The sequence below is a fragment of the Lissotriton helveticus genome, chromosome 2_1 (genome assembly GCF_964261635.1).
Source record: "Lissotriton helveticus chromosome 2_1, aLisHel1.1, whole genome shotgun sequence".
NCBI lineage: Eukaryota > Metazoa > Chordata > Amphibia > Caudata > Salamandridae > Lissotriton > Lissotriton helveticus.
In genome coordinates this window covers 2,002,189,883-2,002,261,971 of record NC_136059.1, presented here as the reverse complement: position 1 = coordinate 2,002,261,971, position 72,089 = coordinate 2,002,189,883, and positions in this window count along the sequence as shown.

The following is a 72,089-nucleotide window of genomic DNA, read 5'->3' as shown; positions in this document are numbered from 1 at the left end:
ATGATGGACGGAGCGTTTGAGCAAATCAAACACTCACCCCCAGTCAACTGATATGGGTTTAATCCATCACCATTCTTTAGCCCACTCAGCCACCCCGTTTCAGACATGGCCATATGCAAATCAGTCTGACCCTGTGCCTCATGGGAACAGTCCAGCCCGAACTGCCAAGCCATGTCTTCCATGGACCGGAAACAAGCATCCTGGGACCGGTTTCAGATTCATAATCCTCATCAGCCAGGCTACCTTGAATCCAGTGGCCAAGTGAGCAAGGGACTCACGTCTGAGCATACCCTGCCACACTTACGGCGAACAAAGCGATACAAAAGGGGATGATGGACGGAGCGTTTGACCAAATCAAACACTCACCCCCAGTCAACTGATCTGGGTTTAATCCATCACCATTCTTTAGCCCACTCAGGCACCCCGTTTCAGACATGGCCATATGCAAATCAGTCTGACCCTGTGCCTCATGGGAACAGTCCAGCCCGAACTGCCAAGCCATGTCTTCCATGGACCGGAAACAAGCATCCTGGGACCGGTTTCAGATTCATAATCCTCATCAGCCAGGCTATCTTGAATCCAGTGGCCAAGTGAGCAAGGGACTCAAGTCTGAGCATACCCTGCCACACTTAGGGCAAACAAAGTGATACAAAAGGGGATGATGGACGGAGGGTTTGAGCAAATCAAACACTCACCCCCAGTCAACTGATCTGGGTTTAATCCATCACCATTCTTTAGCCCACTCAGCCACCCCGTTTCAGACATGGCCATATGCAAATCAGTCTGACCCTGTGCCTCATGGGAACAGTCCAGCCCGAACTGCCAAGCCATGTCTTCAATGGACCGGAAACAAGCATCCTGGGACCGGTTTCGGATTCATAATCCTCATCAGCCAGGCTATCTTGAATCCAGTGGCCAAGTGAGCAAGGGACTCACGTCTGAGCATACCCTGCCACACTTAGGGCGAACAAAGCGATACAAAAGGGGATTATGGACGGAGCGTTTGAGCAAATCAAACACTCACCCCCAGTCAACTGATCTGGGTTTAATCCATCACCATTCTTTAGCCCACTCAGCCACCCCGTTTCAGACATGGTCATATGCAAATCAGTCTGACCCTGTGCCTCATGGGAACAGTCCAGCCCGAACTGCCAAGCCATGTCTTCCATGGACCGGAAACAAGCATCCTGGGACCGGTTTCGGATTCATAATCCTCATCAGCCAGGCTATCTTGAATACAGTGGCCAAGTGAGCAAGGGACTCACGTCTGAGCATACCCTGCCACACTTAGGGCGAACAAAGCGATACAAAAGGGGATGATGGACGGAGCGTTTGAGCAAATCAAACACTCACCCCCAGTCAACTGATCTGGGTTTAATCCATCATCATTCTTTAGCCCACTCAGCCACCCGTTTCAGACATGGCCATATGCAAATCAGTCTGACCCTGTGCCTCATGGGAACAGTCCAGCCCAAACTGCCAAGCCATGTCTTCCATGGACCGGAAACAAGCATCCTGGGACCGGTTTCGGATTCATAATCCTCATCAGCCAGGCTATCTTGAATCCAGTGGCCAAGTGAGCAAGGGACTCACGTCTGAGCATACCCTGCCACACTTGGGGCGAACAAAGCGATACAAAAGGGGATGATGGACGGAGCGTTTGAGCAAATCATACACTCACCCCCAGTCAACTGATCTGGGTTTAATCCATCACCATTCTTTAGCCCACTCAGCCACCCCGTTTCAGACATGGCCATATGCAAATCAGTCTGACCCTGTGCCTCATGGGAACAGTCCAGCCCGAACTGCCAAGCCATGTCTTCCATGGACCGGAAACAAGCAATCTGGGACCGGTTTCGGATTCATAATCCTCATCAGCCAGGCTATCTTGAATCCAGTGGCCAAGTGAGCAAGGGACTCACGTCTGAGCATACCCTGCCACACTTAGGGCAAACAAAGCGATACAAAAGGTGATGATGGACGGAGCGTTTGAGCAAATCAAACACTCACCCCCAGTCAACTGACCTTGGTTTAATCCATCACCATTCTTTAGCCCACCCAGCCACCCGTTTCAGACATGGCCATATGCAAATCAGTCTGACCCTGTGCCTCATTGGAACAATCCGGCCCGAACTGCCAAGCCATGTCTTCCATGGACCGGAAACAAGCATCCTGGGACCGGTTTTGGATTCATAATCCTCATCAGCCAGGCTATCTTGAATCCAGTGGCCAAGTGAGCAAGGGACTCACGTCTGAGCATACCCTGCCACACTTAGGGCGAACAAAGCGATACAAAAGGGGATGATGGAAGGAGCGTTTGAGCAAATCAAACACTCACCCCCAGTCAACTGATATGGGTTTAATCCATCACCATTCTTTAGCCCACTCAGCCACCCCGTTTCAGACATGGCCATATGCAAATCAGTCTGACCCTGTGCCTCATGGGAACAGTCCAGCCCGAACTGCCAAGCCATGTCTTCCATGGACCGGAAACAAGCATCCTGGGACCGGTTTCAGATTCATAATCCTCATCAGCCAGGCTACCTTGAATCCAGTGGCCAAGTGAGCAAGGGACTCACGTCTGAGCATACCCTGCCACACTTACGGCGAACAAAGCGATACAAAAGGGGATGATGGACGGAGCGTTTGACCAAATCAAACACTCACCCCCAGTCAACTGATCTGGGTTTAATCCATCACCATTCTTTAGCCCACTCAGGCACCCCGTTTCAGACATGGCCATATGCAAATCAGTCTGACCCTGTGCCTCATGGGAACAGTCCAGCCCGAACTGCCAAGCCATGTCTTCCATGGACCGGAAACAAGCATCCTGGGACCGGTTTCAGATTCATAATCCTCATCAGCCAGGCTATCTTGAATCCAGTGGCCAAGTGAGCAAGGGACTCAAGTCTGAGCATACCCTGCCACACTTAGGGCAAACAAAGTGATACAAAAGGGGATGATGGACGGAGGGTTTGAGCAAATCAAACACTCACCCCCAGTCAACTGATCTGGGTTTAATCCATCACCATTCTTTAGCCCACTCAGCCACCCCGTTTCAGACATGGCCATATGCAAATCAGTCTGACCCTGTGCCTCATGGGAACAGTCCAGCCCGAACTGCCAAGCCATGTCTTCAATGGACCGGAAACAAGCATCCTGGGACCGGTTTCGGATTCATAATCCTCATCAGCCAGGCTATCTTGAATCCAGTGGCCAAGTGAGCAAGGGACTCACGTCTGAGCATACCCTGCCACACTTAGGGCGAACAAAGCGATACAAAAGGGGATTATGGACGGAGCGTTTGAGCAAATCAAACACTCACCCCCAGTCAACTGATCTGGGTTTAATCCATCACCATTCTTTAGCCCACTCAGCCACCCCGTTTCAGACATGGTCATATGCAAATCAGTCTGACCCTGTGCCTCATGGGAACAGTCCAGCCCGAACTGCCAAGCCATGTCTTCCATGGACCGGAAACAAGCATCCTGGGACCGGTTTCGGATTCATAATCCTCATCAGCCAGGCTATCTTGAATACAGTGGCCAAGTGAGCAAGGGACTCACGTCTGAGCATACCCTGCCACACTTAGGGCGAACAAAGCGATACAAAAGGGGATGATGGACGGAGCGTTTGAGCAAATCAAACACTCACCCCCAGTCAACTGATCTGGGTTTAATCCATCATCATTCTTTAGCCCACTCAGCCACCCGTTTCAGACATGGCCATATGCAAATCAGTCTGACCCTGTGCCTCATGGGAACAGTCCAGCCCAAACTGCCAAGCCATGTCTTCCATGGACCGGAAACAAGCATCCTGGGACCGGTTTCGGATTCATAATCCTCATCAGCCAGGCTATCTTGAATCCAGTGGCCAAGTGAGCAAGGGACTCACGTCTGAGCATACCCTGCCACACTTGGGGCGAACAAAGCGATACAAAAGGGGATGATGGACGGAGCGTTTGAGCAAATCATACACTCACCCCCAGTCAACTGATCTGGGTTTAATCCATCACCATTCTTTAGCCCACTCAGCCACCCCGTTTCAGACATGGCCATATGCAAATCAGTCTGACCCTGTGCCTCATGGGAACAGTCCAGCCCGAACTGCCAAGCCATGTCTTCCATGGACCGGAAACAAGCAATCTGGGACCGGTTTCGGATTCATAATCCTCATCAGCCAGGCTATCTTGAATCCAGTGGCCAAGTGAGCAAGGGACTCACGTCTGAGCATACCCTGCCACACTTAGGGCGAACAAAGCGATACAAAAGGTGATGATGGACGGAGCGTTTGAGCAAATCAAACACTCACCCCCAGTCAACTGACCTTGGTTTAATCCATCACCATTCTTTAGCCCACCCAGCCACCCGTTTCAGACATGGCCATATGCAAATCAGTCTGACCCTGTGCCTCATGGGAACAGTCCAGCCCGAACTGCCAAGCCATGTCTTCCATGGACCGGAAACAAGCATCCTGGGACCGGTTTTGGATTCATAATCCTCATCAGCCAGTCTATATTGAATCCAGTGGCCAAGTGAGCAAGGGACTCACGTCTGAGCATACCCTGCCACACTTAGGGCGAACAAAGCGATACAAAAGCGGATGATGGACGGAGCGTTTGAGCAAATGAAACACTCACCCCCAGTCAACTGATCTGGGTTTAATCCATCACCATTCTTTAGCCCACTCAGCCACCCCGTTTCAGACATGGCCATATGCAAATCAGTCCGACCCTGTGCCTCATTGGAACAATCCGGCCCGAACTGCCAAGCCATGTCTTCCATGGACCGGAAACAAGCATCCTGGGACCGGTTTTGGATTCATAATCCTCATCAGCCAGGCTATCTTGAATCCAGTGGCCAAGTGAGCAAGGGACTCACGTCTGAGCATACCCTGCCACACTTAGGGCGAACAAAGCGATACAAAAGGTGATGATGGACGGAGCGTTTGAGCAAATCAAACACTCACCCCCAGTCAACTGATCTGGGTTTAATCCATCACCATTCTTTAGCCCACTCAGCCACCCCGTTTCAGACATGGCCATTTGCAAATCAGTCTGACCCTGTGCCTCATGGGAACAGTCCAGCCCAAACTGCCAAGCCATGTCTTCCATGGACCGGAAACAAGCATCCTGGGACCGGTTTCGGATTCATAATCCTCATCAGCCAGGCTATCTTGAATCCAGTGGCCAAGTGAGCAAGGGACTCACGTCTGAGCATACCCTGCCACACTTAGGGCGAACAAAGCGATACAAAAGGGGATGATGGACGGAGCATTTGAGCATATCAAACACTCACCCCCAGTCAACTGATCTGGGTTTAATCCATCACCATTCTTTAGCCCACTCAGCCACCCCGTTTCAGACATGGCCATATGCAAATCAGTCTGACCCTGTGCCTCAGGGGAACAGTCCAGCCCGAACTGCCAAGCCATGTCTTCCATGGACCGGAAACAAGCATCCTGGGACCGGTTACGGATTCATAATCCTCATCAGCCAGGCTATCTTGAATCCAGTGGCCAAGTGAGCAAGGGATTCACGTCTGAGCATACCCTGCCACACTTAGGGCGAACAAAGCGATACAAAATGGGATGATGGACGGAGCGTTTGAGCAAATCAAACACTCACCCCCAGTCAACTGATATGGGTTTAATCTATCACCATTCTTTAGCCCACTCAGGCACCCCGTTTCAGACATGGCCATATGCAAATCAGTCTGACCCTGTGCCTCATGGGAACAGTCCAGCCCTTACTGCCAAGCCATGTCTTCCATGGACCGGAAACAAGCATCCTGGGACCGGTTTCAGATTCATAATCCTCATCAGCCAGGCTATCTTGAATCCAGTGGCCAAGTGAGCAAGGGACTCACGTCTGAGCATACCCTGCCACACTTAGGGCGAACAAAGCGATACAAAAGGGGATGATGGACGGAGCGTTTGAGCAAATCAAACACTCACCCCCAGTCAACTGATCTGGGTTTAATCCATCACCATTCTTTAGCCCACTCAGCCACCCCGTTTCAGACATGGCCATATGCAAATCAGTCTGACCCTGTGCCTCATGGGAACAGTCCAGCCCGAACTGCCAAGCCATGTCTTCCATGGACCGGAAACAAGCATCCTGGGACCGGTTTCGGATTCATAATCCTCATCAGCCAGGCTATCTTGAATACAGTGGCCAAGTGAGCAAGGGACTCACGTCTGAGCATACCCTGCCACACTTAGGGCGAACAAAGCGATACAAAAGGGGATGATGGACGGAGCGTTTGAGAAAATCAAACACTCACCCCCAGTCAACTGATCTGGGTTTAATCCATCACCATTCTTTAGCCCACTCAGCCACCCGTTTCAGACATGGCCATATACAAATCAGTCTGACCCTGTGCCTCATGGGAACAGTCCAGCCCGAACTGCCAAGCCATGTCTTCCATGGACCGGAAACAAGCAATCTGGGACCGGTTTCGGATTCATAATCCTCATCAGCCAGGCTATCTTGAATCCAGTGGCCAAGTGAGCAAGGGACTCACGTCTGAGCATACCCTGCCACACTTAGGGCGAACAAAGCGATACAAAAGGTGATGATGGACGGAGCGTTTGAGCAAATCAAACACTCACCCCCAGTCAACTGACCTGGGTTTAATCCATCACCATTCTTTAGCCCACCCAGCCACCCGTTTCAGACATGGCCATATGCAAATCAGTCTGACCCTGTGCCTCATGGGAACAGTCCAGCCCGAACTGCCAAGCCATGTCTTCCATGGACCGGAAACAAGCATCCTGGGACCGGTTTTGGATTCATAATCCTCATCAGCCAGTCTATCTTGAATCTAGTGGCCAAGTGAGCAAGGGACTCACGTCTGAGCATACCCTGCCACACTTAGGGCGAACAAAGAGATACAAAAGGGGATGATGGACTGAGCGTTTGAGCAAATGAAACACTCACCCCCAGTCAACTGATCTGGGTTTAATCCATCACCATTCTTTAGCCCACTCAGCCACCCCGTTTCAGACATGGCCATATGCAAATCAGTCTGACCCTGTGCCTCATTGGAACAATCCGGCCCGAACTGCCAAGCCATGTCTTCCATGGACCGGAAACAAGCATCCTGGGACCGGTTTCGGATTCATAATCCTCATCAGCCAGGCTATCTTGAATCCAGTGGCCAAGTGAGCAAGGGACTCACGTCTTAGCATACCCTGCCAAACTTAGGGCGAACAAAGCGATACAAAAGGTGATGATGGACGGAGCATTTGAGCAAATCAAACACTCACCCCCAGTCAACTGATCTGGGTTTAATCCATCACCATTCTTTAGCCCACTCAGCCACCCCGTTTTAGACATGGCCATTTGCAAATCAGTCTGACCCTGTGTCTCATGGGAACAGTCCAGCCCAAACTGCCAAGCCATGTCTTCCATGGACCGGAAACAAGCATCCTGGGACCGGTTTCGGATTCATAATCCTCATCAGCCAGGCTATCTTGAATCCAGTGGCCACGTGAGCAAGGGACTCACGTCTGAGCATACCCTGCCACACTTAGGGCGAACAAAGCGATACAAAAGGGGATGATGGACGGAGCGTTTGAGCAAATCAAACACTCACCCCCAGTCAACTGATCTGGGTTTAATCCATCACCATTCTTTAGCCCACTCAGCCACCCCGTTTCAGACATGGCCATATGCAAATCAGTCTGACCCTGTGCCTCAGGGGAACAGTCCAGCCCGAACTGCCAAGCCATGTCTTCCATGGACCGGAAACAAGCATCCTGGGACCGGTTTCGGATTCATAATCCTCATCAGCCAGGCTATCTTGAATCCAGTGGCCAAGTGAGCAAGGGACTCACGTCTGAGCATACCCTGCCACACTTAGGGCGAACAAAGTGATACAAAAGGGGATGATGGACGGAGCGTTTGAGAAAATCAAACACTCACCCCCAGTCAACTGATCTGGGTTTATTCCATCACCATTCTTTAGCCCACTCAGCCACCCCGTTTCAGACATGGCCATATGCAAATCTGTCTGACCCTGTGCCTCATGGGAACAGTCCAGCCCGAACTGCCAAGCCATGTCTTCCATGGACCGGAAACAAGCATCCTGGGACCGGTTTCAGATTCATAATCCTCATCAGCCAGGCTATCTTGAATCCAGTGGCCAAGTGAGCAAGGGACTCACGTCTGAGCATACCCTGCCACACTTAGGGCGAACAAAGCGATACAAAAGGGGATGATGGATGGAGCATTTGAGCAAATCAAAGACTCACCCCCAGTCAACTGATATGGGTTTAATCCATCACCCTTCTTTAGCCCACTCAGCTACCCCGTTTCAGACATGGCCATATGCAAATCAGTCTGACCCTGTGCCTCATGGGAACAGTCCAGCCCGAACTGCCAAGCCATGTCTTCCATGGACCGGAAACAAGCATCCTGGGACCGGTTTCAGATTCATAATCCTCATCAGCCAGGCTATCTTGAATCCAGTGGCCAAGTGAGCAAGGGACTCACATCTGAGCATACCCTGCCACACTTAGGGCGAACAAAGCGATACAAAAGGGGATTATGGATGGAGCTTTGAGCAAATCAAACACTCACCCCCAGTCAACTGATCTGGGTTTAATCCATCACCATTCTTTAGCCCACTCAGCCACCCCGTTTCAGACATGGCCATATGCAAATCAGTCTGACCCTGTGCCTCATGGGAACAGTCCAGCCCGAACTGCCAAGCCATGTCTTCCATGGACCGGAAACAAGCATCCTGGGACCGGTTTCGGATTCATAATCCTCATCTGCCAGGCTATCTTGAATCCATTGGCCAAGTGAGCAAGGGACACACGTCTGAGCATACCCTGCCACACTTAGGGCGAACAAAGCGATACAAAAGGGGATGATGGACGGAGCGTTTGAGCAAATCAAACACTCACCCCCAGTCAACTGATCTGGGTTAAATCCATCACCATTCTTTAGCCCACTCAGCCACCCGTTTCAGACATGGCCATATGCAAATCTGTCTGACCCTGTGCCTCATGGGAACAGTCCAGCCCAAACTGCCAAGCCATGTCTTCCATGGACCGGAAACAAGCATCCTGGGACCGGTTTCGGATTCATAATCCTCATCAGCCAGTCTATCTTGAATCCAGTGGCCAAGTGAGCAAGGGACTCACGTCTGAGCATACCCTGCCACATTTAGGGCGAACAAAGCGATACAAAAGGGGATGATGGACGGAGCGTTTGAGCAAATGAAACACTCACCCCCAGTCAACTGATCTGGGTTTAATCCATCACCATTCTTTAGCCCACTCAGCCACCCCGTTTCAGACATGGCCATATGCAAATCAGTCTGACCCTGTGCCTCATTGGAACAGTCCGGCCCGAACTGCCAAGCCATGTCTTCCATGGACCGGAAACAAGCATCCTGGGACCGGTTTCGGATTCATAATCCTCAAAAGCCTGGCTATCTTGAATCCAGTGGCCAAGTGAGCAAGGGACTCACGTCTGAGCATACCCTGCCACACTTAGGGCGAACAAAGCGATACAAAAGGTGATGATGGACGGAGCATTTGAGTAAATCAAAAACTCACCCCCAGTCAACTGATCTGGGTTTAATCCATCACCATTCTTTAGCCCACTCAGCCTCCCCGTTTCAGACATGGCCATTTGCAAATCAGTCTGACCCTGTGCCTCATGGGAACAGTCCAGCCCAAACTGCCAAGCCATGTCTTCCATGGACCGGAAACAAGCATCCTGGGACCGGTTTCGGATTCATAATCCTCATCAGCCAGGCTATCTTGAATCCAGTGGCCAAGTGAGTAAGGGACTCACGTCTGAGCATACCCTGCCACACTTAGGGCGAACAAAGCGATACAAAAGGGGATGATGGACGGAGCGTTTGAGCAAATCAAACACTCACCCCCAGTCAACTGACCTGGGTTTAATCCATCACCATTCTTTAGCCCACCCAGCCACCCGTTTCAGACATGGCCATATGCAAATCAGTCTGACCCTGTGCCTCATGGGAACAGTCCAGCCCGAACTGCCAAGCCATGTCTTCCATGGACCGGAAACAAGCATCCTGGGACCGGTTTTGGATTCATAATCCTCATCAGCCAGTCTATCTTGAATCTAGTGGCCAAGTGAGCAAGGGACTCACGTCTGAGCATACCCTGCCACACTTAGGGCGAACAAAGCGATACAAAAGGGGATGATGGACTGAGCGTTTGAGCAAATGAAACACTCACCCCCAGTCAACTGATCTGGGTTTAATCCATCACCATTCTTTAGCCCACTCAGCCACCCCGTTTCAGACATGGCCATATGCAAATCAGTCTGACCCTGTGCCTCATTGGAACAATCCGGCCCGAACTGCCAAGCCATGTCTTCCATGGACCGGAAACAAGCATCCTGGGACCGGTTTCGGATTCATAATCCTCATCAGCCAGGCTATCTTGAATCCAGTGGCCAAGTGAGCAAGGGACTCACGTCTTAGCATACCCTGCCAAACTTAGGGCGAACAAAGCGATACAAAAGGTGATGATGGACGGAACATTTGAGCAAATCAAACACTCACCCCCAGTCAACTGATCTGGGTTTAATCCATCACCATTCTTTAGCCCACTCAGCCACCCCGTTTTAGACATGGCCATTTGCAAATCAGTCTGACCCTGTGTCTCATGGGAACAGTCCAGCCCAAACTGCCAAGCCATGTCTTCCATGGACCGGAAACAAGCATCCTGGGACCGGTTTCGGATTCATAATCCTCATCAGCCAGGCTATCTTGAATCCAGTGGCCACGTGAGCAAGGGACTCACGTCTGAGCATACCCTGCCACACTTAGGGCGAACAAAGCGATACAAAAGGGGATGAAGGACGGAGCGTTTGAGCAAATCAAACACTCACCCCCAGTCAACTGATCTGGGTTTAATCCATCACCATTCTTTAGCCCACTCAGCCACCCCGTTTCAGACATGGCCATATGCAAATCAGTCTGACCCTGTGCCTCAGGGGAACAGTCCAGCCCGAACTGCCAAGCCATGTCTTCCATGGACCGGAAACAAGCATCCTGGGACCGGTTTCGGATTCATAATCCTCATCAGCCAGGCTATCTTGAATCCAGTGGCCAAGTGAGCAAGGGACTCACGTCTGAGCATACCCTGCCACACTTAGGGCGAACAAAGTGATACAAAAGGGGATGATGGACGGAGCGTTTGAGAAAATCAAACACTCACCCCCAGTCAACTGATCTGGGTTTATTCCATCACCATTCTTTAGCCCACTCAGCCACCCCGTTTCAGACATGGCCATATGCAAATCTGTCTGACCCTGTGCCTCATGGGAACAGTCCAGCCCAAACTGCCAAGCCATGTCTTCCATGGACCGGAAACAAGCATCCTGGGACCGGTTTCGGATTCATAATCCTCATCAGCCAGGCTATCTTGAATCCAGTGGCCACGTGAGCAAGGGACTCACGTCTGAGCATACCCTGCCACACTTAGGGCGAACAAAGCGATACAAAAGGGGATGATGGACTGAGCGTTTGAGCAAATGAAACACTCACCCCCAGTCAACTGATCTGGGTTTAATCCATCACCATTCTTTAGCCCACTCAGCCACCCCGTTTCAGACATGGCCATATGCAAATCAGTCTGACCCTGTGCCTCATTGGAACAATCCGGCCCGAACTGCCATGCCATGTCTTCCATGGACCGGAAACAAGCATCCTGGGACCGGTTTCGGATTCATAATCCTCATCAGCCAGGCTATCTTGAATCCAGTGGCCAAGTGAGCAAGGGACTCACGTCTTAGCATACCCTGCCAAACTTAGGGCGAACAAAGCGATACAAAAGGTGATGATGGACGGAGCATTTGAGCAAATCAAACACTCACCCCCAGTCAACTGATCTGGGTTTAATCCATCACCATTCTTTAGCCCACTCAGCCACCCCGTTTTAGACATGGCCATTTGCAAATCAGTCTGACCCTGTGTCTCATGGGAACAGTCCAGCCCAAACTGCCAAGCCATGTCTTCCATGGACCGGAAACAAGCATCCTGGGACCGGTTTCGGATTCATAATCCTCATCAGCCAGGCTATCTTGAATCCAGTGGCCACGTGAGCAAGGGACTCACGTCTGAGCATACCCTGCCACACTTAGGGCGAACAAAGCGATACAAAAGGGGATGATGGACGGAGCGTTTGAGCAAATCAAACACTCACCCCCAGTCAACTGATCTGGGTTTAATCCATCACCATTCTTTAGCCCACTCAGCCACCCCGTTTCAGACATGGCCATATGCAAATCAGTCTGACCCTGTGCCTCAGGGGAACAGTCCAGCCCGAACTGCCAAGCCATGTCTTCCATGGACCGGAAACAAGCATCCTGGGACCGGTTTCGGATTCATAATCCTCATCAGCCAGGCTATCTTGAATCCAGTGGCCAAGTGAGCAAGGGACTCACGTCTGAGCATACCCTGCCACACTTAGGGCGAACAAAGTGATACAAAAGGGGATGATGGACGGAGCGTTTGAGAAAATCAAACACTCACCCCCAGTCAACTGATCTGGGTTTATTCCATCACCATTCTTTAGCCCACTCAGCCATCCCGTTTCAGACATGGCCATATGCAAATCTGTCTGACCCTGTGCCTCATGGGAACAGTCCAGCCCGAACTGCCAAGCCATGTCTTCCATGGACCGGAACCAAGCATCCTGGGACCGGTTTCGGATTCATAATCCTCATCAGCCAGGCTATCTTGAATCCAGTGGCCAAGTGAGCAAGGGACTCACGTCTGAGCATACCCTGCCACACTTAGGGCGAACAAAGCGATACAAAAGGGGATGATGGACGGAGCATTTGAGCAAATCAAACATCCACCCCCAGTCAACTGATCTGGGTTTAATCCATCACCATTCTTTAGCCCACTCAGCCACCCCGTGTCAGACATGGCCATATGCAAATCAGTCTGACCCTGTGCCTCATGGGAACAGTCCAGCCCGAACTGCCAAGCCATGTCTTCCATGGACCGGAAACAAGCATCCTGGGACCGGTTTCAGATTCATAATCCTCATCAGCCAGGCTATCTTGAATCCAGTGGCCAAGTGAGCAAGGGACTCACGTCTGAGCATACCCTGCCACACTTAGGGCGAACAAAGCGATACAAAAGGGGATGATGGATGGAGCATTTGAGCAAATCAAAGACTCACCCCCAGTCAACTGATATGGGTTTAATCCATCACCCTTCTTTAGCCCACTCAGCTACCCCGTTTCAGACATGGCCATATGCAAATCAGTCTGACCCTGTGCCTCATGGGAACAGTCCAGCCCGAACTGCCAAGCCATGTCTTCCATGGACCGGAAACAAGCATCCTGGGACCGGTTTCAGATTCATAATCCTCATCAGCCAGGCTATCTTGAATCCAGTGGCCAAGTGAGCAAGGGACTCACGTCTGAGCATACCCTGCCACACTTACGGCGAACAAAGCGATACAAAAGGGGATGATGGACGGAGCGTTTGAGCAAATCAAACACTCACCCCCAGTCAACTGATCTGGGTTTAATCCATCACCATTCTTTAGCCCACTCAGCCACCCCGTTTCAGACATGGCCATATGCAAATCAGTCTGAGCCTGTGCCTCATGGGAACAGTCCAGCCCGAACTGCCAAGCCATGTCTTCAATGGACCGGAAACAAGCATCCTGGGACCGGTTTCGGATTCATAATCCTCATCAGCCAGGCTATCTTGAATCCAGTGGCCAAGTGAGCAAGGGACTCACGTCTTAGCATACCCTGCCAAACTTAGGGCGAACAAAGCGATACAAAAGGTGATGATGGACGGAGCATTTGAGCAAATGAAACACTCACCCCCAGTCAACTGATCTGGGTTTAATCCATCACCATTCTTTAGCCCACTCAGCCACCCCGTTTTAGACATGGCCATTTGCAAATCAGTCTGACCCTGTGTCTCATGGGAACAGTCCAGCCCAAACTGCCAAGCCATGTCTTCCATGGACCGGAAACAAGCATCCTGGGACCGGTTTCGGATTCATAATCCTCATCAGCCAGGCTATCTTGAATCCAGTGGCCACGTGAGCAAGGGACTCACGTCTGAGCATACCCTGCCACACTTAGGGCGAACAAAGCGATACAAAAGGGGATGATGGACGGAGCGTTTGAGCAAATCAAACACTCACCCCCAGTCAACTGATCTGGGTTTAATCCATCACCATTCTTTAGCCCACTCAGCCACCCCGTTTCAGACATGGCCATATGCAAATCAGTCTGACCCTGTGCCTCAGGGGAACAGTCCAGCCCGAACTGCCAAGCCATGTCTTCCATGGACCGGAAACAAGCATCCTGGGACCGGTTTCGGATTCATAATCCTCATCAGCCAGGCTATCTTGAATCCAGTGGCCAAGTGAGCAAGGGACTCATGTCTGAGCATACCCTGCCACACTTAGGGCGAACAAAGTGATACAAAAGGGGATGATGGACGGAGCGTTTGAGAAAATCAAACACTCACCCCCAGTCAACTGATCTGGGTTTATTCCATCACCATTCTTTAGCCCACTCAGCCACCCCGTTTCAGACATGGCCATATGCAAATCTGTCTGACCCTGTGCCTCATGGGAACAGTCCAGCCCGAACTGCCAAGCCATGTCTTCCATGGACCGGAACCAAGCATCCTGGGACCGGTTTCGGATTCATAATCCTCATCAGCCAGGCTATCTTGAATCCAGTGGCCAAGTGAGCAAGGGACTCACGTCTGAGCATACCCTGCCACACTTAGGGCGAACAAAGCGATACAAAAGGGGATGATGGACAGAGCATTTGAGCAAATCAAACATCCACCCCCAGTCAACTGATCTGGGTTTAATCCATCACCATTCTTTAGCCCACTCAGCCACCCCGTTTCAGACATGGCCATATGCAAATCAGTCTGACCCTGTGCCTCATGGGAACAGTCCAGCCCGAACTGCCAAGCCATGTCTTCCATGGACCGGAAACAAGCATCCTGGGACCGGTTTCAGATTCATAATCCTCATCAGCCAGGCTATCTTGAATCCAGTGGCCAAGTGAGCAAGGGACTCACGTCTGAGCATACCCTGCCACACTTAGGGCGAACAAAGCGATACAAAAGGGGATGATGGATGGAGCATTTGAGCAAATCAAAGACTCACCCCCAGTCAACTGATATGGGTTTAATCCATCACCCTTCTTTAGCCCACTCAGCTACCCCGTTTCAGACATGGCCATATGCAAATCAGTCTGACCCTGTGCCTCATGGGAACAGTCCAGCCCGAACTGCCAAGCCATGTCTTCCATGGACCGGAAACAAGCATCCTGGGACCGGTTTCAGATTCATAATCCTCATCAGCCAGGCTATCTTGAATCCAGTGGCCAAGTGAGCAAGGGACTCACGTCTGAGCATACCCTGCCACACTTACGGCGAACAAAGCGATACAAAAGGGGATGATGGACGGAGCGTTTGAGCAAATCAAACACTCACCCCCAGTCAACTGATCTGGGTTTAATCCATCACCATTCTTTAGCCCACTCAGCCACCCCGTTTCAGACATGGCCATATGCAAATCAGTCTGAGCCTGTGCCTCATGGGAACAGTCCAGCCCGAACTGCCAAGCCATGTCTTCAATGGACCGGAAACAAGCATCCTGGGACCGGTTTCGGATTCATAATCCTCATCAGCCAGGCTATCTTGAATCCAGTGGCCAAGTGAGCAAGGGACTCACATCTGAGCATACCCTGCCACACTTAGGGCGAACAAAGCGATACAAAAGGGGATTATGGATGGAGCTTTGAGCAAATCAAACACTCACCCCCAGTCAACTGATCTGGGTTTAATCCATCACCATTCTTTAGCCCACTCAGCCACCCCGTTTCAGACATGGCCATATGCAAATCAGTCTGACCCTGTGCCTCATGGGAACAGTCCAGCCCGAACTGCCAAGCCATGTCTTCCATGGACCGGAAACAAGCATCCTGGGACCGGTTTCGGATTCATAATCCTCATCTGCCAGGCTATCTTGAATCCATTGGCCAAGTGAGCAAGGGACACACGTCTGAGCATACCCTGCCACACTTAGGGCGAACAAAGCGATACAAAAGGGGATGATGGACGGAGCGTTTGAGCAAATCAAACACTCACCCCCAGTCAACTGATCTGGGTTAAATCCATCACCATTCTTTAGCCCACTCAGCCACCCGTTTCAGACATGGCCATATGCAAATCTGTCTGACCCTGTGCCTCATGGGAACAGTCCAGCCCAAACTGCCAAGCCATGTCTTCCATGGACCGGAAACAAGCATCCTGGGACCGGTTTCGGATTCATAATCCTCATCAGCCAGTCTATCTTGAATCCAGTGGCCAAGTGAGCAAGGGACTCACGTCTGAGCATACCCTGCCACATTTAGGGCGAACAAAGCGATACAAAAGGGGATGATGGACGGAGCGTTTGAGCAAATGAAACACTCACCCCCAGTCAACTGATCTGGGTTTAATCCATCACCATTCTTTAGCCCACTCAGCCACCCCGTTTCAGACATGGCCATATGCAAATCAGTCTGACCCTGTGCCTCATTGGAACAGTCCGGCCCGAACTGCCAAGCCATGTCTTCCATGGACCGGAAACAAGCATCCTGGGACCGGTTTCGGATTCATAATCCTCAAAAGCCTGGCTATCTTGAATCCAGTGGCCAAGTGAGCAAGGGACTCACGTCTGAGCATACCCTGCCACACTTAGGGCGAACAAAGCGATACAAAAGGTGATGATGGACGGAGCATTTGAGCAAATCAAAAACTCACCCCCAGTCAACTGATCTGGGTTTAATCCATCACCATTCTTTAGCCCACTCAGCCTCCCCGTTTCAGACATGGCCATTTGCAAATCAGTCTGACCCTGTGCCTCATGGGAACAGTCCAGCCCAAACTGCCAAGCCATGTCTTCCATGGACCGGAAACAAGCATCCTGGGACCGGTTTCGGATTCATAATCCTCATCAGCCAGGCTATCTTGAATCCAGTGGCCAAGTGAGTAAGGGACTCACGTCTGAGCATACCCTGCCACACTTAGGGCGAACAAAGCGATACAAAAGGGGATGATGGACGGAGCGTTTGAGCAAATCAAACACTCACCCCCAGTCAACTGACCTGGGTTTAATCCATCACCATTCTTTAGCCTACCCAGCCACCCGTTTCAGACATGGCCATATGCAAATCAGTCTGACCCTGTGCCTCATGGGAACAGTCCAGCCCGAACTGCCAAGCCATGTCTTCCATGGACCGGAAACAAGCATCCTGGGACCGGTTTCGGATTCATAATCCTCATCAGCCAGTCTATCTTGAATCCAGTGGCCAAGTGAGCCAGGGACTCACGTCTGAGCATACCCTGCCACACTTAGGGCGAACAAAGCGATACAAAAGGGGATGATGGACGGAGCGTTTGAGCAAATGAAACACTCACCCCCAGTCAACTGATCTGGGTTTAATCCATCACCATTCTTTAGCCCACTCAGCCACCCCATTTCAGACATGGCCACATGCAAATCAGTCTGACCCTGTGCCTCATTGGAACAGTCCGGCCCGAACTGCCAAGCCATGTCTTCCATGGACCGGAAACAAGCATCCTGGGACCGGTTTCGGAATCATAATCCTCAAAAGCCAGGCTATCTTGAATCCAGTGGCCAAGTGAGCAAGGGACTCACGTCTGAGCATACCCTGCCACACTTAGGGCGAACAAAGCGATACAAAAGGTGATGATGGACGGAGCGTTTGAGCAAATCAAACACTCACCCCCAGTCAACTGATCTGGGTTTAATCCATCACCAGTCTTTAGCCCACTCAGCCACCCCGTTTCAGACATGGCCATTTGCAAATCAGTCTGACCCTGTGCCTCATGGGAACAGTCCAGCCCAAACTGCCAAGCCATGTCTTCCATGGACCAGAAACAAGCATCCTGGGACCGGTTTCGGATTCATAATCCTCATCAGCCAGGCTATCTTGAATCCAGTGGCCAAGTGAGCAAGGGACTCACGTCTGAGCATACCCTGCCACACTTAGGGCGAACAAAGCGATACAAAAGGGGATGATGGACGGAGCGTTTGAGCAAATCAAACACTCACCCCCAGTCAACTGATCTGGGTTTAATCCATCACCATTCTTTAGCCCACTCAGCCACCCCGTTTCAGACATGGCCATATGCAAATCAGTCTGACCCTGTGCCTCAGGGGAACAGTCCAGCCCGAATTGCCAAGCCATGTCTTCCATGGACCGGAAACAAGCATCCTGGGACCGGTTTCGGATTCATAATCCTCATCAGCCAGGCTATCTTGAATCCAGTGGCCAAGTGAGCAAGGGACTCACTTCTGAGCATACCCTGCCACACTTAGGGCGAACAAAGTGATACAAAAGGGGATGATGGACAGAGCGTTTGAGCAAATCAAACACTCACCCCCCGTCAACTGATCTGGGTTTATTCCATCACTATTCTTTAGCCCACTCAGCCACCCCGTTTCAGACATGGCCATTTGCAAATCAGTCTGACCCTGTGCCTCATGGGAACAGTCCAGCCCGAACTGCCAAGCCATGTCTTCCATGGACCGGAAACAAGCATCCTGGGACCGGTTTCGGTTTCATAATCCTCATCAGCCAGGCTATCTTGAATCCAGTGGCCAAGTGAGCAAGGGACTCACGTCTGAGCATACCCTGCCACACTTAGGGCGAACAAAGCGATACAAAAGGGGATGATGGACGGAGCGTTTGAGCAAATCAAACACTCACCCCCAGTCAACTGATATGGGTTTAATCCATCACCATTCTTTAGCCCACTCAGCCACCCCGTTTCAGACATGGCCATATGCAAATCAGTCTGACCCTGTGCCTCATGGGAACAGTCCAGCCCGAATTGCCAAGCCATGTCTTCCATGGACCGGAAACAAGCATCCTGGGACCGGTTTCGGATTCATAATCCTCATCAGCCAGGCTATCTTGAATCCAGTGGCCAAGTGAGAAGAGACTCACTTCTGAGCATACCCTGCCACACTTAGGGCAAACAAAGCGATACAAAAGGGGATGATGGACGGAGCGTTTGAGCAAATCAAACACTCACCCCCAGTCAACTGACCTGGGTTTAATCCATCACCATTCTTTAGCCTACCCAGCCACCCGTTTCAGACATGGCCATATGCAAATCAGTCTGACCCTGTGCCTCATGGGAACAGTCCAGCCCGAACTGCGAAGCCATGTCTTCCATGGACCGGAAACAAGCATCCTGGGACCGGTTTCGGATTCATAATCCTCATCAGCCAGTCTATCTTGAATCCAGTGGCCAAGTGAGCCAGGGACTCACGTCTGAGCATACCCTGCCACAATTAGGGCGAACAAAGCGATACAAAAGGGGATGATGGACGGAGCGTTTGAGCAAATGAAACACTCACCCCCAGTCAACTGATATGGGTTTAATCCATCACCCTTCTTTAGCCCACTCAGCTACCCCGTTTCAGACATGGCCATATGCAAATCCGTCTGACCCTGTGCCTCCTGGGAACAGTCCAGCCCGAACTGCCAAGCCATGTCTTCCATGGACCGGAAACAAGCATCCTGGGACCGGTTTCAGATTCATAATCCTCATCAGCCAGGCTATCTTGAATCCAATGGCCAAGTGAGCAAGGGACTCACGTCTGAGCATACCCTGCCACACTTACGGCGAACAAAGCGATACAAAAGGGGATGATGGACGGAGCGTTTGAGCAAATCAAACACTCACCCCCAGTCAACTGATCTGGGTTTAATCCATCATCATTCTTTAGCCCACTCAGCCACCCCGTTTCAGACATGGCCATATGCAAATCAGTCTGACCCTGTGCCTCATTGGAACAATCCGGCCCGAACTGCCAAGCCATGTCTTCCATGGACCGGAAACAAGCATCCTGGGACCGGTTTCGGATTCATAATCCTCATCAGCCAGGCTATCTTGAATCCAGTGGCCAAGTGAGCAAGGGACTCACGTCTTAGCATACCCTGCCAAACTTAGGGCGAACAAAGCGATACAAAAGGTGATGATGGACGGAGCATTTGAGCAAATCAAACACTCACCCCCAGTCAACTGATCTGGGTTTAATCCATCACCATTCTTTAGCCCACTCAGCCACCCCGTTTTAGACATGGCCATTTGCAAATCAGTCTGACCCTGTGTCTCATGGGAACAGTCCAGCCCAAACTGCCAAGCCATGTCTTCCATGGACCGGAAACAAGCATCCTGGGACCGGTTTCGGATTCATAATCCTCATCAGCCAGGCTACCTTGAATCCAGTGGCCACGTGAGCAAGGGACTCACGTCTGAGCATACCCTGCCACACTTAGGGCGAACAAAGCGATACAAAAGGGGATGATGGACGGAGCGTTTGAGCAAATCAAACACTCACCCCCAGTCAACTGATCTGGGTTTAATCCATCACCATTCTTTAGCCCACTCAGCCACCCCGTTTCAGACATGGCCATATGCAAATCAGTCTGACCCTGTGCCTCAGGGGAACAGTCCAGCCCGAACTGCCAAGCCATGTCTTCCATGGACCAGAAACAAGCATCCTGGGACCGGTTTCAGATTCATAATCCTCATCAGCCAGGCTATCTTGAATCCAGTGGCCAAGTGAGCAAGGGACTCACGTCTGAGCATACCCTGCCACACTTAGGGCGAACAAAGCGATACAAAAGGGGATGATGGATGGAGCATTTGAGCAAATCAAACACTCACCCCCAGTCAACTGATATGGGTTTAATCCATCACCCTTCTTTAGCCCACTCAGCTACCCCGTTTCAGACATGGCCATATGCAAATCAGTCTGACCCTGTGCCTCATGGGAACAGTCCAGCCCGAACTGCCAAGCCATGTCTTCCATGGACCGGAAACAAGCATCCTGGGACCGGTTTCAGATTCATAATCCTCATCAGCCAGGCTATCTTGAATCCAGTGGCCAAGTGAGCAAGGGACTCACGTCTGAGCATACCCTGCCACACTTACGGCGAACAAAGTGATACAAAAGGGGATGATGGACGGAGCGTTTGAGAAAATCAAACACTCACCCCCAGTCAACTGATCTGGGTTTATTCCATCACCATTCTTTAGCCCACTCAGCCACCCCGTTTCAGACATGGCCATATGCAAATCTGTCTGACCCTGTGCCTCATGGGAACAGTCCAGCCCGAACTGCCAAGCCATGTCTTCCATGGACCAGAACCAAGCATCCTGGGACCGGTTTCGGATTCATAATCCTCATCAGCCAGGCTATCTTGAATCCAGTGGCCAAGTGAGCAAGGGACTCACGTCTGAGCATACCCTGCCACACTTAGGGCGAACAAAGCGATACAAAAGGGGATGATGGACGGAGCATTTGAGCAAATCAAACATCCACCCCCAGTCAACTGATCTGGGTTTAATCCATCACCATTCTTTAGCCCACTCAGCCACCCCGTTTCAGACATGGCCATATGCAAATCAGTCTGACCCTGTGCCTCATGGGAACAGTCCAGCCCGAACTGCCAAGCCATGTCTTCCATGGACCGGAAACAAGCATCCTGGGACCGGTTTCAGATTCATAATCCTCATCAGCCAGGCTATCTTGAATCCAGTGGCCAAGTGAGCAAGGGACTCACGTCTGAGCATACCCTGCCACACTTAGGGCGAACAAAGCGATACAAAAGGGGATGATGGATGGAGCATTTGAGCAAATCAAACACTCACCCCCAGTCAACTGATATGGGTTTAATCCATCACCCTTCTTTAGCCCACTCAGCTACCCCGTTTCAGACATGGCCATATGCAAATCAGTCTGACCCTGTGCCTCATGGGAACAGTCCAGCCCGAACTGCCAAGCCATGTCTTCCATGGACCGGAAACAAGCATCCTGGGACCGGTTTCAGATTCATAATCCTCATCAGCCAGGCTATCTTGAATCCAGTGGCCAAGTGAGCAAGGGACTCACGTCTGAGCATACCCTGCCACACTTACGGCGAACAAAGCGATACAAAAGGGGATGATGGACGGAGCGTTTGAGCAAATCAAACACTCACCCCCAGTCAACTGATCTGGGTTTAATCCATCACCATTCTTTAGCCCACTCAGCCACCCCGTTTCAGACATGGCCATATGCAAATCAGTCTGAGCCTGTACCTCATGGGAACAGTCCAGCCCGAACTGCCAAGCCATGTCTTCAATGGACCGGAAACAAGCATCCTGGGACCGGTTTCGGATTCATAATCCTCATCAGCCAGGCTATCTTGAATCCAGTGGCCAAGTGAGCAAGGGACTCACATCTGAGCATACCCTGCCACACTTAGGGCGAACAAAGCGATACAAAAGGGGATTATGGATGGAGCTTTGAGCAAATCAAACACTCACCCCCAGTCAACTGATCTGGGTTTAATCCATCACCATTCTTTAGCCCACTCAGCCACCCCGTTTCAGACATGGCCATATGCAAATCAGTCTGACCCTGTGCCTCATGGGAACAGTCCAGCCCGAACTGCCAAGCCATGTCTTCCATGGACCGGAAACAAGCATCCTGGGACCGGTTTCGGATTCATAATCCTCATCTGCCAGGCTATCTTGAATCCATTGGCCAAGTGAGCAAGGGACACACGTCTGAGCATACCCTGCCACACTTAGGGCGAACAAAGCGATACAAAAGGGGATGATGGACGGAGCGTTTGAGCAAATCAAACACTCACCCCCAGTCAACTGATCTGGGTTAAATCCATCACCATTCTTTAGCCCACTCAGCCACCCGTTTCAGACATGGCCATATGCAAATCTGTCTGACCCTGTGCCTCATGGGAACAGTCCAGCCCAAACTGCCAAGCCATGTCTTCCATGGACCGGAAACAAGCATCCTGGGACCGGTTTCGGATTCATAATCCTCATCAGCCAGTCTATCTTGAATCCAGTGGCCAAGTGAGCAAGGGACTCACGTCTGAGCATACCCTGCCACATTTAGGGCGAACAAAGCGATACAAAAGGGGATGATGGACGGAGCGTTTGAGCAAATGAAACACTCACCCCCAGTCAACTGATCTGGGTTTAATCCATCACCATTCTTTAGCCCACTCAGCCACCCCGTTTCAGACATGGCCATATGCAAATCAGTCTGACCCTGTGCCTCATTGGAACAGTCCGGCCCGAACTGCCAAGCCATGTCTTCCATGGACCGGAAACAAGCATCCTGGGACCGGTTTCGGATTCATAATCCTCAAAAGCCTGGCTATCTTGAATCCAGTGGCCAAGTGAGCAAGGGACTCACGTCTGAGCATACCCTGCCACACTTAGGGCGAACAAAGCGATACAAAAGGTGATGATGGACGGAGCATTTGAGCAAATCAAAAACTCACCCCCAGTCAACTGATCTGGGTTTAATCCATCACCATTCTTTAGCCCACTCAGCCTCCCCGTTTCAGACATGGCCATTTGCAAATCAGTCTGACCCTGTGCCTCATGGGAACAGTCCAGCCCGAACTGCCAAGCCATGTCTTCAATGGACCGGAAACAAGCATCCTGGGACCGGTTTCGGATTCATAATCCTCATCAGCCAGGCTATCTTGAATACAGTGGCCAAGTGAGCAAGGGACTCACATCTGAGCATACCCTGCCACACTTAGGGCGAACAAAGCGATACAAAAGGGGATTATGGATGGAGCTTTGAGCAAATCAAACACTCACCCCCAGTCAACTGATCTGGGTTTAATCCATCACCATTCTTTAGCCCACTCAGCCACCCCGTTTCAGACATGGCCATATGCAAATCAGTCTGACCCTGTGCCTCATGGGAACAGTCCAGCCCGAACTGCCAAGCCATGTCTTCCATGGACCGGAAACAAGCATCCTGGGACCGGTTTCGGATTCATAATCCTCATCTGCCAGGCTATCTTGAATCCATTGGCCAAGTGAGCAAGGGACACACGTCTGAGCATACCCTGCCACACTTAGGGCGAACAAAGCGATACAAAAGGGGATGATGGACGGAGCGTTTGAGCAAATCAAACACTCACCCCCAGTCAACTGATCTGGGTTAAATCCATCACCATTCTTTAGCCCACTCAGCCACCCGTTTCAGACATGGCCATATGCAAATCTGTCTGACCCTGTGCCTCATGGGAACAGTCCAGCCCAAACTGCCAAGCCATGTCTTCCATGGACCGGAAACAAGCATCCTGGGACCGGTTTCGGATTCATAATCCTCATCAGCCAGTCTATCTTGAATCCAGTGGCCAAGTGAGCAAGGGACTCACGTCTGAGCATACCCTGCCACATTTAGGGCGAACAAAGCGATACAAAAGGGGATGATGGACGGAGCGTTTGAGCAAATGAAACACTCACCCCCAGTCAACTGATCTGGGTTTAATCCATCACCATTCTTTAGCCCACTCAGCCACCCCGTTTCAGACATGGCCATATGCAAATCAGTCTGACCCTGTGCCTCATTGGAAGAGTCCGGCCCGAACTGCCAAGCCATGTCTTCCATGGACCGGAAACAAGCATCCTGGGACCGGTTTCGGATTCATAATCCTCAAAAGCCTGGCTATCTTGAATCCAGTGGCCAAGTGAGCAAGGGACTCACGTCTGAGCATACCCTGCCACACTTAGGGCGAACAAAGCGATACAAAAGGTGATGATGGACGGAGCATTTGAGCAAATCAAACACTCACCCCCAGTCAACTGATCTGGGTTTAATCCATCACCATTCTTTAGCCCACTCAGCCTCCCCGTTTCAGACATGGCCATTTGCAAATCAGTCTGACCCTGTGCCTCATGGGAACAGTCCAGCCCAAACTGCCAAGCCATGTCTTCCATGGACCGGAAACAAGCATCCTGGGACCGGTTTCGGATTCATAATCCTCATCAGCCAGGCTATCTTGAATCCAGTGGCCAAGTGAGTAAGGGACTCACGTCTGAGCATACCCTGCCACACTTAGGGCGAACAAAGCGATACAAAAGGGGATGATGGACGGAGCGTTTGAGCAAATCAAACACTCACCCCCAGTCAACTGACCTGGGTTTAATCCATCACCATTCTTTAGCCTACCCAGCCACCCGTTTCAGACATGGCCATATGCAAATCAGTCTGACCCTGTGCCTCATGGGAACAGTCCAGCCCGAACTGCCAAGCCATGTCTTCCATGGACCGGAAACAAGCATCCTGGGACCGGTTTCGGATTCATAATCCTCATCAGCCAGTCTATCTTGAATCCAGTGGCCAAGTGAGCCAGGGACTCACGTCTGAGCATACCCTGCCACACTTAGGGCGAACAAAGCGATACAAAAGGGGATGATGGACGGAGCGTTTGAGCAAATGAAACACTCACCCCCAGTCAACTGATCTGGGTTTAATCCATCACCATTCTTTAGCCCACTCAGCCACCCCATTTCAGACATGGCCACATGCAAATCAGTCTGACCCTGTGCCTCATTGGAACAGTCCGGCCCGAACTGCCAAGCCATGTCTTCCATGGACCGGAAACAAGCATCCTGGGACCGGTTTCGGAATCATAATCCTCAAAAGCCAGGCTATCTTGAATCCAGTGGCCAAGTGAGCAAGGGACTCACGTCTGAGCATACCCTGCCACACTTAGGGCGAACAAAGCGATACAAAAGGTGATGATGGACGGAGCGTTTGAGCAAATCAAACACTCACCCCCAGTCAACTGATCTGGGTTTAATCCATCACCAGTCTTTAGCCCACTCAGCCACCCCGTTTCAGACATGGCCATTTGCAAATCAGTCTGACCCTGTGCCTCATGGGAACAGTCCAGCCCAAACTGCCAAGCCATGTCTTCCATGGACCAGAAACAAGCATCCTGGGACCGGTTTCGGATTCATAATCCTCATCAGCCAGGCTATCTTGAATCCAGTGGCCAAGTGAGCAAGGGACTCACGTCTGAGCATACCCTGCCACACTTAGGGCGAACAAAGCGATACAAAAGGGGATGATGGACGGAGCGTTTGAGCAAATCAAACACTCACCCCCAGTCAACTGATCTGGGTTTAATCCATCACCATTCTTTAGCCCACTCAGCCACCCCGTTTCAGACATGGCCATATGCAAATCAGTCTGACCCTGTGCCTCAGGGGAACAGTCCAGCCCGAACTGCCAAGCCATGTCTTCCATGGACCGGAAACAAGCATCCTGGGACCGGTTTCGGATTCATAATCCTCATCAGCCAGGCTATCTTGAATCCAGTGGCCAAGTGAGCAAGGGACTGACTTCTGAGCATACCCTGCCACACTTAGGGCGAACAAAGTGATACAAAAGGGGATGATGGACAGAGCGTTTGAGCAAATCAAACACTCACCCCCCGTCAACTGATCTGGGTTTATTCCATCACTATTCTTTAGCCCACTCAGCCACCCCGTTTCAGACATGGCCATTTGCAAATCAGTCTGACCCTGTGCCTCATGGGAACAGTCCAGCCCGAACTGCCAAGCCATGTCTTCCATGGACCGGAAACAAGCATCCTGGGACCGGTTTCGGTTTCATAATCCTCATCAGCCAGGCTATCTTGAATCCAGTGGCCAAGTGAGCAAGGGACTCACGTCTGAGCATACCCTGCCACACTTAGGGCGAACAAAGCGATACAAAAGGGGATGATAGACGGAGCGTTTGAGCAAATCAAACACTCACCCCCAGTCAACTGAACTGGGTTTAATCCATCACCATTCTTTAGCCTACCCAGCCACCCGTTTCAGACATGGCCATATGCAAATCAGTCTGACCCTGTGCCTCATGGGAACAGTCCAGCCCGAACTGCGAAGCCATGTCTTCCATGGACCGGAAACAAGCATCCTGGGACCGGTTTCGGATTCATAATCCTCATCAGCCAGTCTATCTTGAATCCAGTGGCCAAGTGAGCCAGGGACTCACGTCTGAGCATACCCTGCCACAATTAGGGCGAACAAAGCGATACAAAAGGGGATGATGGACGGAGCGTTTGAGCAAATGAAACACTCACCCCCAGTCAACTGATCTGGGTTTAATCCATCACCATTCTTTAGCCCACTCAGCCACCCCATTTCAGACATGGCCATATGCAAATCAGTCTGACCCTGTGCCTCATTGGAACAGTCCGGCCCGAACTGCCAAGCCATGTCTTCCATGGACCGGAAACAAGCATCCTGGGACCGGTTTCGGATTCATAATCCTCAAAAGCCAGGCTATCTTGAATCCAGTGGCCAAGTGAGCAAGGGACTCACGTCTGAGCATACCCTGCCACACTTAGGGCGAACAAAGCGATACAAAAGGTGATGATGGACGGAGCGTTTGAGCAAATCAAACACTCACCCCCAGTCAACTGATCTGGGTTTAATCCATCACCAGTCTTTAGCCCACTCAGCCACCCCGTTTCAGACATGGCCATTTGCAAATCAGTCTGACCCTGTGCCTCATGGGAACAGTCCAGCCCAAACTGCCAAGCCATGTCTTCCATGGACCAGAAACAAGCATCCTGGGACCGGTTTCGGATTCATAATCCTCATCAGCCAGGCTATCTTGAATCCAGTGGCCAAGTGAGCAAGGGACTCACGTCTGAGCATACCCTGCCACACGTAGGGCGAACAAAGCGATACAAAAGGGGATGATGGACGGAGCGTTTGAGCAAATCAAACACTCACCCCCAGTCAACTGATCTGGGTTTAATCCATCACCATTCTTTAGCCCACTCAGCCACCCGGTTTCAGACATGGCCATATGCAAATCAGTCTGACCCTGTGCCTCAGGGGAACAGTCCAGCCCGAACTGCCAAGCCATGTCTTCCATGGACCGGAAACAAGCATCCTGGGACCGGTTTCGGATTCATAATCCTCATCAGCCAGGCTATCTTGAATCCAGTGGCCAAGTGAGCAAGGGACTCACTTCTGAGCATACCCTGCCACACTTAGGGCGAACAAAGTGATACAAAAGGGGATGATGGACAGAGCGTTTGAGCAAATCAAACACTCACCCCCCGTCAACTGATCTGGGTTTATTCCATCACCATTCTTTAGCCCACTCAGCCACCCCGTTTCAGACATGGCCATATGCAAATCAGTCTGACCCTGTGCCTCATGGGAACAGTCCAGCCCGAACTGCCAAGCCATGTCTTTCATGGACCGGAAACAAGCATCCTGGGACCGGTTTCGGATTCATAATCCTCATCAGCCAGGCTATCTTGAATCCAGTGGCCAAGTGAGCAAGGGACTCACGTCTGAGCATACCCTGCCACACTTAGGGCGAACAAAGCGATACAAAAGGGGATGATGGACGGAGCGTTTGAGCAAATCAAACACTCACCCCCAGTCAACTGATATGGGTTTAATCCATCACCATTCTTTAGCCCACTCAGCCACCCCGTTTCAGACATGGCCATATGCAAATCAGTCTGACCCTGTGCCTCATGGGAACAGTCCAGCCCGAATTGCCAAGCCATGTCTTCCATGGACCGGAAACAAGCATCCTGGGACCGGTTTCGGATTCATAATCCTCATCAGCCAGGCTATCTTGAATCCAGTGGCCAAGTGAGCAAGGGACTCACGTCTGAGCATACCCTGCCACACTTACGGCGAACAAAGCGATACAAAAGGGGATGATGGACGATGCGTTTGAGCAAATCAAACACTCACCCCAGTCAACTGATCTGGGTTTAATCCATCACCATTCTTTAGCTCACTCAGCCACCCCGTTTCAGACATGGCCATATGCAAATCAGTCTGACCCTGTGCCTCATGGGAACAGTCCAGCCCGAACTGTCAAGCCATGTCTTCCATGGACCAGAAACAAGCATCCTTGGACCGGTTTCGGATTCATAATCCTCATCAGCCAGGCTATCTTGAATCCAGTGGCCAAGTGAGCAAGGGACTCACGTCTGAGCATACCCTGCCACACTTAGGGCGAACAAAGCGATACAAAAGGGGATGATGGACGGAGTGTTTGAGCAAATCAAACATTCACCCCCAGTCAACTGATCTGGGTTTAATCCATCACCATTCTTTAGCCCACTCAGCCACCCCGTTTCAGACATGGCCATATGCAAATCAGTCTGACCCTGTGCCTCATGGGAACAGTCCAGCCCGAACTGCCAAGCCATGTCTTCCATGGACCGGAAACAAGCATCCTGGGACCGGTTTGGGATTCATAATCCTCATCATCCAGGCTATCTTGAATCCAGTGGCCAAGTGAGCAAGGGACTCACGTCTGAGCATACCCTGCCACACTTGGGGCGAACAAAGCGATACAAAAGGGGATGATGGACGGAGCGTTTGAGCAAATCAAACACTCACCCCCAGTCAACTGATCTGGGTTTAATCCATCACCATTCTTTAGCCCACTCAGCCACCCCGTTTCAGACATGGCCATATGCAAATCAGTCTGACCCTGTGCCTCATGGGAACAGTCCAGCCCGAACTGCCAAGCCATGTCTTCCATGGACCAGAAACAAGCATCCTGGGACCGGTTTCGGATTCATAATCCTCATCAGCCAGGCTATCTTGAATCCAGTGGCCAAGTGAGCAAGGGACTCACGTCTGAGCATACCCTGCAACACTTAGGGCGAACAAAGCGATACAAAAGGGGATGATGGACGGAGCGTTTGAGCAAATCAAACACTCACCCCCAGTTAACTGATCTGGGTTTAATCCATCACCATTCTTTAGCCCACTCAGCCACCCGTTTCAGACATGGCCATATGCAAATCAGTCTGACCCTGTGCCTCATGAGAACAGTCCAGCCCGAACTGCCAAGCCATGTCTTCCATGGACCGGAAACAAGCATCCTGGGACCGGTTTCGGATTCATAATCCTCATCAGCCAGGCTATCTTGAATCCAGTGGCCAAGTGAGCAAGGGACTCACGTCTGAGCATACCCTGCCACACTTAGGGCGAACAAAGCGATACAAAAGGGGATGATGGACGGAGCGTTTGAGCAAATCAAACACTCACCCTCAGTCAACTGACCTGGGTTTAATCCATCACCACTCTTTAGCCCACCCAGCTACCCGTTTCAGACATGGCCATATGCAAATCAGTCTGACCCTGTGCCTCATGGGAACAGTCCAGCCCGAACTGCCAAGCCATGTCTTCCATGGACCGGAAACAAGCATCCTGGGACCGGTTTCGGATTCATAATCCTCATCAGCCAGTCTATCTTGAATCCAGTGGCCAAGTGAGCAAGGGACTCACGTCTGAGCATACCCTGCCACACCTAGGGCGAACAAAGCGATACAAAAGGGGATGATGGACGGAGCGTTTGAGCAAATGAAACACTCACCCCCAGTCAACTGATCTGGGTTTAATCCATCACCATTCCTTAGCCCACTCAGCCACCCCGTTTCAGACATGGCCATATGCAAATCAGTCTGACCCTGTGCCTCATTGGAACAGTCCGGCCCGAACTGCCAAGCCATGTCTTCCATGGACCGTAAACAAGCATACTGGGACCGGTTTCGGATTCATAATCCTCAAAAGCCAGGCTATCTTGAATCCAGTGGCCAAGTGAGCAAGGGACTCAAGTCTGAGCATACCCTGCCACACTTAGCGCGAACAAAGCGATACAAAAGGGGATGATGGACGGAGCGTTTGAGCAAATCAAACACTCACCCTCAGTCAACTGACCTGGGTTTAATCCATCACCACTCTTTAGCCCACCCAGCTACCCGTTTCAGACATGGCCATATGCAAATCAGTCTGACCCTGTGCCTCATGGGAACAGTCCAGCCCGAACTGCCAAGCCATGTCTTCCATGGACCAGAAACAAGCATCCTGGGACCGGTTTCGGATTCATAATCCTCATCAGCCAGGCTATCTTGAATCCAGTGGCCAAGTGAGCAAGGGACTCACGTCTGAGCATACCCTGCCACACGTAGGGCGAACAAAGCGATACAAAAGGGGATGATGGACGGAGCGTTTGAGCAAATCAAACACTCACCCCCAGTCAACTGATCTGGGTTTAATCCATCACCATTCTTTAGCCCACTCAGCCACCCGGTTTCAGACATGGCCATATGCAAATCAGTCTGACCCTGTGCCTCAGGGGAACAGTCCAGCCCGAACTGCCAAGCCATGTCTTCCATGGACCGGAAACAAGCATCCTGGGACCGGTTTCGGATTCATAATCCTCATCAGCCAGGCTATCTTGAATCCAGTGGCCAAGTGAGCAAGGGACTCACTTCTGAGCATACCCTGCCACACTTAGGGCGAACAAAGTGATACAAAAGGGGATGATGGACAGAGCGTTTGAGCAAATCAAACACTCACCCCCCGTCAACTGATCTGGGTTTATTCCATCACCATTCTTTAGCCCACTCAGCCACCCCGTTTCAGACATGGCCATATGCAAATCAGTCTGACCCTGTGCCTCATGGGAACAGTCCAGCCCGAACTGCCAAGCCATGTCTTTCATGGACCGGAAACAAGCATCCTGGGACCGGTTTCGGATTCATAATCCTCATCAGCCAGGCTATCTTGAATCCAGTGGCCAAGTGAGCAAGGGACTCACGTCTGAGCATACCCTGCCACACTTAGGGCGAACAAAGCGATACAAAAGGGGATGATGGACGGAGCGTTTGAGCAAATCAAACACTCACCCCCAGTCAACTGATATGGGTTTAATCCATCACCATTCTTTAGCCCACTCAGCCACCCCGTTTCAGACATGGCCATATGCAAATCAGTCTGACCCTGTGCCTCATGGGAACAGTCCAGCCCGAATTGCCAAGCCATGTCTTCCATGGACCGGAAACAAGCATCCTGGGACCGGTTTCGGATTCATAATCCTCATCAGCCAGGCTATCTTGAATCCAGTGGCCAAGTGAGCAAGGGACTCACGTCTGAGCATACCCTGCCACACTTACGGCGAACAAAGCGATACAAAAGGGGATGATGGACGATGCGTTTGAGCAAATCAAACACTCACCCCAGTCAACTGATCTGGGTTTAATCCATCACCATTCTTTAGCTCACTCAGCCACCCCGTTTCAGACATGGCCATATGCAAATCAGTCTGACCCTGTGCCTCATGGGAACAGTCCAGCCCGAACTGTCAAGCCATGTCTTCCATGGACCAGAAACAAGCATCCTTGGACCGGTTTCGGATTCATAATCCTCATCAGCCAGGCTATCTTGAATCCAGTGGCCAAGTGAGCAAGGGACTCACGTCTGAGCATACCCTGCCACACTTAGGGCGAACAAAGCGATACAAAAGGGGATGATGGACGGAGTGTTTGAGCAAATCAAACATTCACCCCCAGTCAACTGATCTGGGTTTAATCCATCACCATTCTTTAGCCCACTCAGCCACCCCGTTTCAGACATGGCCATATGCAAATCAGTCTGACCCTGTGCCTCATGGGAACAGTCCAGCCCGAACTGCCAAGCCATGTCTTCCATGGACCGGAAACAAGCATCCTGGGACCGGTTTGGGATTCATAATCCTCATCATCCAGGCTATCTTGAATCCAGTGGCCAAGTGAGCAAGGGACTCACGTCTGAGCATACCCTGCCACACTTGGGGCGAACAAAGCGATACAAAAGGGGATGATGGACGGAGCGTTTGAGCAAATCAAACACTCACCCCCAGTCAACTGATCTGGGTTTAATCCATCACCATTCTTTAGCCCACTCAGCCACCCCGTTTCAGACATGGCCATATGCAAATCAGTCTGACCCTGTGCCTCATGGGAACAGTCCAGCCCGAACTGCCAAGCCATGTCTTCCATGGACCAGAAACAAGCATCCTGGGACCGGTTTCGGATTCATAATCCTCATCAGCCAGGCTATCTTGAATCCAGTGGCCAAGTGAGCAAGGGACTCACGTCTGAGCATACCCTGCAACACTTAGGGCGAACAAAGCGATACAAAAGGGGATGATGGACGGAGCGTTTGAGCAAATCAAACACTCACCCCCAGTTAACTGATCTGGGTTTAATCCATCACCATTCTTTAGCCCACTCAGCCACCCGTTTCAGACATGGCCATATGCAAATCAGTCTGACCCTGTGCCTCATGAGAACAGTCCAGCCCGAACTGCCAAGCCATGTCTTCCATGGACCGGAAACAAGCATCCTGGGACCGGTTTCGGATTCATAATCCTCATCAGCCAGGCTATCTTGAATCCAGTGGCCAAGTGAGCAAGGGACTCACGTCTGAGCATACCCTGCCACACTTAGGGCGAACAAAGCGATACAAAAGGGGATGATGGACGGAGCGTTTGAGCAAATCAAACACTCACCCTCAGTCAACTGACCTGGGTTTAATCCATCACCACTCTTTAGCCCACCCAGCTACCCGTTTCAGACATGGCCATATGCAAATCAGTCTGACCCTGTGCCTCATGGGAACAGTCCAGCCCGAACTGCCAAGCCATGTCTTCCATGGACCGGAAACAAGCATCCTGGGACCGGTTTCGGATTCATAATCCTCATCAGCCAGTCTATCTTGAATCCAGTGGCCAAGTGAGCAAGGGACTCACGTCTGAGCATACCCTGCCACACCTAGGGCGAACAAAGCGATACAAAAGGGGATGATGGACGGAGCGTTTGAGCAAATGAAACACTCACCCCCAGTCAACTGATCTGGGTTTAATCCATCACCATTCCTTAGCCCACTCAGCCACCCCGTTTCAGACATGGCCATATGCAAATCAGTCTGACCCTGTGCCTCATTGGAACAGTCCGGCCCGAACTGCCAAGCCATGTCTTCCATGGACCGTAAACAAGCATACTGGGACCGGTTTCGGATTCATAATCCTCAAAAGCCAGGCTATCTTGAATCCAGTGGCCAAGTGAGCAAGGGACTCAAGTCTGAGCATACCCTGCCACACTTAGCGCGAACAAAGCGATACAAAATTTGATGATGGACGGAGCGTTTGAGCAAAACAAACACTCACCCCCAGTCAACTGATCTGGGTTTAATCCATCACCATTCTTTAGCCCACTCAGCCTCCCCGTTTCAGACATGGCCATTTGCAAATCAGTCTGACCCTGTGCCTCATGGGAACAGTCCAGCCCAAACTGCCAAGCCATGTCCTCCATGTACCGGAAACAAGCATCCTGGGACCGGTTTCAGATTCATAATCCTCATCAGCCAGGCTATCTTGAATCCAGTGGCCAAGTGAGTAAGGGACTCACGTCTGAGCATACCCTGCCACACTTAGCGCGAACAAAGCGATACAAAAGGGGATGATGGACGGAGCGTTTGAGCAAATCAAACACTCACCCCCAGTCAACTGATCTGGGTTTAATCCATCACCATTCTGTAGCCTACCCAGCCACCCGTTTCAGACATGGCCATATGCAAATCAGTCTGACCCTGTGCCTCATGGGAACAGTCCAGCCCGAACTGCCAAGCCATGTCTTCCATGGACCGGAAACAAGCATCCTGGGACCGGTTTCGGATTCATAATCCTCATCAGCCAGTCTATCTTGAATCCAGTGGCCAAGTGAGCAAGGGACTCACGTCTGAGCATACCCTGCCACACTTAGGGCGAACAAAGCGATACAAAAGGGGATGATAGACGGAGCATTTGAGCAAATCAAACACTCACCCCCAGTCAACTGATCATCATCATTCTTTAGCCCACTCAGCCACCCCGTTTCAGACATGGCCATATGCAAATCAGTCTGACCCTGTGCCTCATGGGAACAGTCCAGCCCGAACTGCCAAGCCATGTCTTCCATGGACCGGAAACAAGCATCCTGGGACCGGTTTCGGATTCATAATCCTCATCAGCCAGTCTATCTTGAATCCAGTGGCCAAGTGAGCAAGGGACTCACGTCTGAGCATACCCTGCCACACTTAGGGCGAACAAAGCGATACAAAAGGGGATGATGGACGGAGCGTTTGAGCAAATCAAACACTCACCCCCAGTCAACTGACCTGGGTTTAATCCATCACCACTCTTTAGCCCACCCAGCTACCCGTTTCAGACATGGCCATATGCAAATCAGTCTGACCCTGTGCCTCATGGGAACAGTCCAGCCCGAACTGCCAAGCCATGTCTTCCATGGACCGGAAACAAGCATCCTGGGACCGGTTTCGGATTCATAATCCTCATCAGCCAGTCTATCTTGAATCCAGTGGCCAAGTGAGCAAGGGACTCACGTCTGAGCATACCCTGCCACACTTAGGGCGAACAAAGCGATACAAAAGGGGATGATGGACGGAGCGTTTGAGCAAATGAAACACTCACCCCCAGTCAACTGATCTGGGTTTAATCCATCACCATTCTTTAGCCCACTCAGCCACCCCGTTTCAGACATGGCCATATGCAAATCAGTCTGACCCTGTGCCTCATTGGAATAGTCCAGCCCGAACTACCAAGCCATGTCTTCCATGGACCGTAAACAAGCATCCTGGGACCGATTTCGGATTCATAATCCTCAAAAGCCAGGCTATCTTGAATCCAGTGGCCAAGTGAGCAAGGGACTCACGTCTGAGCATACCCTGCCACACTTAGGGCGAACAAAGCGATACAAAAGGTGATGATGGACGGAGCGTTTGAGCAAAACAAACACTCACCCCCAGTCAACTGATCTGGGTTTAATCCATCACCATTCTTTAGCCCACTCAGCCTCCCCGTTTCAGACATGGCCATTTGCAAATCAGTCTGACCCTGTGCCTCATGGGAACAGTCCAGCCCAAACTGCCAAGCCATGTCCTCCATGTACCGGAAACAAGCATCCTGGGACCGGTTCCGGATTCATAATCCTCATCAGCCAGGCTATCTTGAATCCAGTGGCCAAGTGAGTAAGGGACTCACGTCTGAGCATACCCTGCCACACTTAGCGCAAACAAAGCGATACAAAAGGGGATGATGGACGGAGCGTTTGAGCAAATCACACACTCACCCCCAGTCAACTGATCTGGGTTTAATCCATCACCATTCTGTAGCCTACCCAGCCACCCGTTTCAGACATGGCCATATGCAAATCAGTCTGACCCTGTGCCTCATGGGAACAGTCCAGCCCGAACTGCCAAGCCATGTCTTCCATGGACCGGAAACAAGCATCCTGGGACCGGTTTCGGATTCATAATCCTCATCAGCCAGTCTATCCTGAATCCAGTGGCCAAGTGAGCAAGGGACTCACGTCTGAGCATACCCTGCCACACTTAGGGCGAACAAAGCGATACAAAAGGGGATGATGGACGGAGCGTTTGAGCAAATGAAACACTCACCCCCAGTCAACTGATCTGGGTTTAATCCATCACCATTCTTTAGCCCACTCAGCCACCCCGTTTCAGACATGGCCATATGCAAATCAGTCGGACCCTGTGCCTCATTGGAACAGTCCGGCCCGAACTGCCAAGCCATGTCTTCCATGGACCGGAAACAGGCATCCTGGGACCGGTTTTGGATTCATAATCCTCAAAAGCCAGGCTATCTTGAATCCAGTGGCCAAGTGAGCAAGGGACTCACGTCTGAGCATACCCTGCCACACTTAGGGCGAACAAAGCGATACAAAAGATGATGATGGACGGAGCGTTTGAGCAAATCAAACACTCACCCCCAGTCAACTGATCTGGGTTTAATCCATCACCATTCTTTAGCCCACTCAGCCACCCCGTTTCAGACATGGCCATTTGCAAATCAGTCTGACCCTGTGCCTCATGGGAACAGTCCAGCCCAAACTGCCAAGCCATGTCTTCCATGGACCAGAAACAAGCATCCTGGGACCGGTTTCGGATTCATAATCCTCATCAGCCAGGTTATCTTGAATCCAGTGGCCAAGTGAGCAAGGGACTCACGTCTGAGCATACCCTGCCACACTTAGGGCGAACAAAGCGATACAAAAGGGGATGATAGACGGAGCGTTTGAGCAAATCAAACACTCACCCCCAGTCAACTGATCATCATCATTCTTTAGCCCACTCAGCCACCCCGTTTCAGACATGGCCATATGCAAGCAAATCAGTCTGACCCTGTGCCTCAGGTGAACAGTCCAGCCCGAACTGCCAAGCCATGTCTTCCATGGACCGGAAACAAGCATCCTGGGACCGGTTTCGGATTCATAATCCTCATCAGCCAGGCTATCTTGAATCCAGTGGCCAAGTGAGCAAGGGACTCACGTCTGAGCATACCCTGCCACACTTAGGGCGAACAAAGTGATACAAAAGGGGATGATGGACAGAGCGTTTGAACAAATCAAAAACTCACCCCCAGTCAACTGATCTGGGTTTATTCCATCACCATTCTTTAGCCCACTCAGCCATCCCGTTTCAGACATGGCCATATGCAAATCAGTCTGACCCTGTGCCTCATGGGAACAGTCCAGCCCGAACTGCCAAGCCATGTCTTCCATGGACCGGAAACAAGCATCCTGGGACCGGTTTCGGATTCATAATCCTCATCAGCCAGGCTATCTTGAATCCAGTGGCCAAGTGAGCAAGGGACTCACGTCTGAGCATACCCTGCCACACCTAGGGTGAACAAAGCGATACAAAAGGGGATGATGGACGGAGCGTTTGAGCAAATCAAACATCCTCCCCCAGTCAACTGATCTGGGTTTAATCCATCACCATTCTTTAGCCCACTCAGCCACCCCGTTTCAGACATGGCTATATGCAAATCAGTCTGACCCTGTGCCTCATGGGAACAGTCCAGCCCGAACTGCCAAGCCATGTCTTCCATGGACCGGAAACAAGCATCCTGGGACCGGTTTCGGATTCATAATCCTCATCAGCCAGGCTATCTTGAATCCAGTGGCCAAGTGAGCAAGGGACTCACGTCTGAGCATACCCTGCCACACTTAGGGCGAACAAAGCGATACAAAAGGGGATGATGGACGGAGCGTTTGAGCAAATCAAACACTCACCCCCAGTCAACTGATATGGGTTTAATCCATCACCATTCTTTAGCCCACTCAGCCACCCCGTTTCAGACATGGCCATATGCAAATCAGTCTGACCCTGTGCCTCATGGGAACAGTCCAGCCCGAACTGCCAAGCCATGTCTTCCATGGACCGGAAACAAGCATCCTGGGACCGGTTTTGGATTCATAATCCTCATCAGCCAGGCTATCTTGAATCCAGTGGCCAAGTGAGCAAGGGACTCACGTCTGAACATACCTTGCCACACTTACGGCGAACAAAGCGACAAAAAAGGGGATGATGGACGGAGCGTTTGAGCAAATCAAACACTCACCCCCAGTCAACTGATCTGGGTTTAATCCATCACCATTCTTTAGCTCACTCAGCCACCCCGTTTCAGACATGGCCATATGCATATCAGTCTGACCCTGTGCCTCATGGGAACAGTCCAGCCCGAACTCCCAAGCCATGTCTTCCATGGACCGGAAACAAGCATCCTGGGACCGGTTTCGGATTCATAATCCTCATCAGCCAGGCTATCTTGAATCCAGTGGCCAAGTGAGCAAGGGACTCGCATCTGAGCATACCCTGCCACACTTAGGGCGAACAAAGCGATACAAAAGGGGATGATGGACGGAGTGTTTGAGCAAATCAAACACTCACCCCCAGTCAACTGATCTGGGTTTAATCCATCACCATTCTTTAGCCCACTCAGCCACCCCGTTTCAGACATGGCCATATGCAAATCAGTCTGACCCTGTGCCTCATGGGAACAGTCCAGCCCGAACTGCCAAGCCATGTCTTCCATGGACCGGAAACAAGCATCCTGGGACCGGTTTGGGATTCATAATCCTCATCAGCCAGGCTATCTTGAATCCAGTGGCCAAGTGAGCAAGGGACTCACGTCTGAGCATACCCTGCCACACTTGGGGCGAACAAAGCGATACAAAAGGGGATGATGGACGGAGCGTTTGAGCAAATCAAACACTCACCCCCAGTCAACTGATCTGGGTTTAATCCATCACCATTCTTTAGCCCACTCAGCCACCCCGTTTCAGACATGGCCATATGCAAATCAGTCTGACCCTGTGCCTCATGGGAACAGTCCAGCCCGAACTGCCAAGCCATGTCTTCCATGGACCGGAAACAAGCATCCTGGGACCGGTTTCGGATTCATAATCCTCATCAGCCAGGCTATCTGGAATCCAGTGGCCAAGTGAGCAAGGGACTCACGTCTGAGCATACCCTGCCACACTTAGGGCGAACAAAGCGATACAAAAGGGGATGATGGACGGAGCGTTTGAGCAAATCAAACACTCACCCCCAGTTATCTGATCTGGGTTTAATCCATCACCATTCTTTAGCCCACTCAGCCACCCGTTTCAGACATGGCCATATGCAAATCAGTCTGACCCTGTGCCTCATGGGAACAGTCCAGCCCGAACTGCCAAGCCATGTCTTCCATGGACCGGAAACAAGCATCCTGGGACCGGTTTCGGATTCATAATCCTCATCAGCCAGGCTATCTTGAATCCAGTGGCCAAGTGAGCAAGGGACTCACATCTGAGCATACCCTGCCACACTTAGGGCGAAAAATGCGATACAAAAGGGGATGATGGACGGAGCATTTGAGCAAATCAAACACTCACCCCCAGTCAACTGACCTGGGTTTAATCCATCACCATTCTTTAGCCCACTCAGCCACCCGTTTCAGACATGGCCATATGCAAATCAGTCTGACCCTGTGCCTCATGGGAACAGTCCAGCCCGAACTGCCAAGCTATGTCTTCCATTGACCGGAAACAAGCATCCTGGGACCGGTTTCGGATTCATAATCCTCATCAGCCAGTCTATCTTGAATCCAGTGGCCAAGTGAGCAAGGGACTCACGTCTGAGCATACCTTGCCACTCTTAGGGCGAACAAAGCGATACAAAAGGGGATGATGGACGGAGCGTTTGAGCAAATCAAACACTCACCCCCAGTCAACTGATCTGGGTTTAATCCATCACCATTCTTTAGCCCACTCAGCCACCCCGTTTCAGACATGGCCATATGCAAATCAGTCTGACCCAGTGCCTCATGGGAACAGTCCAGCCCGAACTGCCAAGCCATGTCTTCCATGGACCGGAAACAAGCATCCTGGGACCAGTTTTGGATTCATAATCCTCATCAGCCAGGCTATCTTGAATCCCGTGGCCAAGTGAGCAAGGAACTCACGTCTGAGCATACCCTGCCACACTTAGGGCGAACAAAGCGATACAAAAGGGGATGATGGACGGAGAGTTTGAGCAAATCAAACACTCACCCCCAGTCAACTGATCTGGGTTTAATCCATCACCATTCTTTAGCCCACTCAGCCACCCCCTTTCAGACATGTGGCAGGGTATGCTCAGACATGAGTCCCTTGCTCACTTTGCCACTGGATTCAAGCAAGCCCGGCTGAAGACGGCTGGAATGCCAGAAACCGGTCCTCGGAAGCTTGTTTGCGGTCCAGGGAAGGCATGGCTTGGCAGTTCGAGCTGGACTGTTCCCATGAGGCACAGGGTCAGACTGATTTGCATATAGCCATGTCTGAACTGGGGTGGCAGAGTGGGCTAAAGAACGGTGATGGATCAAACCCAGATCTTTTGACTGGGTGTGAGTGTTTGATTGGTTCAGATGCTCCGTCCATCACCACCCCCTTTTGTACCGCTTTTGGCCGCCATAAGTGTGGCAGGGTATGCTCAGACGTGAGTCCCTTGCTCACTTTGCCACTGGATTCAAGCAAGCCGGGCTGAAGACGGCTGGAATGCCAGAAACCGGTCTTCGGAAGCTTGTTTCCGGTCCAGGGAAGGCATGGCTTGGCAGTTCGGGCTGGACTGTTCCCATGAGGCACAGGGTCAGACTGATTTGCATATAGCCATGTCTGAACTGGGCTGGCAGAGTGGGCGAAAGAACGGTGATGGATCAAACCCAGATCTTTTGACTGGGTTTGAGTGTTTGATTGGTTCAGATGCTCCGTCCATTACCACCCCCTTTCGAACCCAATGTCAACATGCATCTCCCCTTCACATTGCAGAGGGGCACACAACACCTTCAGCAGAGCACAGAATACAACACATCTGTGATGTCGCAGAGGATCGCCACACTGTCGACACCGATGCCCTACAAAAGCCCATGGATATCCCACGCAACCCCCCACCAGGACCCGGCCAGGCAAGCTACTCAGAGGAGAACACCGAGCCTGCAACAGACCACACAGCAGGAAGCGGCCGCAAGCACAGCTGGCTCATGACACTTCACCACCTACACATGGCACCCCAATGCCATGTGTCAGCATGCCAAAAGGAGGTGGCCCAACAGGAGTGGGTGGGGGCCGAACCCATGGAATGCGAACTAGAACACATACGTAGGTGTCTATCGCCCTTCAGGGACCACCCACACCCCACTAAGGAAACCAACACTGCCATAGAGACAAATGCAGATGTACATTCACAGTACAGAACCATGCCCAGGGGTGCTCAAATAACAGTCACACACTGATGTTGGCTCTGCATAATGATGGCCCTGGCCACTCCCCTTATGGATTGAGTGGGTGACAACAAAGCCACATGTCCAAGCTCCAACCCGCTGCCTGCGGTTACATGTCTGCATCCGATGTACACAGCACAATGTAATGTCGTAGGGCCCAGGGCCCTCATGCATACAACAAGACCACAGGGACACACGCATATATCATGTTGAACTGGCCACGGGAACATGCACCCGGCCTCTTTATTGGCAGGGCCACATGTACAGTGACGCCTGTGCTGGATGTGAATGGGATGAGTGTAAGCCATTCCGCATGGAATATTTGGTGCTGGCAACTACTTGAACATTGGACACCAGTGCAATGGAAACAGTAAACACATGCATAAGAGAGTCAACTGCTGTGCAATATTGAGTGAGCGGAGACAGTCCAGAGGACAGCCAACATGCAAACAGAAGTGTCAAGGAGTTGCAGGGCACTGGGGTTGGGAAACTATAGATGAGCGCGCTAATGTGAAGAAAAAGTCTCGGATTGTGTCCCTTCGATATATTCCTGATGCAGATGCAGTGGGGTGTGTTAGACCTGCATCATCTTCTCCATCAACGTTTCAGGGCCCCCACACTGTTTGAGGTGACATAGATGCGCAACCGCTCCACAGCACAAAACTCAGTTAGCAACCGACAATGGCCTGTGGTGAACTGAGTTACTGGCACCTGGAGTGCTGAGCAGGGTATCAGGCCGATTATGGCATCCAGACAGGTCTGAGCACCTCCGTAAGTCTGTCAGGACCACCGTTTTGACTCTGCAGATGGCAGTTGGAGGTGGTCCTTGCGGTGGTGGCGTGTGCCTCCTGCGGTAATGCAACGTCCGGGCCGGTCAGGACTCAATTTGATGTGTTAGCCCTGGCGGGACACAGTTGGGCCCAGAAGCTGCGTACAGCACAGGGCCACAGAGAAATGGCGTTAATGACCCCAAGGCCAGTGCCTCAGGGGCCATCCAATATCTCAGAAGAAGGGGTCCCAGACAGGACAAGCACAGAGTTAGAGGCCCCGGATGCACTGCAGCCGGCACAAGCACCCAGCCGAAGGGCGGTGACTTGTCGTGCAGTCAGATGGACCATGCGACCTGAGCGGGTCCTCATCAATGTCTGTGGTGCATGTTGCAGAGGGTTGCAGAGGATAGTGGAAGGTGTCCTCCAGGGCATGATGTGGCAGGTTTGATTTTATCCGGAAGAAGCAAATAGTGGGGTGGAAAGCGCAAGCCTCGTTTTCGCCACAAATTCGGTATCAGCTACATGAGGATGAAAACTAGTCCCTAGTCCATAGACCCAGACGCCACCAATGTACGACCAGTGAGTGTCCATGAATGTCAGGGAACAGAGTGGCACAGTAGCTGAGAGGGGATGCAGTCTGGGATGATGCCTGTACACTGATATGAACTCCGCCATCGCTAATTCAAGACTCATTGACCTACTGTACCACAGTGTAGGCCGGAGGCAGCGGTCAGCACGGGCCATTTACCGAGTGTCGCCGGCATAGGTTGCTGCGTAGTTCAGGTTCAGTGGCACCACGTGTTTGGTCACCTCAGTGACTGTGACCTGGCTTTCGTCCGGACTGAGCTGCATCTTCCTCTTACTCCTCTCCGTGCGACCACTGATGTGAGATTCGCGACTAGGTACTGGATGTGAGACCTACTGGTCTGCAGGGTAGTCCTGGTCCCTCATCCACATGTCGCCGGCTGGCTTTGAACAGGGTTAGTGGCACCACGTGTCGCCGGCTGGCGTGGTTCAGGGTTACTGGCATCACGTGTTGCCAGCTGGCATTGAACAGGGTTAGTGGCACCACGTGTCGCCGGCTGGCACTAAACAGGGTTAGTGGCACCACGTGTCGCCGTCTGGCGTTGAACAGGGTTAGTGGCACCATGTGTCGCAAGATGCCCATATGGAACTAAGCCTCACAGATCAGGGAGGTCTGGTGCTGTGGCCGCTGGCCCAGATTTGGGGTCACTGTCATTCATGACCCAGGACACAGTTTCACATATGGGACCAACTGGGCCGAAGAGGATGCCGGTGTAGTATGTGAATGAGGAAGGAGTAATGTGGTCCAGCGTTGGGGGGGAAACGATGGTCTGAGAGGCTGGCAGGGTCGCGGGCCTCGGACTTGGAGCTTGCACAGGGGCTTTGTGGGCCCTCCTTGACACAAGCCAGTGTCAGCAGGTGATCAGTGTGGCCTGGCTGCCCAGGGGCGGGCCTGATGGGTTCGTGGTCAGCGGGCTTGGGAACGGCAGGTGCACAGGATCACAAACAACTCCGCTCACGAGGATGGCGTCGGCCTCGTGGTGGGGTGAGAGACCCCGTCCCAGCAGAGAGATTGAGCTTACTGGGAGAGGACGACGACCAGGGCTACGTGCTTTTTATTCACACCCCTACGCTTGCCTGGCGTACGCCGGGCCATCCCACTCTGCTCACGCTTACGGGGGGGGGGCGAAACAGGCAACATTTCCATGAGGACCCCCACTGGCTGGAGTGACATGGTTGCATCCACTGTCCACTACACTCCATACACCAGAGGTGTATGTCGCCTTGGATATGGTTGTGTTCTGCATACTGCGGTCTGTCCAGCACATCAACGCCACTCTTGGGATTGTGTACTTTCCCAATCATGGTTCTACTGCATCCTTCACACATGCCTGGCTGCCACCTCTCCCCACATTCGGCTATTGTGTGGCTAAGGTGCATGCCGTTTATGGTTCATGTTCACAGCTTGCCCAGGTTACCATTGTAAGTTGTTCTGTCATGTCTGGTGGGTGGGCATGTTGTTGTGCATGTTGGTTGTGATTTGGTGACGTGTATATTGCCAGACTTGTGAATTGCATGGTTGTGGAGTTGAGATGAGTGGGGTGTTAATTTGGACCTTGCCAAGGGGCTGGGCATTTTCCTTGGTGCCATCCTGGGAATGCTGGTTGCTGATGGTCTGTCGGAGGATGAAGGAATCATGCACATTAGCTGTGTATTTCGAGGCAACATTGGTGAAGGTCCCACGGTGTTCCCAAAAAATAATAATTAAAAAATATTTAGCAAATAATAATTAACAACTCATTATTGTTAAATACCAATAAATTATAATTAATCAGAAATAAATTACCAATTATGAATTAATGAACAATACATTAATTTCGATTTTTTGTATTAATTATTAAAATGTTATTACCAATTAATAATTAATTAACAATACATTAATTATCAATACTCAACAATAAAATAAATAATTACTAAATTACAATTTAATTACTTCTCACCCTATTATCATATAACCTCACAACACACTTCAATAATAAATTAATACACTTAATATAAATTACCAATTAATTAATTAATACAAATTAATTACCAATTAATTAAAATGAATTATCAATTAATAATTATTTAACATAACATTATCAATACCAATAAATAAAAATAAATAATTACTTAATTACAATTAAATTACTTCCCACCCTTTTCCCTTATAAACCCACAACCCGCTACAGAACTAAAACGCAAAATGTATTTTAAAATAATTGCTAATTTCTATTTTTTTAATTTATTTATTATAATTAAATTACTTCTCACCATATTCCCCTATAAACCCACAACCCTCTACGGTACTAAAACGCATTATCTACTTAAAAGAAATATTACTAACTGTTAAAAATGTAATACATATATTCTACAACTAGTACAATAATTAACAAAAAATATAAACACAAACATAAACCACATAATAAAATACATAACACTAATATTAATATCAATATTAGTAACATCAATATTTTTGCTATCGATATTACTAACTTCGATATTAACAAAAACTATATTTCTTACATTCAGGTCGATATTCTGATAGTCAAATTCTTGATTTCGATTTTGTGTCCGTACGATATTTCCAACTCGATATTCTTGTAGGTCGAAATTAAAAACTTAATATTTAGACTGTTTACCATCCCTCTGAGATAGATTAAAGTAGGTAATGGCTAAAGGAGATTGTAAGGTTAAAAATAATAACTCCCTTTGGAGATATTGCACATCTGAATCACTTACGTATTTTCCACAAGCAACATTCACACAGTATTAGGTGAAAATTCCACTCGGGATGCTAAAGCACTTATTCAAAAAATATATATTTTATTCCACAATATTACAATATGTTAAAAACATGTGCAAATGAATAATTATTATAAAAGACTTTTTTCAAGACATATTAAAATCCATCTATATTACATTAGTAGCACAATGGAAAAACGTATTACACTGCAAAGGTTCTTGGAAAGGTGAGACAATTGTATTTGTCTTAACAATGTTAATCCTGGAGTAATAGACAGCAAGACCCAGAAGAATAAAGTGTTTGTATTGCTGCTGTCTTTCCACAGATCTAACACAATTTTAAGCGGTGACGCGTTTCAGTGGCATAACATCATTAAAGCCACCTTCATCAGGACAAGGGGTTTAGTTCATTCTTTTAAACAATGGTGCAAAAGCACTCGGTTGGATTTCATTCCTTAAGGTTATTTTTCTTCCCTTATGACGATGCACCAAATGTCTGTCGTTTGATTCTCTGTGGGACTCCTTTTTAGTCCTATTTGCGTATTACACTATTCAATCCGTGGTTCAGTAATGATAAAATCCAGCCTGGTTTCAATCCACTCGATTTTTATGATTAGTTATGTTACTGGAGCGCATATCCTAGGCTATTAGGCTCACAGAGTGCGCTCACTCCAGCGTCTTGTCCCCTTTGCGGTTCAGTTATAGGTACTAGAATTTCAGATGATGGTTGATTTGAACAGTTTCATCAGCATTGAAGTGTTAGCACTTGCATTTAGAAGCATGGTTCTTGCCTTGTCAAGTGATCTCTCTGAAAAAATCAACCCCTTTTCCAGTTTTGATATGCAACGTTACAGAATTTTAACTGATAACCCCTGCATGCTTGTGCCTAAATTAGAGGCAATTCAATTTTAGAAAACAAAAAATTGAATCCTGAGATACATTCATCTGAATCTTCTCGAGCTGCAGTATTGTGGTATTTTAAGCAATTAGTATTCCATGGGCATCCCTATGAGATAGATTAAAGTAGATACTGGCTGAAGGAGATGTTTTCCAGTCTGGAAGAGCAGTGCTGCAAAGGCTCAGCTTAACAGTTCTCACTTAGCTCAGCCTTGACTTACCACCCTGTTGCGGTTGTCACTGACTACCATTTTATTTTAGTTTATTTATAGCCAGGATACAAACTTTTAAAATAAATAGGAGCATTTTGGATTGTTTCACTTTAGATTATATCGCTGCACTGACTGGCCTTTATTACAATTAGTGAACCTTACAGCGTCTGCACTGCAATTTTATTAATAGGTCAATAGGTACGTCAATTGTATTGTGTCTCGTAAAAAATCTTTAATAATATAGACGGAGCAAGGACATGGGTTCCTAGACTATACAAGATATTTACAAGCAATATTGCGGTTTCAATGCACAATACGAGAATTGCATGAACGGAGGATTTTGGCCCTGACTTGCAGGATGAAATAAATATGTTTTGACAGCTGTGCGCAAACTAAGTCCCTTTCTCTGAACTCTAGACACAAGTTAATACACTTCAAGTTCTTGCATTGCTTGTATTACACCCCATTCAAATCCAATAGAATAAATCCAGAGGAAATAACTAGATGCAGAAGATGAATGCACCATCATGCTGATTTTATGCACCAAGACTTGCCATTGCCTGGGTCTCTGATTTCTGGGTACAGGGGTTTAGGCCATTCAGATCATTTTCCAGGAACCCAGGAACCTGTAAATATCACTTTGTAACAGCTGTGTTGGGATTTGTTGAAAGAGATTCAAAAGGAGCACATAATGCTTGCATAGCTGTTTTTACTGTTTTCTACTTTTTAAAATGGCCACTGCATAAGTTTTCAAGTTTAAGTTTATTATGTTTTGGCTCTCAAAAGAGGGCCACATAAAACAATCACATAGTTATACACCACTACATACATACAATAATAATAACAATAGGAAAAAAGAGACCGAATAAAGGATTACATCTCTAACACTGGCCGGACAATCATCAAACAACATCTCTAGGTATCATTAATAAATATCTAAAAAACCCTTAAAGTTAAAATTTTTAAAGCAAAACATTTCATTAGGTGGACAATAAAGGGCATGGAAGAAAGTATTTACATTAAGGATTCCTAATTGTAGACACATGGATTTTAACCATTTAGAGCGCAATGGACGTAATGCAGGACAAATAAACAAAACATGATTTCGGTCCTGCACTGCCTTATTACAAAGGTTACATACTGGAGATGTCCCATACCACTGCCACTGCATAAGTGAGAGGATCGTTACCTAAGCTTGAACTGTGGTTCCAAGATGCCGTCCCCTGTGGTGAGTCTTCAGGTGAACCGTTTTGCATGTTAGGTTAAGACAGAAATAGTTTTTGGGACCGTTGAGATAATATTCAAAAACAATAGCTCAATCACTCCCTAAGTAACCCACCAGAAGATTAAATAGTTTATACCTCGAGTCTAAAATTTGGGAGGCGCCTTGGCTGAGTTTGCTACTACTACATTAACTTGATTGCAAGTACTGCGCTGCTTGTTTATGATGATGATACGACACACGAAGAGCATAACAATGGCAATGATGTCTTGATAAAAATGGAACTGTATTTTCACATTTTGAAAAAGTCATAATTGTGTCTGTTATTTTTGAAATACTAAAAAAAAGTGTTAATAAAATTATAGATGGAGGCACATTAAGGTCTATTACCTCATATCCATGAAAGTGTTTTTTGTACATTGTGCATCCTGAACAAATTTATTTCAAGGTGCTCTCAAATGTGTTTATCATGAAAAAGGAGCCACAGTGAGGAAAAGTAATCTCCTATGGTCACACAGTTTGGTCATGCTGGAAAGCCCGAATTGAATATGGTCTTGGGGAAAATTTCAGAAACAGCATTTCATTTTCATTTGAATGAATAACCCCACAAGTGTTCATGCCAAGGGTGAACCAAGATGTAAAACCTAACTGTGAGCCAAACTTACACCTCCATATATCATACAAACCCCACTGTTTCATCAGCAATCTAACTCTGTTCGACATATTGAGATTCACTGCTGCTCTGCTGTTCTCCGACTTGTCTAGGTTATAATCCAAAACAGTAATAAAATCACCTGCCATGATAATCTGACCAGAGAAACTCAAAAGCTCTTTAGCTAATTCATCCAATGGGCCCACATCGTCCTGGTTCGGACCGTAATAACCCACCATAATAAAAACCTGTTCAAATATTTTTAACTTAACGATACTCCACCTCCCGGCAACACTTGAAGCCTAATGGTGCAACCCCTTTAGTAACTGCTGTTTGTTGAATATAAACTGCATGAGCAGCCCATCTCTGTGCTGCAAAAATCTTCCTACTCTCTTCCTTCGTCAGATGAGTCTCCTGTAAAATAATAATTTGCGCCGGAGAGTCTTTCAAATATTCCATTATCAAATCTCTCCTCCTCTTCACACGTAAACCATTTACATTCCATGACAGAACTTTCAACTCATTTAATCTAACCCCACTCATCTTCAAAAGAACCCGCACAACACATATTCAGACAACAGCAACAACAGCAACAAGACCAATGAGGCATTTTTCTACGTCTTCCCCCCACCATTCCCCCCTTCCCAAAAAGCCCACAACCCCCCCCTCCAAGACTGATGTTGTTCAAGAAACGTATCCACCTCATCTACAAAGCGAAAGGAGTTAATCTTATTGTTCCCATCACTTTCAACAGAGCTGGAGATTTCAGTTGTACTGAAGCACCCAGTTTCCTTAGTGGCGCGATCATCTTACATAATTCCCATTGCCTGTTAGACGTTACTGTTGACAAATCAGATCTTACCTCAATCTGAACTTTATCCACCTTCAAAACTTTCTTTTACAGTACTTTGGCTAGAATCTTTTCCTTTAAGGTCTATCTGAGAACTTTTATCAAAATTCTCCTTGGTCTAGTCCGATTTGAATTCAACCTGAAGGGGTCCCTATGTACTCTCTGAATATCCCTAGAGATTTCTTCCTCTGACTCCTCCAGTTGTAACTCACTCCTCAACTTTTAACATGCCCTCCTTCTTTACCTTCTGGAAGTTTTACAATTTTTAAATTATTCCTTCTTTGAAAATTCTCCAATCTTTCTACTCTTTCCTCCTGCACCCTTTCCCTGACCTTAAACCCTTCGATTTCATTTCTATTAACCATCATATCCTCCCTGAGGTCTCTCACTTCAACTTCCAAAGACAAAGTCTGACTATTCAAATTGTCTATCTTTTTCTCCAGCCCCTCACAAACAGCCTTTATACTTTACTGATTTGATTCCGAAATCTCACATTTTTTCTGCATCTCAAGACTGAGTGTCGGAAGCATCGAAATTATAGAGGAATCACGAGACCCTACTGTTCCTCCTTGCTCCAACCCTCCCAACAACTCATTGTGTGGTCCCTTCTTTGTTTCCACCCGTCCCCCTTCTACTGACACTAATGTGGCTTCAGGATCTGAACCAGCTCCCCAAGTACCTAAACTAGCCCCATCCGGGATGAACGCTGCATCTTCACACAGCTCTTCGGATAATACCAGGAATCGGTTTGGGCTCAAGTGTTTGGACCAATCAGTTAGGTCTATGTCTGTCACCCTTTCAACACACTCCCCTGATCGTAACAAATCACTCTCTCCTTGCTGCTGTATTTGCTTATTGTAATGAGGTACCCCTACCTTTGTCCTAGAATTTTCCCTAAACACCAAAGTCTTAGGGATCACTTAAAATAAGACCTAAGGGATGGTTTAACCTTAATCTTACATTCCAAAGAGGCCCCTCTGTGCACTGTAGTGTTTTTAACAGAGCGCCTACCCCTATCATTCACCTCCCTTTTATTATGCTGGCACTCTTTAGGCTGGTTGGGTGAGCCTTCTAAATCAGTAAGCACCTTTACTCCCCCTCTCAGCGCACTTCTTAGAGTATACCTGGACATCCCCTTCATAGTCACCCCCTCCACTCCTCCAGCAGCAACTTTATTATCGTTCCTCGCGTCTCCCAAACCCGACCTCCTCCCTCTGGCAGCAAACTTTTTCGTCTCAGTCATCGCGCTGATTTCTTTCTTCTGTGCCGTATGAAAAAATATAGGTGCCTGTCCCTTTAAACCCCCGGCCGGGGAAACCCTCTCTCCCATATCCCTGACAGCGTTTCTCTCACCGATATTCGCCTGCATTCCTCCTCCTCATCCGCCCCGCAAAGGAATCCTTGCAGCTGCGCAACGTCCCTTGCCTCTTTCCGAAGCTGCTCTCCCCCAGGGCAGCTCCGCTGGCCTCACCTGGCCGAGTTCACCATCTGGAGTTCTTGCCGCCATACAACGCCGATCATCCTGTAGCCTGCATCCAGGTAAATCTTTCCTACTCTTTCTGCCTGGGAATCTACAAAAATCACATTATCGCCTCCCCGCTTACTCTCCCTTCTAACATCAAATTACCTCGCTCCTCGCGCACACGCTGTTCTGAAACAACCGTTATCACTGCACGCTTCTGGGAACACCAACAGCCTGCTACTTAGCCGGCCACCATGTTTTCCTCACAGGCATAAGTCATGCATAGATTATATTTTGGTAGACCGGAGGGTGAAGGATTCAGTTTTGGAGGTTGAACATATTGGAGTGCATTTATCTGACCATTCAGCTATTTTTCTTCCGTTGGCCATAGGAGAAGAGACAGTGGGTACTGTTTGGAGGCTGGACCGTACAATACTGCTAGAAGAGGAGACAGCGGAGGCCTTAAGAGAAGAAACAAAGGAATTTTTTTTAAGAAATCAGAGTACAGCTAAGATTGGCATTGTTTGGGATGCTCATAAAGCCTATTTGAGAGGGTGTAGAGTCAAAATATTGAGTTTTTGATTTTGACTAGACATAATATCGAGTAAAAAATATAGAATGGACATAATATCGACCAGACATAATATAGACTACCAAAATATCGACTAGAAAATTTTAATATCAAATAGAATGGACATAATATAGAATCAAAAATATAGAATGGACATAATATCGACTAGACATAATATAGACAACAAAAATATCGAATTTTGGGTAAGTTAATATTAATTTTTATTTTTTGTGTAATATAATTCTGTAGCGGGTTGTGGGTTTATAGGGGAATAGGGTGGGAAGTAATTTACTTATAATTAATTAAAAATGTATTTTATTTATTGTTATTTATTTAGAATTAATTGTTAATTAATTATTAATTGGTAATTAATTAAAATGTAATTGGTAATTCATTTTCATTCATTAATTGTTAAATATTTTAATTTTAGTAATTTATTTTCTGTAGCGTGTTGTGGGTTTATAGGGGAGTAGGGTGGGAAGTAATTTAATTATAATTAGATAAATATGTTAATGAATTAATTGGTATTTATTTTCAATTAATTGGTCATTAATTTTTAATTGATAATTAATTAATTGTTAATTGATAATTAATTTTAATTAATTGTTTAATTCACAAATATGTGAATAATATTTTATTTTCTTCAGCAGGTTGTGGGTTTATAGGGGAATAGGGTGGGAAGTAATTTAATTATAATTAATTAAATATGTTAATTAATTAATAGATTGGTATTTATTTTGAATAAATTGTCAATTAATTTTTAATTGGTAATTAATTAATTGATAATTACATTTTATTATTTGATTAATTGATAATTATGTGCATAATAATATTTTATTTTTAGTAACGGGTTGTGGGTTTATAGGGGAATAGGGTAGGAAGTAATTTAATATAATTAATTAAACATGATAATTAATTAATTGGTATTTATTTTAAATAAATTGTTAATTATTTTTTAATTGGTAATTAATTAATTATTAAGTGGTAATTAAAATGTATTCATTGTTTAGGCTATAATAATGTGATTTATATTAATTTATTTTCACTAGAGTGGGGATATTAACATTTAACCTATGCTATCGAACGCTTTCCCTACTGTTGCACTCTCTGGAGTGGGAATAGTAATTTTTACCCCTAGGCTATCCAACGCTTTCCCTACTGTTGCACTCACTGGAGTGGGAATAGTAATTTTTACACTTACGCTATCCAACGCTTTCCCTACTGTTGCATTCGCTGGAGTGGGAATAGTAATTTTTACCCCTACGCTATCCAACACTTTCCCTACTGTTGCACTCTCTGGAGTAGTAATAGTAATTTTTACCCCTGCGCTATCCAATGTTTACCCTACTGTTGCACTCTCTGGAGTTGGAATAGTAATTTTTATCCGTACGCTATCCAATGCTTACCCTACTGTTACACTCACTGGAGTTGGAATAGTAATTTAAACCCCTACGCTATCCAACGCTTTCCCTACTGTTGCACTCGCTGGAGTTGGAATAGTAATTTTTACCCCTACGGTATCCAACGCTTTCCCTACTGTTGCACTCTTTGGAGTGGGAATAGTAATTTTTACCCCTACGCTATCCAACGCTTTCCCTACTGTTGCACTCTTTGGAGTGGGAATATTAATTTTTACCCATATGCTATCCAACGCTTTCCCTACTATTACACTCGCTGGAGTGGGAATAGTAATTGTTACCCTTACACTATCCAACGCTTTTCCTACTGTTGCACTCGCTGGAGTTGGAATAGTAATTTTTACCCCTACGCTATCCAACGCTTTCCCTACTGTTGCACTCGCTGGAGCGGGAATAGTAATTTTTACCCCTACGCTATCCAACGCTTTCCCTACTGTTGCACTCGTTGGAGTTGGAATAGTAATTTTTACCCCTACGCTATCCAACGCTTTCCCTACTGTTGCACTCTTTGGAGTGGGAATAGTAATTTTTACCCCTACGCTATCCAACGCTTTCCCTACTGTTGCACTCGCTGGAGTGGGAATAGTAATTTTTACCCCTACGCTATCCAACGCTTTCCCTATTGTTACACTCACTGGAGTGGGAATAGTAATTTTTACCCCTACGCTATCCAACGCTTTCCCTACTGTTGCACTCTCCGGAGTGGTAATAGTAATTTTTACCCCTGCGCTATCCAAGGTTTTCCCTACTGTTGCACTCTCTGGAGTTGGAATAGTAATTTTTATCCATACACTATCCAACACCTAGCCTACTGTAACACTCACTGGAGATGGAATAGTAATTTAAACCCCCAAGCTATCCAACGCTTTCTCTACTGTTGCACTCACTGGAGTGGGAATAGTAATTTTTACCCCTACGCTATCCAACGCTTTCCCTACTGTTGCACTCTCTGGAGTTGGAATAGTAATTTTTACCCCTACGCTATCCAACGCTTTCCCTACTGTTGCACTCACTGGAGTTGGAATAGTAATTTTAACCCTTTCGCTATCCTACGGTAAAAATAGTGTATATGTTTTGAAAATAATATGTATATATATATATATATATATCTCACAACTCTTCTCCGCTTGGAAAGAAATAGCCGCACTCCCAACCGTGATAATTAGGGTTTGTTTAATCAATGGCGCTGACAATCCTGAAGCGTTTCAAAGCTCCTGCTTCTTTCTCAAAGGACCGCCCAGGCATCCTCTGAAACAGACACACACAAGTCGATTGCTTGATATAATAGTTTTTAGTCCTCTGGTGGACGCCCCTATCCGGTCATTTCTGAGGCATGCTGGTACTTGTAGTGTGGTATTCAGTTCAAATTGACCCTCCAGTGGGTGATGCCGATAATTTTATGAAATGATGTTCCAAACACCGTTGCTCCTTCGCATTACCTCCTTTAAAAGGCTGCCGGAGTCCAAACCGAAGCCAGTCTTCGGTGGCAACCACTGTCCTTACGTTTTCACGGTCAAAACACATGGTTCATTTTTGGACAGTAATGGCGCTCTTGGTTGGCGGTGCGTTGCTTGCGGTGGAACCAAACCGCTTTAACATCTCACAACTCTTCTCCGCTTGGAAAGAAATAGCCGCACTCCCAACAGTGATAATTAGGGTTTGTTTAATCAATGGCGCTGACAATCCTGACGCGTTTCAAAGTTCCTGCTTCTTTCTCAAAGGAGCGCCCAGGCATCCTCTGAAACAGACACACACAAGTCGATTGCTTGATATAATAGTTTTTAGTCCTCTGGTGGACGCCCCTATCCGGTCATTTCTGAGGCATGCTGGTACTTGTAGTGTGGTATTCAGTTCAATTTGACCCTCCAGTGGGTGATGCCGATAATTGTATGAAATAATGTTCCAAACACCGTTGCTCCTTCGCATTACCTCCTTTAAAAGGCTGCCGGAGTCCAAACCGAAGCCAGTCTTCGGTGGCAACCACTGTCCTTACGTTTTCACGGTCAAAACACATGGTTCATTTTTGGACAGTAATGGCGCTCTTGGTTGGCGGTGCGTCGCTTGCGGTGGAACCAAACCGCTTTAACATCTCACAATTCTTCTCCGCTTGGAAAGAAATAGCCGCACTCCCAATGGTGATAATTAGGGTTTGTTTAATCAATGGCGCTGACAATCCTGACGCGTTTCAAAGCTCCTGCTTCTTTCTCAAAGGAGCGCCCAGGCATCCTCTGAAACAGACACACACACGTCGATTGCTTGATATAATAGTTTTTAGTCCTCTGGTGGACGCCCCTATCCGATCATTTCTGAGGCATGCTGGTACTTGTAGTGTGGTATTCAGTTCAATTTGACCCTCCAGTGGGTGATGCCGATAATTTTATGAAATAATGTTCCAAACACCGTTGCTCCTTCGTATTACCTCCTTTAAAAGGCTGCCGGAGTCCAAACCGAAGCCAGTCTTCGGTGGCAACCACTGTCCTTACGTTTTCACGGTCAAAACACATGGTTCATTTTTGGACAGTAATGGCGCTCTTGGTTGCCAGTGCCTTGCTTGCGGTGGAACCAAACCGCTTTAACATCCCACAACTCTTCTCCGCTTGGAAAGAAATAGCCGCACTCCCAAGGGTGATAATTAGGGTTTGTTTAATCAATGGCGCTGACAATCCTGATGCGTTTCAAAGCTCCTGCTTCTTTCTCAAAGGAGCGCCCAGGCATCCCCTGAAACAGACACACACAAGTCGATTGCTTGATATAATAGTTTTTAGTCCTCTGGTGGACGCCCCTATCCGGTCATTTCTGAGGCATGCTGGTACTTGTAGTGTGGTATTCAGTTCAATTTGACCCTCCAGTGGGTGATGCCGATAATTGTATGAAATAATGTTCCAAACACCGTTGCTCCTTCGCATTACCTCCTTTAAAAGGCTGCCGGAGTCCAAACCGAAGCCAGTCTTCGGTGGCAACCACTGTCCTTACGTTTTCACGGTCAAAACACATGGTTCATTTTTGGACAGTAATGGCGCTCTTGGTTGGCGGTGCGTCGCTTGCGGTAGACCCAAACCGCTTTAACATCTCACAACTCCTCTCCGCTTGGAAAGAAATAGCCGCACTCCCAACGGTGATAATTAGGGTTTGTTTAATCAATGGCGCTGACAATCCTGACGCGTTTCAACGCTCCTGCTTCCTTCTCAAAGGAGCGCCCAGGCATCCTCTGAAACAGACACACACAAGTCGATTGCTTGATATAATAGTTTTTAGTCCTCTGGTGGACGCCCCTATCCGGTCATTTCTGAGGCATGCTGGTACTTGTAGTGTGGTATTCAGTTCAATTTGACCCTCCAGTGGGTGATGCCGATATTTGTATGAAATAATGTTCCAAACACCGTTGCTCCTTCGCATTACATCCTTTAAAAGGCTGCCGGAGTCCAAACCGAAGCCAGTCTTCGGTGGCAACCATTGTCCTTACGTTTTCACGGTCAAAACACATGGTTCATTTTTGGACAGTAATGGCGCTCTTGGTTGGCGGTGCGTCGCTTGCGGTGGAACCAACCCGCTTTAACATCTCACAACTCTTCTCCGCTTGGAAAGAAATAGCCGCACTCCCAACGGTGATAATTAGGGTTTGTTTAATCAATGGCGCTGACAATCCTGACGCGTTTCAAAGCTCGTGCTTCTTTCTCAAAGGAGCGCCCAGGCATCCTCTGAAACAGACACACACAAGTCGATTGCTTGATATAATAGTTTTTAGTCCTCTGGTGGACGCCCTTATCCGGTCATTTCTGAGGCATGCTGGTACTTGTAGTGTGGTATTCAGTTCAATTTGACACTCCAGTGGGTGATGCCGATAATTTTATGAAATATTGTTCCAAACACCGTTGCTCCTTCGCATTACCTCCTTTAAAAGGCTGCCAGAGTCCAAACCGAAGCCAGTCTTCGGTGGCAACCACTGTCCTTACGTTTTCACGGTCAAAACACATGGTTCATTTTTGGACAGTAATGGCGCTCTTGGTTGGCGGTGCGTCGCTTGCGGTGGAACCAAACCGCTTTTACATCTCACAACTCTTCTCCGCTTGGAAAGAAATAGCTGCACTCCCAACGGTGATAATTAGGGTTTGTTTAATCAATGGCGCTGACAATCCTGACGCGTTTCAAAGCTCCTGCTTCTTTCTCAAAGGAGCGCCAAGGCATCCTCTGAAACAGACACACACAAGTCGATTGCTTGATATAATAGTTTTTAGTCCTCTGGTGGACGCCCCTATCCGGTCATTTCTGAGGCATGCTGGTACTTGTAGTGTGGTATTCAGTTCAATTTGACCCTCCAGTGGGTGATGCCGATAATTTTATGAAATAATGTTCCAAACACCGTTGCTCCTTCGCATTACTTCCTTTAAAAGGCTGCCGGAGTCCAAACCGAAGCCAGTCTTCGGTGGCAACCACTGTCCTTACGTTTTCACGGTCAAAACACATGGTTCATTTTTGGACAGTAATGGCGCTCTTGGTTGGCGGTGCGTCGCTTGCGGTGGAACCAAACCGCTTTAACATCTCACAACTCTTCTCCACTTGGAAAGAAATAGCCGCACTCCCAACGGTGATAATTAGGGTTTATTTAATCAATGGCGCTGACAATCCTGACGCGTTTCAAAGCTCCTGCTTCTTTCTCAAAGGAGCGCCGAGGCATCCTCTGAAACAGACACACACAAGTCGATTGCTTGATATCATAGTTTTTAGTCCTCTGGTGGACGCCCCTATCCGGTCATTTCTGAGGCATGCTGGTACTTGTAGTGTGGTATTCAGTTCAATTTGACCCTCCAGTGGGTGATGCCGATATTTGTATGAAATAATGTTCCAAACACCGTTGCTCCTTCGCATTACCTCCTTTAAAAGGCTGCCGGAGTCCAAACCGAAGCCAGTCTTCGGTGGCAACCACTGTCCTTACGTTTTCACGGTCAAAACACATGGTTCATTTTTGGACAGTAATGGCGCTCTTGGTTGGCGGTGCGTCGCTTGCGGTGGAACCAACCCGCTTTAACATCTCACAACTCTTCTCCGCTTGGAAAGAAATAGCCGCACTCCCAACGGTGATAATTAGGGTTTGTTTAATCAATGGCGCTGACAATCCTGACGCGTTTCAAAGCTCCTGCTTCTTTCTCAAAGGAGCGCCCAGGCATCCTCTGAAACAGACACACACAAGTCGATTGCTTGATATAATAGTTTTTAGTCCTCTGGTGGACGCCCCTATCCGGTCATTTATGAGGCATGCTGGTACTTGTAGTGTGGTATTCAGTACAATTTGACACTCCAGTGGGTGATGCCAATAATTTTATGAAATAATGTTCCAAACACAGTTGCTCCTTCGCATTATCTCCTTTAAAAGACTGCCGGAGTCCAAACCGAAGCCAGTCTTCGGTGGCAACCACTGTCCTTACGTTTTCACGGTCAAAACACATGGTTCATTTTTGGACAGTAATGGCGCTTTTGGTTGGCGGTGCGTCGCTTGCGGTGAAACCAAACCGCTTTTACATCTCACAACTCTTCTCCGCTTGGAAAGAAATAGCCGCACTCCCAACGGTGATAATTAGGGTTTGTTTAATCAATGGCGCTGACAATCCTGACGCATTTCAAAGCTCCTGCTTCTTTCTCAAAGGAGCGCCAAGGCATCCTCTGAAACAGACACACACAAGTCGATTGCTTGATATAATAGTTTTTAGTCCTCTAGTGGACGCCCCTATCCGGTCATTTCTGAGGCATGCTGGTACTTGTAGTGTGGTATTCAGTTCAATTTGACCCTCCAGTGGGTGATGCCGATAATTTTATGAAATAATGTTCCAAACAACGTTGCTCCTTCGCATTACCTCCTTTAAAAGGCTGCCGGAGTCCAAACCGAAGCCAGTCTTCGGTGGCAACCACTGTCCTTACGTTTTCACGGTCAAAACACATGGTTCATTTTTGGACAGTAATGGCGCTCTTGGTTGGCGGTGCGTCGCTTGCGGTGGAACCAAACCGCTTTAACATCTCACAACTCTTCTCCGCTTGGAAAGAAATAGCCGCACTCCCAACGGTGATAATTAGGGTTTGTTTAATCAATGGCGCTGACAATCCTGACGCGTTTCAAAGCTCCTGCTTCTTTCTCAAAGGAGCGCCGAGGCATCCTCTGAAACAGACACACACAAGTCGATTGCTTGATATAATAGTTTTTAGTCCTCTGGTGGACACCCCTATCCGGTCATTTATGAGGCATGCTGGTACTTGTAGTGTGATATTCAGTTCAATTTGACCCTCCAGTGGGTAATGCCGATATTTGTATGAAATAATGTTCCAAACACCGTTGCTCCTTCGCATTACCTCCTTTAAAAGGCTGCCGGAGTCCAAACCGAAGCCAGTCTTCGGTGGCAACCACTGTCCTTACGTTTTCACGGTCAAAACACATGGTTCATTTTTGGACAGTAATGGCGCTCTTGGTTGGCGGTGCGTCGCTTGCGGTGGAACCAACCCGCTTTAACATCTCACAACTCTTCTCCGCTTGGAAAGAAATAGCCGCACTCCCAACGGTGATAATTAGGGTTTGTTTAATCAATGGCGCTGACAATCCTGACGCGTTTCAAAGCTCCTGCTTCTTTCTCAAAGGAGCGCCCAGGCATCCTCTGAAACAGACACACACAAGTCGATTGCTTGATATAATAGTTTTTAGTCCTCTGGTGGACGCCCCTATCCGGTCATTTATGAGGCATGCTGGTACTTGTAGTGTGGTATTCAGTACAATTTGACACTCCAGTGGGTGATGCCAATAATTTTATGAAATAATGTTCCAAACACAGTTGCTCCTTCGCATTACCTCCTTTAAAAGACTGCCGGAGTCCAAACCGAAGCCAGTCTTCGGTGGCAACCACTGTCCTTACGTTTTCACGGTCAAAACACATGGTTCATTTTTGGACAGTAATGGCGCTTTTGGTTGGCGGTGCGTCGCTTGCGGTGGAACCAAACCGCTTTTACATCTCACAACTCTTCTCCGCTTGGAAAGAAATAGCCGCACTCCCAACGGTGATAATTAGGGTTTGTTTAATCAATGGCGCTGACAATCCTGACGCATTTCAAAGCTCCTGCTTCTTTCTCAAAGGAGCGCCAAGGCATCCTCTGAAACAGACACACACAAGTCGATTGCTTGATATAATAGTTTTTAGTCCTCTGGTGGACGCCCCTATCCGGTCATTTCTGAGGCATGCTGGTACTTGTAGTGTGGTATTCAGTTCAATTTGACCCTCCAGTGGGTGATGCCGATAATTTTATGAAATAATGTTCCAAACACCGTTGCTCCTTCGCATTACCTCCTTTAAAAGGCTGCCGGAGTCCAAACCGAAGCCAGTCTTCGGTGGCAACCACTGTCCTTACGTTTTCACGGTCAAAACACATGGTTCATTTTTGGACAGTAATGGCGCTCTTGGTTGGCGGTGCGTCGCTTGCGGTGGAACCAAACCGCTTTAACATCTCACAACTCTTCTCCGCTTGGAAAGAAATAGCCGCACTCCCAACGGTGATAATTAGGGTTTGTTTAATCAATGGCGCTGACAATCCTGACGCGTTTCAAAGCTCCTGCTTCTTTCTCAAAGGAGCGCCCAGGCATCCTCTGAAACAGACACACACAAGTCGATTGCTTGATATAATAGTTTTTAGTCCTCTGGTGGACACCCCTATCCGGTCATTTATGAGGCATGCTGGTACTTGTAGTGTGATATTCAGTTCAATTTGACTCTCCAGTGGGTGATGCCGATAATTTTATGAAATAATGTTCCAAACTCCGTTGCTCCTTCGCATTGCCTCCTTTAAAAGGCTGCCAGTGTCCAAACCGAAGCCAGTCTTCGGTGGCAACCACTGTCCTTACGTTTTCACGGTCAAAACACATGGTTCATTTTTGGACAGTAATGGCGCTCTTGGTTGGCGGTGCATCGCTTGCGGTGGAACCAAACCGCTTTAACATCTCACAACTCTTCTCCGCTTGGAAAGAAATAGCCGCACTCCCAACGGTGATAATTAGGGTTTGTTTAATCAATGGCGCTGACAATCCTGACGCGTTTCAAAGCTCCTGCTTCTTTCTCAAAGGTGCGCCCAGGCATCCTCTGAAACAGACACACACAAGTCGATTGCTTGATATAATAGTTTTTAGTCCTCTGGTGGACGCCCCTATCCGGTCATTTCTGAGGCATGCTGGTACTTGTAGTGTGGTATTCAGTTCAATTTGACCCTCCAGTGGGTGATGCCGATAATTTTATGAAATAATCTTCCAAACACCGTTGCTCCTTCGCATTACCTCCTTTAAATATATATATATGTCAATGCTCGAAGGTGTCCTAGTTTGAGTAGCACGCAAACAGCAGCTTGGTTTATGTATAGGTGAGGACGGGGATCCACTCGTAGACGCTGCTCCGTACGGGATCTGTCCGACGCGTTTCGAAGTTCCATGTGCTTCTCTGCAGGGGCTTTAACGGAAGCGGTGTGCGCAACCGCTGACCCACTTCCCCATTTTATATATAACACACTCAACGATGGGAGGCTCAAATGAGACTGTGCATTCTGGGAAGTGTGGTCCGGGAAGCACACACTCAAGTCCTGTATGGACTCCACAAGTGGGCCCGTCCTCGATCCCAAGTACGAATGCAGCTTCACTTTAGTGACCCCCAGGGTACCGGGGTGGTGCATACTCCATGGCTGGACGGCCGCGTATAAATCAATGCTCGAAGGTGTCCACCTTTGAGTAGCACGCGAACAGCAGCTTGGTTTATGTATAGGTGAGGACGGGGATCCACTCGTAGACGCCGCTCCGTACGGGATCTGTCCGACGCGTTTCGAAGCTCCATGTGCTTCTCTTCAGGGGCTTTAACGGAAGCGGTGTGCGCAACCGCCGACCCACTTCCCCATTTTATATATAACACACCCACCGATGGGAGGCTCAAATGAGACTGTGCATTCTGGGAAGTGTGGTCCGGGAAGCACACAATCAAGTCCTGTATGGACTCCACAAGTGGGCCCGTCCTCGATTCAAAGTACGTCTGCTGCTTCACTTTAGTGACCCCCAGGGTACCGGGGTGGTGCATACTCCACGGCTGGAGGGCTGCGTATAAATCAATGCTCGAAGGTGTCCACCTTTGAGTAGCACGCGAACAGCAGCTTGGTTTATGTATAGGTGAGGACGGGGATCCACTCGTAGACGCCGCTCCGTACAGGGATCTGTCCGACGTGTTTCGAAGCTCCATGTGCTTCTCTTCAGGGGCTTTAACGGAAGCAGCGTGCGCAACCGCCGAACCACTTCCCCATTTTATATATAACACACCCACCGATGGTAGGCTCAAATGAGACTGTGCATTCTGGGAAGTGTGGTCCGGGAAGCACACAATCAAGTCCTGTATGGACTCCACAAGTGGGCACGTCCTCGATTCCAAGTACGACTGCTGCTTCACTTTAGTGACCCCCAGGGTACCGGGGTGGTGCATACTCCACGGCTGGACGGCGGCGTATCATTCAATGCTCGAAGGTGTCCACCTTTGAGTAGCACGCGAACAGCAGCTTGGTTTATGTATAGGTGAGGACGGGGATCCACTCGTAGACGCCGCTCCGTACAGGGATCTGTCCGACGTGTTTCGAAGCTCCATATGCTTCTCTTCAGGGGCTTTAACGGAAGCGGTGTGCGCAACCGCCGAACCACTTCCCCATTTTATATATAACACACCCACCGATGGGAGGCTCAAATGATACTGTGCATTCTGGGAAGTGTGGTCCGGGAAGCACACAATCAAGTCCTGTATGGAATTCACAAGTGGGCCCGTCCTCGATTCCAAGTACGACTGCTGCTTCACTTTAGTGACCCCCAGGGTACTGGGGTGGTGCATACTTCGCGGCTGGACGGCCGCGTATGAATCAATGCTCGAAGGTGTCCACCTTTGACTAGCACGCGAACAGCAGCTTGGTTTATGTATAGGTGAGGACGGGGATCCACTCGTAGACGCCGCTCTGTACGGGATCTGTCCGACGCGTTTCGAAGCTCCATGTGCTTCTCTTCAGGGGCTTTAACGGAAGCGGTGTGCACAACCGCCGACCCACTTCCCCATTTTATATATAACACACCCACCGATGGGAGGCTCAAATGAGACTGTGCATTCTGGGAAGTGTGGTCCGGGAAGCACACACTCAAGTCCTGTATGGACTCCACAAGTGGGCCCGTCCTCGATCCCAAGTACGAATGCAGCTTCACTTTAGTGACCCCCAGGGTACCGGGGTGGTGCATACTCCGCGGCTGGACGGGCGCATATAAATCAATGCTCGAAGGTGTCCACCTTTGAGTAGCACGCGAACAGCAGCTTGGTTTATGTATAGGTGATAACGGGGATCCACTCGTAGATGCCGCTCCGTACGGGATCTGTCCGACGCGTTTCGAAGCTCCATGTGCTTCTCTTCAGGGGCTTTAACGGAAGCGGTGTGCGCAACCGCCGACCCACTTCCCCATTTTATATATAACACACCCACCGATGGTAGGCTCAAATGAGACTGTGCATTCTGGGAAGTGTGGTCCGGGAAGCACACAATCAAGTCCTGTATGGACTCCACAAGTGGGCCCGTCCTCGATTCCAAGTACGACTGCTGCTTCACTTTAGTGACCCCCAGGGTACCGGGGTGGTGCATACTCCGCGGCTGGACGGGCGCATATAAATCAATGCTCGAAGGTGTCCACCTTTGAGTAGCACGCGAACAGCAGCTTGGTTTATGTATAGGTGAGGACGGGGATCCACTCGTAGACGCTGCTCCGTACGGGATCTGTTCGACGCATTTCGAAGTTCCATGTGCTTCTCTGCAGGGGCTTTAACGGAAGCGGTGTGCGCAACCGCCGACCCACTTCCCCATTTTATATATAACACACCCAACGATGGAAGGCTCAAATGAGACTGTGCATTCTGGGAAGTGTGGTCCGGGAAGCACACAATCAAGTCCTGTATGGACTCCACAAGTGGGCCCGTCCTCGATTCCAAGTATGACTGCTGCTTCACTTTAGTGACCCCCAGGGTACCGGGGTGGTGCATACTCCATGGCTGGACGGCCGCGTATAAATCATTGCTCGAAGGTGTCCACCTTTGAGTAGCACGCGAACAGCAGCTTGGTTTACGTATAGGTGAGGTCGGGGATCCACTCGTAGACGCCGCTCCGTACGGGATCTGTCCGACGCGTTTCGAAGCTCCATGTGATTCTCTTCAGGGGCTTTAACGGAAGCGGTGTGCGCAACCGCCAACCCACTTCCCCATTTTATATATAACACACCCACCGATGGGAGGCTCAAATGAGACTGTGCATTCTGGGAAGTGTGGTCCGGGAAGCACACAATCAAGTCCTGTATGGACTCCACAAGTGGGCCCGTCCTCGATTCCAAGTACGTCTGCTGCTTCACTTTAGTGACCCCCAGGGTACCGGGGTGGTGCATACTCCACGGCTGGAGGGCTGCGTATAAATCAATGCTCGAAGGTGTCCACCTTTGAGTAGCACGCGAACAGCAGCTTGGTTTATGTATAGGTGAGGACGGGGATCCACTCATAGACGCCGCTCCGTACAGGGATCTGTCCGACGTGTTTCGAAGCTCCATGTGCTTCTCTTCAGGGGCTTTAACGGAAGCGGTGTGCGCAACCGCCGAACCACTTCCCCATTTGATATATAACACACCCACCGATGGTAGGCTCAAATGAGACTGTGCATTCTGGGAAGTGTGGTCCGGGAAGCACACAATCAAGTCCTGTATGGACTCCACAAGTGGGCCCGTCCTCGATTCCAAGTACGACTGCTGCTTCACTTTAGTGACCCCCAGGGTACCGGGGTGGTGCATACTCCACGGCTGGACGGCGGCGTATAAATCAATGCTCGAAGGTGTCCACCTTTGAGTAGCACGCGAACAGCAGCTTGGTTTATGTATAGGTGAGGACGGGGATCCACTCGTAGACGCCGCTCCGTACAGGGATCTGTCCGACGTGTTTCGAAGCTCCATGTGCTTCTCTTCAGGGGCTTTAACGGAAGCGGTGTGCGCAACAGCCGAACCACTTCCCCATTTTATATATAACACACCCACCGATGGGAGGCTCAAATGATACTGTGCATTCTGGGAAGTGTGGTCCGGGAAGCACACAATCAAGTCCTGTATGGAATTCACAAGTGGGCCCGTCCTCGATTCCAAGTACGACTGCTGCTTCACTTTAGTGACCCACAGGGTACTGGGGTGGTGCATACTTCGCGGCTGGACGGCCGCGTATGAATCAATGCTCGAAGGTGTCCACCTTTGACTAGCACGCGAACAGCAGCTTGGTTTATGTATAGGTGAGGACGGGGATCCACTCGTAGACGCCGCTCTGTACGGGATCTGTCCGACGCGTTTCGAAGCTCCATGTGCTTCTCTTCAGGGGCTTTAACGGAAGCGGTGTGCGCAACCGCCGACCCACTTCCCCATTTTATATATAACACACCCACCGATGGGAGGCTCAAATGAGACTGTGCATTCTGGGAAGTGTGGTCCGGGAAGCACACAATCAAGTCCTGTATGGACTCCACAAGTGGGCCCGTCCTCGATCCCAAGTACGAATGCTGCTTCACTTTAGTGACCCCCAGGGTACCGGGGTGGTGCATACTCCGCGGCTGGATCGGCGCATATAAATCAATGCTCGAAGGTGTCCACCTTTGAGTAGCACGCGAACAGCAGCTTGGTTTATGTATAGGTGATAACGGGGATCCACTCGTAGATGCCGCTCCGTACGGGATCTGTCCGACGCGTTTCGAAGCTCCATGTGCTTCTCTTCAGGGGCTTTAACGGAAGCGGTGTGCGCAACCGCCGACCCACTTCCCCATTTTATATATAACACACCCACCGATGGTAGGCTCAAATGAGACTGTGCATTCTGGGAAGTGTGGTCCGGGAAGCACACAATCAAGTCCTGTATGGACTCCACAAGTGGGCCCGTCTTCGATTCCAAGTACGACTGCTGCTTCACTTTAGTGACCCCCAGGGTACCGGGGTGGTGCATACTACGCGGCTGGACGGCCGCGTATAAATCAATGCTCGAAGGTGTCCACCTTTGAGTAGCACGCGAACAGCAACTTGGTTTATGTATAGGTGAGGACGGGGATCCACTCGTAGACGCCACTCTGTACGGGATCTGTCTGACGCGTTTCGAAACTCCACGTGCTTCTCTTCAGGGGCTTTAACGGAAGCGGTGTGTGCAACCGCCGACCCATTTCCCCATTTTATATATAACACACCCACCGATGGGAGGCTCAAATGAGACTGTGCATTCTGGGAAGTGTGGTCCGGGAAGCACACAATCAAGTCCTGTATGGACTCCACAAGTGGGCCCGTCCTCGATTCCAAGTACGACTGCTGCTTCACTTTAGTGACCCCCAGGGTACTGGGGTGGTGCATACTCCGCGGCTGGACGGCCGCGTATGAATCAATGCTCGAAGGTGTCCACCTTGGACTAGCACGCGAACAGCAGCTTGGTTTATGTATAGGTGAGGACGGGGATCCACTCGTAGAGGCCGCTCCGTACGGGATCTGTCCGACGCGTTTCGAAGCTCCATGTGCTTCTCTTCAGGGGCTTTAACGGAAGCGGTGTGCGCAGCCGCCGACCCAATTCCCCATTTTTTATATAACACACCCACCGATGGGAGGCTCAAATGAGACTGTGCATTCTGGGAAGTGTGGTCTGGGAAGCACACAATCAAGTCCTGTATGGACTCCACAAGTGGGCCCGTCCTCGATCCCAAGTACGACTGCTGCTTGACTTTAGTGACCCCCAGGGTACCGGGGTGGTGCATACTCCGCGGCTGGACGGCCGCGTATAAATCAATGCTCGAAGGTGTCCACCTTTGAGTAGCACGTGAACAGCAGCTTGGTTTATGTATAGGTGAGGACGGGGATCCACTCGTAGACGCCGCTCCGTACGGGATCTGTCCGACGTGTTTCGAAGCTCCATGTGCTTCTCTTCAGGGGCTTTAACGGAAGCGGTGTGCGCAACCTCCGACCCACTTCCCCATTTTAAAGTTAAAGCCCCTGAAGAGAAGCACATGGAGCTTCGAAACGCGTCGGACAGATCCCGTACGGAGCGGAGTCTACGAGTGGATCCCCGTCCTCACCTATACATAAACCAAGCTGCTGTTCGCGTGCTACTTAAAGGTGGACACCTTCGAGCATTGATATATATATATATGTATTTAAAAAAAATGTTGTTACATTAATTATTTCTCAATTTTACGTTTATTTAAGTATTTTAAATATGTTTAAATTAATTTAACCCTGGGGGTCACTGAAGTGAAACAGCAGTCGTACTTGGAATCGAGGACGGGCCCACTTGTGGAGTCCATACAGGACTTGATTGTGTGCTTCCCGGACCACACTTCCCAGAATGCACAGTCTCATTTGAGCCTCCCATCGGTGGGTGTGTTATATTTAAAATGGGGAAGTGGGTCGGCGGTTGCGCACACCGCTTCCGTTATATCCCCTGAAGAGAAGCACATGGAGCTTTGAAACGCGTCGGACAGATCCCGTACGGAGCGGCGTCTACGAGTGGATCCCCGTCCTCACCTATACATAAACCAAGCTGCTGTTCCCGTGCTACTCAAAGGTGGACACCTTCCAGCATTGATTTATAAGCGGCCGTCCAGCCGCGGAGTATGCACCACCCCGGTACCCTGGGGGTCACTAAAGTGAAGCAGCAGTCGTACTTAGAATCAAGGACGGGCCCACTTGTGGAATCCATACAGGACTTGATTGTGTGCTTCCCGGACCACACTTCCCAGAATGCACAGTCTCATTTGAGCTTCCCATCGGTGGGTTTGTTATATATAAAATGGGGAAGTGGGTCGGCGGTTGCGCACACCGCTTCCGTTAAAGCCCCTGAAGAGAAGCACATGGAGCTTCGAAACGCGACGGACAGATCCCGTACGGAGCGGCATCTACGAGTGGAACCCCGTCCTCACCTATACATAAACCAAGCTGCTTTTCGCATGCTAGTCAAAAGTGGACACCTTCTAGCATTGATTTATACGCGGCCGTCCAGCCGCGGAGTATGCACCACCCCGGTACCCTGGGGGTCACTAAAGTGAAGCAGCAGTCGTACTTGGAATCGAGGACGGGCCCACTTGTGGAGTCCATACAGGACTTGATTGTGTGCTTCCCGGACCACACTTCCCAGAATGCACAGTCTCATTTGAGCCTCCCATCGGTGGGTGTGTTATATATAAAATGGGGAAGTGGGTCGGCGGTTGCGCACACCGCTTCCGTTAAAGCCCCTGAAGAGAAGCACATGGAGCTTTGAAACGCGTCGGACAGATCCCGTACGGAGCGGCGTCTACGAGTGGATCCCCGTCCTCACCTATACATAAACCAAGCTGCTGTTCCCGTGCTACTCAAAGGTGGACACCTTCCAGCATTGATTTATAAGCGGCCGTCCAGCCGCGGAGTATGCACCACCCCGGTACCCTGGGGGTCACTAAAGTGAAGCAGCAGTCGTACTTGGAATCGAGGACGGGCCCACTTGTGGAGTCCATACAGGACTTGATTGTGTGCTTCCCGGACCACACTTCCCAGAATGCACAGTCTCATTTGAGCCTCCCATCGGTGGGTGTGTTATATATAAAATGGGGAAGCGGGTCGGCGGTTGCGCAAACCGCTTCCGTTAAAGCCCCTGAAGAGAAGCACATGGAGCTTCGAAACGCGTCGAACAGATCCCGTACGGAGCGGCATCTACGAGTGGATCCCCGTCCTCACCTATACATAAACCAAGCTGCTGTTCGCGTGCTACTCAAAGGTGGACACCTTCCAGCCTTGATTTATACGCGGGCGTCCAGCCGCGGAGTATGCACCACCCCGGTACCCTGGGGGTCACTAAAGTGAAGCAGCAGTCGTACTTGGAATCGAGGACGGGCCCACTTGTGGAGTCCATACAGGACTTGATTGTGTGCTTCCCGGACCACACTTCCCAGAATGCACAGTCTCATTTGAGCCTCCCATCGGTGGGTGTGTTATATATAAAATGGGGAAGTGGGTCGGCGGTTATCCACACCGCTTCCGTTAAAGCCCCTGATGGGAAGCACATGGAGCTTCGAAACGCGTCGTACAGATCCCGTACGGAGCGGAGTCTACGAGTGGATCCCCGTCCTCACCTATACATAAACCAAGCTGCTGTTCGCGTGCTACTCAAAGGTGGACACCTTCGAGCATTGATATATATATATATATATGTATTTAAAAAAAATGTTGTTACATTAATTATTTCTCAATTTTACGTTTATTTAAGTATTTTAAATATGTTTAAATTAATTTAATTTATCATTATATTACTTTTAATTTACTTTTAAGACATTTAAAAAAATGGATGTTTTGATAGTCTATATTTTTTACACTCGATATTTTGGAGTCGATATTTTTGTACTTACCTGTTTGAAGATAGGAAGTCGATATTTTTGCAGTCAATATTTTTACTTCTATATTTTGTCCTCTCGATATTATGTCTGTCGATGTTGTGTCAGTGATCCATTTGAGAGGTAGGTTAGGAGCCTTGGCAGCAAGGAAGAGGCGAATATATTATAGCAGAGTGTCTGCTTTGGAAGAATAGATCCGTAACCTGGATGGTGACAGGTTTAGTAGATGCAGGAAATAGGGAGGCCGGTAAAAAAGAGATGGAGGAATTATTGCATTTAAAAGCAAACCTGTTGGGAGTTTTGAGAGATAAAGATAAGGAAAGGTGGGAAACCATCCAGATAGCACACTTCGAATATGGCGAGGCTGGTAGCAAATTACTAGCTTGAAAGGTAAAAAGTCCACAGGTTCTAAGTTTGATTAAGGAAATAAAAAGCGAGGAGTCGGGCATAGTGCTTAGTGATAGTAAGGGAATTGCTGCAGCATTCTACAGTCATTTTGGGAGGGTCTATAAGGAAGATTTGGTTGTTAAAGAACAGGATGTGTGAAGTTGGATTGAAAATATGGACCCTCTTTTGGAGGACTTAAAGGATATTTTGAATCAAGAGATATATAATGAAGAGGTTTACGAGGCTATTAGAGGAGGCAAAAAAGGGTAAGGCGCCGGGAGCGGATGGCCTTGCGGTGGAGGTTTATAAAACTTGGGCTGGGGTTTTAACACCTATAATGAGGCAGTTATTTAATGAGATCTTCATGTCAGATGCTTCTTTGCCGCCCTCTTGGAATGAGGCCAATATATCTCTGATCCCTAAGCCTGGGAAGTCACTAAGAGAGGTAGATTCGTATAGGCTTATTTCTTTACTATATGTGGATTATAAGCTTTTTGCTAAAATTATAGCAGGGAGGCTAAACAGTGTTATGGCATATTTGGTCCATGAGGATCAGAAGGGTTTTATTAAGGGTAGAACATTGAAAGAGCTGACATACTCCCTTATTGGTTCCATAGATATGGCTGCGTCTTTTGATCTTCCCTTGGCTGTTGTCGTATATCTTAGGTCCGAATGTGTGTAAAATACTGACAGCTATATACTTGGCTCCCATGGCCAGAGTGCTGGTTAATGGGGTGTTGACCCAGCCAGTTCAGATTACGTGGAATACTAGACAAGGGTGCCCTCTGTCTCCACTCTTGTTCAATTTATATATTGAGCCATTGGCCCGTAAAATAAGGAGTACAGAGGGCATCGTGCCTTTTGAGTTTGAAGGCTGGAGTAAAAAGATAGGTCTGTATGCAGACGATATCATAATTTATACACCCAATTTGCAACAAATCATGACTTGCTAGAAATAACTAGTGAGTTTGGAAGTATTTCAGGCTATAATATCAATAAGCAGAAAATGGAAGTTATGGCTTGGAATATGAGTACGGAGGGTATTGACTGAAAAAGAGAGATTAGGTACCTAGGAATTAGGACTACACGCAACATAGCCGAACTCACCAAGGTGAATTTTGATAAGCTTAGAAAGGGGATTAGTGCACGTTTACGGGGATGGATGTATTTACCACTTACATTATTTGGCCATGCTAATCTGGTGAAAATGATGATTTTTCCAAAGCTTACTTTTTTATTTGAAACAATTCCCTTGAATTTTAGGAAGGAATGGTTTGTAAGGCTGCAGGGCGATATTAGTTCTTTTCTTTGGATGTCAAAAAAGCCACGTCTTTTCTGGAAAAAGCTTAGGAGGAAGCTACTGAAAGGGGGCTTAGCGCTGCCAGACCAATGCTCTATTCATGGGCATTTATGCTAAAAAATGGTAGGATGTTATTTGCTACCCCTATAGGCACTGAAATAGGGAGAATGTATAGAGAGATGCTGAAAAAGCTGAAAAATGCTGATAATGGGTTTTTGTTTAAATTTGCTGATCCAAAATACTTAGGAAGGTTAGAGTAAAGGTTTTAAAGGACTTGGCGGAAACATGGTATAGAATCAGAAAGGCTTTGAAAATTCCATATTTTAGTCAGCTAGCTCCAATTTTGGATGCACCAGGATCCCCACTTTGGACGAAAGATTTGCTGGCTCTACCCTTAAAAGAAATGGTTTTTTTTAGGTGGAAGCAGTTATTTCAGAAGGGCAGGTAATGTCATGGGGGCAGTGTAAGGAGGAGTGAGGCCCTAATTGTTCCAGATTTAAATACCTCCAGATTCAGAGTTAGTATGCGGTATCAGGCGATTTGATGGGTACTCCTAACAAGCTGGAGGAGAAACTTCTTTCCAATTGTACTTTTAAGAAAGAAATTGCACTGTGGTACTGGCTAATACTCGAGATGGAGGATGGTCCTTTTATGCTACCAGAGAGCCTGTGGGGAAGGTGCTTGCCGGAGATCGCGACAGAAGACCAATGGGAAGTAACAATGTCTATGCTTTATAAAACAGCGAAACCCGCATATGTATGAAGGAATCACTTTTTTACTATGCAGAGGGCCTACTGGACTCCACAAAGGCTTTCAAAATATGGATCAGGTGAAGTGGTGGTGTGTCCCAAGTGCAGAAGCCAGAATGAAGATGATTTGCACATGTTTCTGCAGTGCCTGAAGATTCAGTCCATTTGGATGGCTGTGAGTAGCTGTTTAACAAGAGTTCTATGCTTGCAGATAAAGGTAAGCCCTGAGTTGGTTATATGTGGAAGATTAGAGCTGCACGGTAAGGGCATGAGTGACAATGCAAAGCTCATATTTTATGCTGTATTGTTGGCTCGGAGACAGCTATGCAAACTCTGGGTCTCCCCTTCCAGTCCTACGGAGGGTGGTTGGTTACAATCAATGAGATTTGCTGCTAAAATGGATATTTCGTCCAGATTAAAAAGAGGTATACATTTTGAAAGCCTTTCCTAACACGATACGGTTGAGGATTGCGTGGGCAAGTCATAGGGTCCAATGATTAAGCCTTATCTGCTTCGGCTGGTGGAAATCTT